Source organism: Schistocerca serialis, chromosome 3 (assembly GCF_023864345.2).
Source record: "Schistocerca serialis cubense isolate TAMUIC-IGC-003099 chromosome 3, iqSchSeri2.2, whole genome shotgun sequence".
Lineage (NCBI taxonomy): Eukaryota > Metazoa > Arthropoda > Insecta > Orthoptera > Acrididae > Schistocerca > Schistocerca serialis.
This window is the reverse complement of record NC_064640.1, coordinates 674,377,670-674,449,758: the sequence shown is the minus strand read 5'-3', so window position 1 is coordinate 674,449,758 and position 72,089 is coordinate 674,377,670. Positions and strand designations below refer to the sequence as shown.

At 37.7% G+C, this 72,089-nt stretch overlaps 1 pseudogene; it reads right to left on the bottom strand.

The window, feature by feature from the left end:
- Positions 1-39,159: 39,159 nt before the first annotated feature.
- On the bottom strand, positions 39,160-39,277 carry LOC126471994 (5S ribosomal RNA; annotated as a pseudogene).
- Positions 39,278-72,089: the final 32,812 nt, after the last annotated feature.

Genomic DNA, 72,089 nt, shown 5'->3' with positions numbered 1-72,089 from the left:
TATTATGGATAGATGACAATACGGTCAAGCGAAGTTGGCCTAACGATTTGGCTTTCAACTGTGAAGTGGCTCTGAAGTACACAATCATTTTTTTCTCTCTTTCAGAAATCATGTCTATTATAAATTGGCTGCATGGTACTTTCCCGAACCTGAATGAACCTCTCTTGTATTTTAGAACAATAACTACCTAATGCAGCGCAGACTAAATTTTGTATAGTGATGTAATTGTGAAGTTGTGTGGCATGATTCTTGTTTATGTAGCAGTAGTAGTTATAAAAAACAGTTCTCATTCTTTCTTTGTACTTAAGTGATGGAAAGATGATGGTGGGTTATGTGTTCTATATGTCACTCAGATCGCTTGAAAAGTTGTTCTAAGGATCTCAGTAAATTGTTGTTAAAATGTTATTCGGCAACGCTTTATCTCGCAGTCGAACTAGGTTATGTGGCAGATTCTATCTGTAAACTTATGGCTGACAAATATATTCGGACTAACAATGTCAGGGTGTACATGAAGTCCGGGAACACTTTCAATTATTTATTGCTTAAGAACCAAACATTATACATATATCATGCATATGTAATTTTGAAGAGAAACCCTGAAAGTTTTTTTTTCAAGTATATCGCCACAGCGTAGTTTGGTAATTTGCCGATAGTTTTCGTTAGTCGCAATCATGGCGAGTTCAGGTGCGGAACGAGCTTTCTGTATGTTGGAGTTCGACAAAAACAAGTGTGCTACAGCTGTTCAACGGATGTTTAGAACCAAGTACGGTAAGAAGACAACAACAAGGAAGGCCATTTACCACTGGCACAACAAATTCGTTACGACGGGATGACGATGCCCAGCAAGGGGAAGCGGACGTCCCAGTGTGAGTGAAGTGAATGTGGAGCGCGTACGAGAGACATTCATAAGGAGTCCAAAGTAATCGGTGCGTCGTGCATCTCATGAACTTGAAATGGCTCCAATGACAGTGTGGAAAGTCCTGAGACAGAAGCTGTCTATGAAACCATTCAAATTGGAGCTAGTGCAAAAGCTCAATGACGAAGACGAAGACAAGCGTTTTGAGTTTTGTTCACAGTTGCAACAACTGAATGAGGATGGGGATGGCATTGTTGATCGCTTAATTTGTAGCGACGAAGTCACTTTTCACACTAATTGGAAAGTGAACAGGCACAATTGATGAATCTGGGGTACAAAGCATCCACACGAATGCATTGAATTTGAGCGTCATTCCCCAAAGGTAAATCTTTTTCGTGATTTATCACGTCGAAAACTCTACAGGCCATTCTTCTTTGCCGAGAGCACAGTCACTGAATATTCCTACTTGGACATGATGCAGCAATGGCTGATGCCTCAAATGCAATCTTTCAGCAGAATGGGGCTCCACCCCATTTCCATCGTGAAGTTCGTGGGTACCTGAACACGGAGCTACCGCATCGATGGAACTGCCGTGTTTCATGAAATGGCCTCCCCTGTCACCAGCTCTCACTCCGTGTGCCTTTTTTCTGTGGTGACACATTAAAGATCCGGTGTATGTATCGCCTCTACCACGTGATGTAGCAGAGCTCCGGAAGTGAATACGAGAAGCGACTGCCACATTCGATGATGCCATGCTGGGACGGGTATGGCAAGAATTCGATTACCGTATTGACGTCTGCTGGGTCACTCATGGTTCGCATATCGAATGTTTGTAAAAGAACTTTAAGAGTTTCTCTTCAAAATGCAATATGTATGACATCTGTACAATGTTTAGGTCTTGTGAAATAAATAATTGAATGTGTCCCCGGACTTTATGTACACCCTGTATATCTGTCAGAATGTGCGCTTTACGATTTGACGTGTTGACCAATACGTCGTTTGCAGAAGTTGTAATAACGAATTATATGGTGTGAACTGGAGTACCGAAAGGCTGACTTGTACTCTGAGTGAACGTGATTTCTGAAATGAAGAGTTCTAATGAAGCTGCAACCACACAGTTGCAGCCTATACCAAAGCGTTTTCAGGATATTCTCGATCAGAAAGGTGGCATTCCCTGGCCTATTTTATAGTAAACGTTGCGTATCTATGGTGAAAATATGATACCAATAGCAGCTGATGGGTGGATGAACTGAATGACTATGATTTCATTGTGAACAGAATAAGACGGAAGCATTGTGAGTTACAAAATTAACGTTACAGGAAAGGTTGAAAAGGATGGTTTTCTAAATATGATTATACATGCTGAGTCTGCGAGTTCTCAAGTTCTCTGGTGACAGAATAATATTTAAGACACATTTCGTAGGTCCTCCTATCCCTTTGTTATCCTTTACTGTGAATCATTAACGAATTTTCAGGAAGCAATTGAGCAGAAATTATCTCTTGCATTCTTTTGATTATATTTAATTATACACATAGTTGTAAGTGTAGGGTGAGTCTGGTAAGGAGCTTTTCTACGAGCGAACTGGAATCATCGGCAGTTTCTTCCTTAAGAGTGAAATTAATATTCTTTTCCCTTCTGTTTAATACATTTTTGTTAATTAATATTTCATTATCAGAAGAGTCCTTAACGCGAAGACAAGGTTTCTTTTGAAATGCTAATACTCCTGTGTTCAAATGCCAATTGCAATTAAATAATTTTTTGTACCAATGTTGGTGTTCTTTAGGTAGTTGGTGCCGAGTTGCTGCAGACATTCTAATTCCTCTTAATGTTATGAAAGGTCAACTTCAGGAACTAACAGAAATATTTGTTTTATTTCCTTGTGCATGCACTGACGATACGTAGGGCTGAGAGTAAACAATAAATGAAAATATTTTCGGTAACTCATTAACCGAAATGTTATTCAAATGAATTTAAAGTTGTATAATGCTGTACTGTAATTATTTCTCTTATGTAGTTAACAAAGGAACTTAAATATTTTAATCAGTCAGCTACGTGTTATAAATGTTAGTATTTATTTTTTGTGAAACTCAATCTGTTATCTTCCGAGTAGCTTATGGTTGATGTGTTTTTCTTTTTCTTTTTTTTTTGTGATATTATGTGCTAGCACTGCGGTGGAGCTCAGAAGAAATATGAACACACAGTCATATAAATGGAATGTTGGTCTGTGATAATGATCGGTGGAAACTTGCAAGATATCTAGTAATGATAAAGATAATGAGTTGCTAACAGGCAAGTATTCACACCACCAGCCCATTGCGATTGGCGACTTGGCTCTAGTAATTTCGCTACAGCACAGATTTCAACGTTAGTGTGGACGTGAAAAGATTCTTATACCATCATTAATAGGTAAATTATTGCCTCGTTGCAGGGTGACTACTGCTCCAAGGAAAGAGGAGGCACGGATACAAGGATTCTCAGTAAAGCTAACGTTATTGCACGGTAATAGGAGGTTTTAAAAAAGTAAGAGCTAGTATAGGATTTCAGAATTATGCCTTTTATTTACATGTGAAAAATCGTACTCTATTATTCTATGTGCTTGGTAAAAGAAGGGAATCAATAACATTAATTATAAAAGTTGTTTCACAAATCTCGCAGTAAAACTAAAATGACACAATAAAGTCGATCGCAGCAGCAAGAGAAGACCCGAAAGAAGCAGGGGCAACACAGCGTGAAACAGTAGATAGTGTGGCGTCACCTCCTGTGTCAGCAATGAGATGATAATATAATGCGTTTCTCACACGAGAGACTTTAGTTTAATGATCTGTAAATGATGCAATAAAATATAGTGTAACAGTCACTACGTGTGGGCAGCCCATATTGAGGATGGCCATCGCTTGCGAAAATTGCACACTGTAGTACAGCATATTGCAGTTTCTAACTCAGAGTGCGTTGTGGTGCCCATTCTCGTATTTATTCAACTATTTTCCGTTATATCAGGCTAGTGAGTAGGTTCACGGGCGTCATTGTTCGGAAGCAGAAACCGATCGGGCTATAGAGTATTTCGTACAACAGAAAAACTGGTCCGTTTAAATATCCCAGAGGCTGTTGTACCTGACAGGAAAGCATTTACCGAAAGAACACCAACAGTGTTCGATCGTTCCTGTCCGAACAGTCCGCCACCAACCTCGTCTGTTTCTTTTCTGTAACAATAATAAATCACAACATAAATGGAATAAATGATAAGGAGACAAGGCAATGGCTTGAGTCAGTGATGGTGCCAATACAATAGATTTACGTAATCTTTATTGATCAAAAATATTACAAACACTAAATTTAGATATACTCAGCTTGAGCTTCTAAGAGCAAGAAGTGATATAACATGAAAAAGGCAAGCGAAGTACACACTTCATATTTTTCAGTGATTTTACTTTCACCACGTACATTTTTCTCGAGGTATAGACGTATTAAATAGAATTTCTGTTAAATGAGTTAATGTTATCTTTCATTCTAGAGCCTCATTTTCTTACAAACATTTCTTACTAAACATTATCACCTTATTAGTTAACAAAGATGAAATGAGCGGAAAGAGAAAAATAATACGCAATGCTTCACGGCCACCTTGAATGTTCAGAGTTATCGTGTAAACAGTACAAACTGCCAGCATTCAGCTGCGTTATGGGGTAGTTATCTTTCAATTTAACGTACTGATATTAATATTTAGTAAATCGTTATTAAGTGTAACACAAAAGATAAATAAAATATTTGACAAACGTCTCGTTGCAAACTCTTTCCAGGCACGTTAAGCCTTTGGAAGATGCTGTGGATAAGCGCTCAGGTCACAAGTAAGTTAGCAGTAACAAAGTCAATTTTACTTTACAGCGCTTGATGAGGACTTAAACAAGTAATCTGTTTTCATGGCTCATTTAGTACGTTAAGACCTCTGACTCCCCATTTGGGTGCAGGTAGCTAGGAGAAAGAGCCATGGAGAAGAAAACTGCCGGAGCGAGGGATATTACCATGCATCCTGTACAGAAAGTGCATTGTTTCAGAAACAGATATTTGATAACACGTTCAAAAAATACAATTGTGACTGAAGTTTCCATCTATTTTATAGATTTCTTTGGTATGTTCAGGAGTGTTGGATTCTGGAGAAATGCAGGAACACGCGAGGCAATATTGACCGTTCGACTTCTCACAGAAGATAGGTTAAGGAAAGGCAAAACTACGTTTATAGCATCTGTATACTTAGAGAAAGCTTTTGACAATAATGACTGGAATATTCTCTTTCAAATTCTAAATGCGGCAGAAATAAAATACAGGAAGCGAAAGGATATTTACAATTTGTACAGAAACTAGATAGCAGTTATAAGAGTCGAAGGATACGAAAAGGAAGCAGTGGTTGAGAATGGAGTGAGACAGGGTTGTAGCCTATTCCTGATGTTATTCAATCTGTATACTGAGCGAGCGGTAAAGGAAACAAAAGGAAAATTCGAAGTAGGATTTAAAGTCCAGAGAGAAGAAATAAAATCGCTGAGGTTTGCGATGACGTTGTAATTCTCTCAAAAACATCAAAGGACTTGGGAGAGCTGTTGACCAGTGTCTTGAAAGGAGGAGGATATAAGATTAACATCAACAAAAACAAAAGGAGGGCAGTGGAGTGTTCAAAAACATGTTCAAATGCGTGTGAAATCTTATGGGACTTAACAGCGAAGGCCATCAGTCCCTAAGCTTACACAGCTTAACCTAAATTATCCTAATGACAAACACACACACCCATGCCCGAGGGAGGACTCTAACCTCCGCCGGGACCAGCCGCACAGTCCATGTCTACAGCGCCTAAGACCGCTCGGCTAATCCCGCGCGGTGGCAGTGGAATGTATTCGAAGTAAATCATATGATGCTGAGGGAATTATTTTAGGAAATGAGAAACTTAAAGTAGCAGATGAGCTGTGCTATTGGGTAGTAAAATAGTTGATGCTGGTCGAAATAGAGAGGATATAAAATGTAGACTGGCAGTGGCAAGAAAAGCGTTTCTGGAGAAGAGAAATTTGTTAACATCGAGTATACATTTAAGTGTCAGGAAGTCTCTGCTGAAAGCATTTGTGTGGAGTGTACCCATGTATGGTAGTGAAACATGGACAATAAACAGTTTGGACAAGAAGAGAATAGAAAATTTTGAAATGCGGTGCTACAGAAGAATGCTGCAGATTAGATGGGTGGGTCATGTAACTAATGAGGAGATACTGAATGGAATTGGGGAGGAATGAAATTTGTGGCACAACCCAGTAGAAGAAGGGATCAGTTGCTAGGGCATATTCTGAGGCATCAAGGGATCATTAGTTTAGTACTGGAGGGAAGCGTGTGGGGTAAAATTCGTAGAGAAAAACCAAGAGATGAATACAGTAAGCAGATTCAGACGGATATAGGTTGCAGTGGTTACTCGAAGGTGAAGAGGCTTGCACAGGATAGAGTAGCATGCATCAAACCAGTCTTTGGACTGAAGACGACAACAACAACCAACAACAACAACAACAACATGTTCTGTCATTTGCAAAAACGATTTGTTTATACATAGTGCCCAAAATTAGGTTTTCCCTGGTAGCTTAATTGGATTGGTAAAGTAACTATACTTTGTTTTAGTTTGAATAGTGCGCAATTTTCGTTTGAAAGTGTAGTTGTTGAAAAAACTTCTTACAGAATAATCAACTGACATCATCGAGGATAGGACGGAGTCGGCATCGTTGTAAAACGGCGTCGAGGGTTACCAGGCAACGGCAAACCGTCGGCTCCGTTGATAGTTGAGGTGTGGATGCGAAGTCAGAAACCGCCTTCCCCCCTCCCCCACCTGTCCCTCGGGAAGGACAAATGCAGTGCGATTCTCAGATAAGATGGAATGATGTTCTTCAGGCAGCTACTAAAGAAGACTTACAGTAAAGCTTGACACTCTATGCTGCTTTGTCATAAAGTTGTTTAAGTACATTTATTTCACTAAGAAATTCCAATTTACACATACACTGAAGGAAAAAATCGCAGTGCCAAAGAATAATTAATTTAGAATAATGAAATACAGGGAATGCATTTATCTAGACAACATATGGGGTGCAGGGCTTAGATCCGGATAGAATTCAATTTGAATTTCCCGCCACATCGTAGTTCCGCTGGATGTCGCAATTAGCATTTTTGAAAGCCATAGACATCTAGTAAACAGTCAGAATCTCAAAATGGCTGAGATGTTACGGAAAAGTGCAGATTACAACCGAAGATCCGCAATTATCGAAAGTCTTCGCGCTGGGTGTTCGCCCACTGAAATAGTTGGATTCTTCGGGCACCCGACGTCAACTGTTAACGATTTTGTGGCCAAGTATAATGCTTCGGAGACGTCTGGGGTTCACGCCCTAGGTGTTGTGTCCAGTAAGGGTGATATCATACCACCATATTTCTTTGAAAAGTGACAAACGGCAAAAAAAGAAATTTATCAACACGTTTTGACAAATGTTGTGAAATCGTGGATGGTAACTGCGGCCTCGGGGAGACAATATGTCTCTCAACAGGACGGTGTACCGGCTCATACGAGCCATTTACTCCAAAACTGGCTCTCGGACAACGCTGACATATGCTGGTCAAAGGAGTTCGGGCCCCGAATAGCCCAGATTTTAACCCCCTCGACTACTATGTTGGGAGCGTGATCGAAAGAGTTACCAATAAGGTGAGGCACCCTAATGTTGTATATCTACGGTCCGCTATCGAAGCAACATTCGGGAATATGGACAATGCTGTTGTAAAGTGTGCGTGCGATTGCTTCAGGAGAAGATTGGAGACGGTTATTGCAGCTGATGGAGATTACATCGAGTAAAGTTACTCTTGAAAGATACCATTACTTATATGTAAAAGGATCTTCATTTCCACCACGTGGGGTAGCCGTACGGTCTTGGGCGCCTTGCCGCGGTTCGCGCGGCTCCCCCCTTTGGCATGGGTGTGTGTGTGTTGTCCGTAGCGTAAGTTAGTTTAAGTTAGATTAAGAAGTGTGTAAGCTTAGGGACCGATGACCTCAGCAGTTTGGCCCCATAGAAACTTACTATTAATTTCCAAAATCTTCATCTTCATTTTCGTTTTTATTTTGCTTTCATAAATTTGCTTTAAAAAAAAAGTTTCATTTGTCTGGCTGTAAGCCCTGCACCCTGTTCTTAAGAGATTTGTGGTACAAGTTCTCATGTTAACGTAAGCACGAGATAGGCAATTGAGAATGTGAAATGCTGGTGTATTAGTAACTGGTGTAACCACCACAATGCTGAATGCAAGCATGCAAACGTGTATGCACTGTGGCACACATCTGCTGTTGTCAGTTTGAAGGATGGAGTTCCATGCCCGTTGCACTTGTTCGGCCATTAGTGTTAATGCTGTTTATCGATGAAGCTGGAGTTGTCGTCCGATGAAGTCCCATATGTGATCGATTGGAGACACATCTGGTAATTGATCAGACCAAGGCAACATATCAAGACTCTGTATCGCATGTTGGGTTGCAACAGCGGTATGTGGACGAGCATTACCCTGTTGGAAAACACCCTCAGGATTGCTTCTCATGAATGCCAATACTGTTGATCGAATCACCAGATTGACGTTTAGATTTGCAGTCAGGGTGCGTGAGATAATTTAAAATTTAAAAGTTTTTGGTAAGTTCCTATGGGACTAAACTGCTAAGGTCATTGGTCTCTAGGCTTACACACTACTTAATCTAACTTACGCTAAGGACAAAAAGCACACACATGCCCGATGAAGGACTCGAACCTCCGACGGGGAAGCCGCGCGAAATGTGGCAAAGTGCTTTAGACTGCGCGGGTATTCCGTGCGGCTGTGTGAGATAACCACGGCAGTTCTCCTGCTGTCATATGAAATCGCACCATACACTGTTTTGATACCTACGGGCAAAATTAAAGCAAAAGGAATAAAAATTAATGCCAGTAAAGGTCAACTACGTAGTACTGATCAATTTTTAACTACTTCTCAAAAAGAGAGAAAAGAAAACTGATGCAAATTCACTTTTAACATTATGTATGCCTGTTATGAAAAAAATAGAGCATCTTCTGAAAAAGAAAGGAAGGTGGATTTTTACCATTACTATTGGCAGGTTTACCATATTTAACTGCTACTGGTTCAATAGCTGGTGGATCTGCAGTAATTACAAACCCAGTTATAAATAAGAAAAAAACGTGATAAAGATATAGGAGAACAAGGAAGACATAATGTAGCAATGGAAATTTAAGGAAGTGGACAGGGAAAAGAATTTCAAACAAATAATCAAAAAAATTATTATCCTTTACCTAATTTTGACATAGAAGAATCAGTTAAGCAATTAAAAATTAAATATTTTGGTGGCGCTGCTATGACTGATGAATTACCTAATGAACCAAAAAATTTAAAAATTTGAAAAAAATTTAGATGCATCTGAACATATTAGTACTCATTGGATTTGCCAATATAAAAATAAAGATATACAATTTGTTTATTATTAATATGGAGGAAATATACCCATACAATGAGCTAACTATTTGGGAAAAAATTATCTATACTACAACATCGAGAGAATATAAAACTTCAATGAAGTAATTTGTGGACATTTGTGTCTGTTTTAAAATCATTGTGTATGAATAATGAGTTTAAAAATATTTTAAATTTAATACATTATATTTTTGGAAATCAGTTATATACTAAACACAATAACGATTTAGAAAAAGTAAAAAACATCTTAGTCATTAGAATCTAAAGAATGAGAGCAGTTTTTCACCACTCTTCCAAAATTTGAAGATTTTCAATCAAAAATAAAAATATTCGATTATCAGTAGACTCAAAAACAATTAATGTAATTAAAGTATCCCAGAAAAAATTAAATGGCATTTTTAAATCAACTATTGGTTTTAATGGTAGGAGAATTGCGAATATAAATGATCCAATAGATGTAAAAGATGTAGTGAACAAAACACAAATATACAAGTATTATAACACAGATCAATAATTAAATTACTAAACAACATCTAAGTAAATTCTATTCAAAACAACACATACAAAAAATATTATCAGATTATTTAACATAAGAAGAGTTATTTAAACTACTTAAAGTGTGTAAATGTAGATAAATCAGTGATAAGCAAATTACTAAATTCTCATTTATGAATGGTAGAGAACAAAAATGCACAATTTCAATTATGATCTTATTCTTAATAAGGTTGTTGTTATTGGTGAAAATATAAATAAAAAATTATCTGTTAACGATTTTGATATTGTACTAAGTGTTTTTGATACAGTTTAACAAATAACTACTACTAGTGTATCATTAAAAATTGCACATGAATGAAATTTTATAACTGTAAGATTAAAAGATTCTGTTAAAACTGTGCCAGTAGAAGTAAAAGTAATTTAATTGGGAGAATTTATGTTAAAATCAAATGAAGACGAAAAAGTAAATTAAATAATAACTTTTTATTCTATATAAACGAAGAATCGAAATCACATCTACTGTTTGAAATGTAAAAAGTTTACCGGAATACTCGTTGATTAACAACTAAAACTGGAAGACAGGGGATTGAAAGTTTTTGCACAGTATGAAAAACTGAAAAAGTAAAAAGAGTAAATTCGTTAAAAGGCGAGCAACCTCTCACCACTAATATTTGCGAAGAAATCATTAATTAATTACATAAGCATTATTTTTTCTTCAATTATTACTAAAACTTGTTTGTTGTTACATATAAGTCTTTTTTAATTTTTTAGGTCCACAAGTGACACCAGTTACACATAATAAAATTTAATATATTTTTAATTTTTTAATTTCAATAAATTTTTTCTTTATAAACGGAAAGCGAAAATAAAATGATTTGTCCATTGTGCAATCAAGAAAAAGAAAGTCATAAAGAAGTAAAAATAACAAAATAGAATATGCCTTCAAAACAGGCTTCTATTGATTGTATAAAAAGGAGCAAAAACTATATAGGAGAATAAATAGGAACATATGAAATAACTTGTTAATAACTCACATAATAAAACATTTACTTACAAAAAATGTAAAAGGAAATTAAAAATTCTTCTACATAGTATAATAACTCTGATCAATCAAAAAAAGAAAAAATGCTTTAACTCATAAAAAAATATAAAAAACAGATTATCAAGGAGTTCAATATTTTTTCACAAAATATATTTCCAAAATATATTTGGAAAATCATCAAAAATTACCACATCTTAAAATATAGAAAAACTGATTAATTTTTTATTATTATTTAATCTTTTGTGCAACTGTTCAATCCTCATAGGAAGTCACTGTTATTATGTTCAGTGCAAGTCTTTAATTCTTGTAAGAAATGATTACCATCACGTATTATTTTATTTTTGTTAATTTATAATCACCATATCGTACTGTATAAATTTCATCTTGTGATATATGTAATATGTCATGTTTATCCTCATTAGAACTTAAATCAATTGTAATAGATTCAACTGAATACAATATTTGTATTTAAATGATCTATTAAATTCAATTTCAATATTGTTTTATTTTGTTTTATAGTCAGCAAAAATAATTTCTCATTTTAAAATATATTTCTAAATTACTTCCTATTTTTCTCTTCTTAATCACCAACTTTTTAAGCATTCATTTTCGATATTAAACTAATGCATCCTAACATTATTTTGCCACAATATTCATATTTCATTTTTCGTAAAAAATTTTAATTTACATCTAGAATTACATAAATATTATCCTTTGAATAATCACTTGTGTCAAATTCGTTTATCATTGATTTCATATCTTTATATAAGTCTTTAGTTCTTATATCAAAAATGAAAGAATCAGTATGCATATAATACAGATAAATATTTTCACCACACTTTGGTTTCATAACATTATAACGAAAATAGTAAAGTTTTATTTCCGAAATATGTAGAATACTCATTCCAATATAAGATGGTTTATTGAAAATTATTTTAATTTTTTTCATATGAACTGCTACTACATTTTCTGAAAATACTGTAGTATGTCCATAATTTGGTTTCAAAATATAATTCACATATTTTCTTCGATCTGATACTATTTCAATATTTTATCTATCTAGTGTTATTTCAATTGTTTTTCGAAATACTGAATTATCGATTGAGTTGTAGAAATCTCTCTCAAATTCGTTAGCTGCCTATTTCCTCGATTCTGTATTAAAATCTATGTATTTCTTCAACAAATCTGATCGTTCAGATGAGAAGTTTCTATGAATTTTCTTTAATTTTAATTCAACATTTAAACATTGTATAAAATTTCTATAATGTAAAACATATTTTTATTATTTAATATCGTTAGTAATTTAGTTCCTCCTTCTGGTGAAAATAGTAAATCTTTATGTAAATCATGTAATTTTTTTGGCTAATCTAAATCCGCTTCTGAAATATAACCATATTTATTATTATCTGGCATTGTAAGTATTTTCCAGAAAAAATCATTTTGCCTCTAACTTACCGAAAATTGTAAACACTGAGTCATTTCCCAACTATATAAATTATTTGTATCTAATTATGTCAAATAAATTGATTTCTTTGCTGGCTTAACATTTTTTATATATTTGTTATTTAATTTATAATATCTATTAATATATCAAGAAATTCCACCTCAAATCACTTTCTCAAGAAATAATATCATATCATAATAGTTTTATAAATCTTTTCCAACTTTTGTCATTTTTAACATAGAATCACAAGAGAATCCTGATAGTCTAAAAAACTAAGATGGATTGAATGTATAAGATTTAATACATGTATCTCTAAAACTTTGAAAAATACCAGCTAAAATTAAAACATCACATTTATTATATTATCTTGTAAAGTCATCTAAATTTCTGATATTGGATTTTTTGTTAACTGTTTATAATTTCATCGGAAATATTATATTTATTAAGTCTAGGATAAAAAATTCTTATTTAATTAATTTAGTTATTTGTAATTTTTCTTCAGAATTCATGTATTGGTAAGGATAGACTACTTTTTTTAATTATTAAATCTGATTGTTCACCTTAAAAATATTTTGTTTCCTAAATTGTTCTTTTATAAGATGAGAAGATAATTTACAAATACCTGAGGCCATAGATTTAAATATATCCAAAACTCTTAATGTTAATCCATGTTCAACATACTTACCAAAAGAAATATATTTTTGTCTGTTTTTTGGAATAGGATCAATATCTTTATTATTAGTACCTGAGGCCACTGGAACATTAAATGGTTATAGACACCTACTTGAGCTCTTAGCAACAAATAATCCTGGGCAAATAGGGAGTATTATGATGGTTAAAGGGATTAGAAACCACAAGGCAGTTGCTGCTAGGCTGAATACCATGACATCCTCAACCACAAAAAAGAAATGCAAAGTACACCTACTTAAGGAAGCTTATAAAAATGCTCTTAACAGCTTTCTAAGAGACAGCTTCCACTCCTTCCATTTTTACCATGTAAGTGTTTTAAAGATGTGGTATGACTTCAAGGAGATAGTATTGATGCAATTGACAGATATATACCACAAAAATTAATAAGTGATGGTACTGATCCCCCATGGTACACATAATGTGTGAGAATACCATTGCAGAAGCAAAGAAATAAGCATGCCACATTTAAAAGAATGCAAAATCCCCAAGATTGGCAAAGTTTTACTGATGTTCGAAAGATAGCACATACTTCAATATGAGATAATGGTAATAATTTCCACAAGTAATCTCTATCTCGGTATCTGGCAGAGAACCTAAAGAGATTCAGGCCTTACATAAAGCACACTAGTGGCAAGAAGCAATCAATTTTTCCTTAAGTTACACCATGCTCAAAAAGGGAAATAGAAATAGGGTTTTGGAACATATACTATGTTCGAATATTATGAATTACCTCGAAGAAAACGATTTATTGACACATAGTCAGCATGAATTCAGAAAATATTGTTCTTGTGAAATACAACTAGCTCCTTTTACTCATGAAGTAATGAGTGCTATCGACAGGGGATGTCAAACTGATTCCATATTTTTAGATTTCTAGAATGCTTTCGACACCGATACTCACAAGCGTCTTCTAATCAAACTGCAAGCCAATGGAATATCGCCTCAGTTGTGCGACTGGATTCGTGATTTCGTGTCAGAAAGGGCATAGTTCATAGTAATAAATAGGTCGTCAAGTAAAACAGAAGTAATATCCGGCGTTCCCCAAAGAAATATTATAGGTCCTCTATTGTTTCTGATCTATATTAACGACATAGGAGAAAATGTGAGTAGCCATTTTAGATTGTTTGCAGGTGATGCTGTCAATTACCGTCTTGTAAAGTCATCAGATGACCAAAGCAAATTGAAAAATGATTTACATATGATATCTGTATGGTGCAAAAAGGGGCAATTGACCCTGAATAAAGAAAAGTGTGAAGTTATTCACATGAGTGCTAAAAGATATCCGCTAAATTTCGATTATACAGTATGTCACTCAAACCTGAAGGCTGTAAATTCAACTAAATGATTAGGGAATACAATTACAAATAACCTAATTTGAAATGATCATAGTGTTGTGGGTAGAGCAAACCAAAGACTGCGATTCATTGGCAGAACACTTAGAAGGTGCAACAGGTCAACTAAAGAGCTCTGATACACCACACTTGTCCACCCTATTGTGGAGCACTGGTGTGTGATGTGGGATCCGCATCAGATGGGACTGACGGATGACATCGAAAAAGTACAATGAATCGCAGCTCGTTTTGTATTACCGTGAAATAGGGGAGATAGTGTCACAGACATAATACATGAATTGGAGAGGCAATCATTAAAACAAAGGCGTTTTTCGTTGCAACGGGATCTTCCCATGACATTTCAATCACCAGTTTTCTCCTGTGATTGCGAAAACATTCTGTTGGCGCCCACGTACATAGGGAGAAATGATCATCACAGTAAAATAAGAAAATCAGTGGTCACACAGAAAAATGTAAGTGCTCGTTTCTCCTGCGCGCCATTCGAGGATGGAATGGTAGAGAGAGACAGCTTGAAAGTGGTTCACTGAACCCTCTGCCAAGCACTGTGTTGTGAATAGAAAAGTAATCACATAGATTTAGATGAAGATCTATTGCCAATTCTTTGATAAACAAGTGAATATCATAATTTGTTAAATTATGTATATAAACTGGAATAGCTTTAGGATTTTGATAGTTAAGATTACAATCTTCATATGCAGCTGCTTGGCATTTTCCTGTTACATGACAATGCTCTCTTACCTTCTTTTCTCCTTTAGTAAATTTCCTTTCAGAAATATAACAAGTTATTGAATTTAGAAAATTTATTTTATCTTCATTTGTCATTATCATTGGAATATTTCATCCATGTATTTCAGAAATTTCTCTAGTTTCTGCTTTTAACACTTCAACAAATTTTTTTGCTGCATCTTGACCAGTATATGTAACAGGATTTTTTTAATCTCCATTAGAATATTTAACATAATAGCTGAATGATACTGGTATACATTTTTGATATTTATTAATATAGGAATTTTCAGGGATTGGATGACAAGTCTTAATATCTTTCAATAACCATTTGAAATCTGCATAAATTGCAAAACATGCCCTTAACAAACGATTGTAATTTTGAAATTCAATTTTTTTACCTTTAAAAGGCATATCTATTTTTACTACATTATGCTCTTTACAATCGTTTTCCTGATTTTTAATTTTTCTTCTCCATGAGTACATCTTAAATATCTATCACAAAGATAAATTTTCACATAGTGTTCACTTGTTCATGAACTAATTACTCTAGATTGATTTTATGTGAATTATCTTCTTGTTCAATTAAAAGATGATTGACATTTTTTGTTTATTTTTGTGTGATTAAAGGGATGTACAACAATTTTTTCTTCTTCTACATTACTTTCATATGCATAAACATTAACTGAAATATGTGATTCCTTTTCAAGTTCTGGAATATAATTATCTGGAAAATTATTATCTCTTTTTCAAAAATTACATCTACTTCTAACAGAGTGTTTTTATATTTCCTATCTCTTTCTGCTTCACAAACTGATCGCTATGAAGCTGATTTTATTAAATAAAGAAAATCTTTTTCAACTGCATTTTTTCTATATTATCATTATCATTATTACTGTTTTCCAGATTTTTTATTCAATTCATTATTGTTGTCTTCTTTATAAATATTGTACAATAAGATCGATTAACTTTTGTTCATTAAGCTTGGAATAATTCTTTAAATTTTCTGTTTCACAATTTGCACGAAATTCTTCTATATTTTTATATCTTAGTTCTCTCTTCTTCATTTCTTTCTTTTAAAATAATCAGTAAATTGCATAAGTTCTTGTCGAGTTACATTTGAATAGTCACTTTCTTTACAAAAAATTTTTAAATCATTGTGACTTAATCCATATTTTCCTTTCATATAATATTCTAAATTTTGAAATAGTTCAGCTGTGATGTTCATTTTGATTTGGTTTTATGTATAAAGAAAAAAATTTGAGTTCTCTAAATTGAAACGTTCACAGTTGAAATGTAGCTTTGGATTTTTAATTTAAAATTCAGTCAATGATATAGATAAGCAAGCTTTGACATATCCTATTTATAAAGGGAAAATTTTATTAGGTTGTTATTTTTTAAACAAATCGGAATTTCGTTTTGTGGGTATAGAAAGATAAGATTTGATGGCTGTTATTTATAAAGAATAAAATTTATTTGAGTTATAGATTTAAAATAAGAATTTTTTTTGGTATCAAGAGATGAGGATTTGTGCCTGTTATTTATGAAGAATAAAACTTTTAGAATTTTTAAATTTTAAATGAGAATTTCGTTTGGTAACGATAGATAAATTTTTTTGTGGGGGGATACAGCAAAACTAGAATCTTACTTTATAACTTGGAATTTTAAATTAATACACTCTTTATGTGAGAACTCTCATATATATACTACTGTTGACAAAACTGCATGGCAAGAAGTAAGTTTATTTTTCCGTTGAAGGCGAGCAATTAACTTTAGTGATTACAGGTCATGGCAGTACACCATTTTACTTGGAACTTCCCACAGCGGTCGCCTCTGAACTGCTAATAGCGTTGTTTCTGATAGGGATATTTTTATTATTATTAGGGATATTATTATATTTTGTGTGTGTTCAAATGGTTCAAATGGCTCTGAGCACTATGGGACTTAACATCTATGGTCATCAGGCCCCCAGAACTTAGAACTTCTTAAACCTAACTAACCTAAGGACAGCACACAACACCCGGCCATCACGAGGCAGAGAAAATCCCTGACCCCGCCGGGAATCGAACCCGGAAACTATGGGACTTAACATCTATGGTCATCAGGCCCCCAGAACTTAGAACTACTTAAACCTAACTAACCTAAGGACAGCACACAACACCCAGCCATCACGAGGCAGAGAAAATCCCTGACCCCGCCGGGAATCGAACCCGGAAACCCGGGCGTGTTTGTGTGTGTGTTAGAACTCAAAGCTTTTATTTGTAGTCATTTTTCCTGATCCCACTGAGTAAACAGCAAGTAGGAAGATATTCTTTCAGTGAGCACAATGAACAATGTGGACTTGCAGACTGGAAATTATAGTCAGGATGTCCTCCATTGTTTCTGGCTAACCGCAAAAATTGTTTTCCAGCTCTTGTAAACAGTGAAGGTAGATTTAAAGCACGCACAGACAGTGTGAGAGTCTTTTCACATTAACGACATAACAAGACCAGTCAGATTATTTACCCATCGCCCCACATACAAGATGTTTCTATAAGATGGTGCAAAAATGTAACAGGACATAGAGAATGCTCCAATGAACTTGTGGTCGAAGAAGCCAGTTTAATGAGATATGGAAGTCCGCCGCTTTGTCTAGCGTTACTGTTTTCCAGCTTATTTACAACTAACATGCGTACAAGTTTACACATACTGTGGTGTTTATTTACATGTACATCCTTTATTTTCTTCAATGAAACAAGGAGGACAAGCCTCATTATCAGGAAGTCATGATGCAAGTTTTGTTTGCTTAGTTGTCCATAAGGTGGCTCTGTTGTGTCGTATTTACATCGTCCCATGACATAACGTGCTATGAATCAACGACAGGCTCAATTATTACTCAGTGCTGTTCAATACGATATGGTGGAGCAGTACCAGTACAATATTTCCTGGTTGCTGGATTTGAAGGGGAGGTTCTATTCCATGACCTGCGAGATCACCTGACCTGAATCCCCTTAATTACTTCCAATGTGGATATCTAAAGTCACTTGTGTATGACACCCCAGAGGATACGGTGATGGAATTAGTTTCCAGGATATTAGCTGCCTGTGACATGCTTCGAAACACACCATGGATATTTGTCAGGGTGCTTGCACTGAGATTGATGACCGTCAGATTCAGCACATATTGTAAGATACAGTACAAATGGTAAATTCATTGTGTCAGTGGTGGTATTTGCTGTTAACGAATGTAAATAAAAAAGCACGCAGTATTGTGATTTTATTCCTATTATCTTCTTAAGCTGGCCTCTCTGACCTCAGGTTCCCCACCTCAGATTGTTCAGTGAAGCATCCTCTATCTTCTGTTAAATTTCTACACGCTCTTACAGAAACACCCTGCATGTTGCATCGGCCTGGAAACTGAACTGTTTAAGTGATCGGTACAAAACAGGGATCTTGGTATGCACTAACACTATTCCGTGATATATGCCAAAACAAGTGCGAGAACAGTGCTAAGATTTGTTCACGTGTGTGGAGATTAAATGCAGAATGCTAGCCACAATAACCCTGGACATTACAGAAGTAGGTAAGAAGACGACACTACATCGTGGTTACCACCAGAGTTGAGGTAAGAAGACGGTGCATTGTCACAGAGCTGCATGCATCTACAAGTTAACTGTAAAGCAATTGCACGTACTCACCAGTGCCCAGCTCCCAGCTTCCCCCTCCCCCCCCTTTTGGAGTTACTGCATTAGGCTTTCCCCACCGTCATCCCCACAGCCACACAGCCATAGCTGCTGCCCGCATTACGCAGCAACGCGCCGCATCACGTTTGCTGGTACACCGCACTGGCATCGCTTGTCGAGGTCAAGCAATTAAGTTATATCAAGAATATTTCGGGTATTTATTTATTACTTCTAACAGACTATTAAAAACTGAACCAGTCTCTGGCGATCAATCCTCAAAATTCGATACTGAAATTAACAAGGAAGTTTCTATCAAAGTAATAAATCAGATTTGCCAAAAGTTGAATTGGAAGCGAATTTCAATGTTACTGCGAAGCTGAATCAAAAAGAAAAAGTAGAATTAATAGAGTTATGTGATAATGAAACTGAGTTCAACATTTCTGAAAATCAGCCGGTCAGGGAATGCTACAAGCTTCTTTAAAACCAGTTGAAATGCCAAGTGACAAGGTAGAGGCACCGAACTGGATGCAGTTATTGTTTTCTAAGCTTGAATCGCATCAAGAGAAACTGAAGGAGAGTAGTAAAGAATTAAAGGATGAAATTTCCTCAAAACTGAATAACTTAAATTACAAAATTTCTTCTAAAAACCATGATGTGCAAGTGGAAGTAGGGCAACAGCTAATTAATTTGCACAGTATTTTCAAAACCGAAATTGGTGGAGTTTGTAAAGATTTCAAAGATGCAGATGATGTTGCGGATGGGAGGTTGTCAGAAAGAAGAGGCAGTGAATCCAAACTTTGCTCTAATCGATTTGAAGCAGTAACTAATAAAGTAAATGCCTGTCAGAAAGATATTAGAAAAGTAGAATCTGACTGCTTGAAATTATTTGAGGATGTTGATAAAAAAAATTCTGAGAGAGTGGGCCAGTAGAACTACAAGTGGAAGAACTAAATACTAGTATTATCAACATAGAAAATAGAGTAACCTCTGGTAGCTCTTGTAATATCACAGTACCGCAAGTTGCTTCAGTTGACGAAGCTTTTTCGGATGTCGTCAATTTGTACATTTTGATACAGACAAACAAATTCATCCATTAGCTATTTTTAACGAGTATGAGAATGTTAAACGAAATGCATGGTTAGAACATGAGAAAATATCATTCATAAGAAATCATGTGTCAGGAGAAGTTTTGTGATGGTCCACTGACGTAATAGTTAGATACACAGCTCTTTCTAAACTTAGGACTGCATTTCTTAATGAGTACTGGTCTCACAACAAACAAAACGATGCTCTGAGAGAATTTTGTAATGGTAAAAAGTTTACTTCAGGTCGTGATCAATTAAAGTGTTTTCGCGAAAGTGGGTTTCATGGTTGTCACATCTGACAGAAAAGATGAAAACGGAAATGATGAACATGGAACTAGGAGGTAAGCTGCCTTGGTATTGACGGAAAATAATCATTTCCGCACCTAGAGAAAATGTGAATAAATTTATTGAATATATGGAGCAAGTGAAAAGAGTAGCTACTGTTGAGGAGCAGGTGTAAAATAATAACAGGTTTTATAAGACATAAACAACAGAAATAATGACAGTGGGAAGGAGAATGTTATAAGTATGAAGGTTCAGAATACCTAATTATGTGGTCAAGACTGGTAGAGCAAGAGGAGATAGCCACCGCGCTTTCACAATTATTATTATTACGAAGACTGAAATATAAATAGTGTATCGTTGGGACAAAACGGTGAACAGAATGCTATCCTGTCTGATTCGGAATCGAATGCACGCTGCAGGCCGCGTGTGGAAAACAAAATCCCGCCCATGAGGAAACTGGAGCTCATCAGGCGGAAACATTATAACAGCCAGTAACAAAAAGACAGATCACAGTAAATCAGCACACGCAAAACAATAACAGGGATGATGAAACAGGAAGAGACAGTAACAGTAATGTGCTAAACCACTCTCATTACCTAGCTGACAGCATTTTGGACACATTAGAAAATTGGGTGAAGAAAGAAAAAGAAATCAATATAGATAATAGGAAAGAACAAATTAAATGTTTTAAATCAGATGAGGACCAAGATAAAGTAAAGGTTTACATCTTCCACAACAGTGGTAATCCGAAGGCTAAACTTTCTGTAGAGGAAGTAGAGTCAGTTTTGTAAGGTTTTGAAGAATAGTTGTTAGATGAAGGGTGTAGCAATAATAATGAGGTCAGGGACCTTATTAGCTATATTGACTTGCCATAAACCGTAAAAGCAGACGATAAAATTATAGATAGCGATGTTGCTCAGGGACGCAGTTGCTCAGAGGTAGAGAGTAGTTAAGCTGATGTACTACAAACGAGAGTAGAGGAAGTCGTCAAGTGCTTTGGACAGGTTGGAAAACGCAGCTGCGGATGTAGAGGTTGATGACTGTGTGAATATAAGTGCTAATGTACTTGCAACTGAAGAAAATTACTTTACCTCGAAACAGATTGAAAAGGATTTATTAGAAGACTTTATGAGGAACCTGTTCATACTAGAATAGCTCACCCTATTATAAAAACTGACATCTCAGGAGAAACAGTGCATTGTCTTCTTGACAGTGGCAGTGCAGCAAGTGCTTCGTCCCAAGCATTCTCTGATTCCATTCCAAATAAGAATGTGTTAACGGTCACGAAAGTAAGTGGTTTAAGAATAATAAGTTTCTAGACCAGTCCAACAAGAAACTTTCGTACTAACTGGTATAGGTAACATATGAATAGATCATCCTTGTTTAATCGTGTTCGGTTTTAAAGTGTCGAAATGTTGATGATTGGTAGATGTCTTTCAACGAAATATCGGGGAAAGATTGATTGTGGTCAGAGCCACTTAGTACTCACTTTATGAGATTCTCAAGTGATTACAGAGCCTAACATTGGAATTTATGTGGGCAGTAATAACGAAGCATATGAACTGGCTATTACAGTAATAAGGAATAAGGGATATTTTCTGAATGGTACTGAATTCGGCAATAATGTGCAAGATGCTGATGCGGAAGAGAACTATGTCCTCGAAGAAACAGAGGTTAAGGGACAATCAATAGATCAAATTTTTGATAAAAGAGCTTTGGACAGAAGAAGAGGCCATGACGCGAAATCTGCCCCAACTAGTTTTAACTAGTGTTTCTCAGAACTTAAGAAAAATCAGAGGAAATTTCAGCGGAAACAAAGAAGTTTGTGCATGTTTATCCAGGGCCATTGAGGATAATAGGTAAGCCTCATACAAACGCACACGGTTTGGAGCACTCGAAAAGTATGAGAGAATTATGTTTATGTAATATTGTAGATCTGAAGCATTTCAAAACTGACAGTAATTAGATTCTGTATGGAGTCTGCCACTCTTTGGTGGATACGCCGTTTGGCGCACTATGCAGTCCCAGCTGGATGAAACTTTATTTCCCTTTCAAGTTTCATTCTCTTGTTGTTTTCTGTCTATAGTAAGTAAGGAATATATATACACCTTCATGCTGTACACATGCTATTAGTTTGTAATGTCTTCGTAGAATGTAAGAATGATTCCCAAAAATCACTATAACTGAATGATGACTTATAACACAATATGAGTGATAGTTTGCAATGGTACATTGTAAATGTTAAAATAACAGTGGGTAACTATGAGCACTAATAAGAGAAACATAATGGCTAAAGTTAACAAATAATAAATAAGAAAAGGATTAGTAACAAGAAAGTACAGATTCTTTGCATTAAGAGAAGTAAAATTTCAAAGAGTAAACTGTGCATAATAATGATTTTGACATTGGAAGTAGGATTGACTGTGGGTAAGACAGAGTGATAAGATGGTGGCAATAGAGGCAAGCCAAAGCGTTTTGATATTAATTAAAGGAGATGTGTGAAAGTGGTGTGAAGATCACACCAAAAATATGTGTAAATTATGAGGTCAGTAGACTGACAGAGATAAAAGAGAAAGAAGGGTCGAAATATAAAGAAAAGTGAAATATACGGATAAATGAAAATACGAGAAATGAAGTTAGCAAGCTGACGTATGTGGTCATATGGGGGAAAACTGGTGTGTAATTCCCTCTCGTCTCGTAAAAAGGATTGAGAAATGCGTAATCTTGCTTAAGGCAGATGGTCAATTAACAGATAAGTTTTGACACATACAGACAACAATACAGATAAAAAAAGGTATTAAGAAATGTATATTGTAGAGTATTGTTATGTTACAATAATCACAGCTTTTTAATGGTATGTGTAACAAAGCAAAGGAACTGCTGTCGAACAAATGACTCCTATAGCATATTAATCAGTACGATAATTGAGCCCTACGAAGACAGGTCTTACAAAGGTTACTCGATTTTCTAGGTACAGCGACATCTAAGGTAATGAAATAGATTGCAAACTTGCCCTAAATGTGACTATTGAAAAAGCTATGTTGACTTTCAGAGCGTAATATCTATGGTTTATAGATAAATATTTTCCAGAGTTCGTGATTCGAGCTCAATAATGATGTAACTAGTAAAAGTGAGGTAGATTATAATAGTTCGTTATGTCACTGAGGTACCAACTGCTGCTCAAATAGCTGCTGCAGATGTGTCAGAGCCATACGCAGAGCATGATGCTTTTCTCTCTCGGTAGTTCCAAGTGGTCGTCCAGAGTCCGGTCTTCTTGCGACTGTATATTTCCTTCATCACCACTGCCAGCAGTCATGGACAGTTGGTACGTTCCTGCCAACTCTTTCTGCAATATTGCAGAAGGAACATCCAGCTTCTCGTAGCAATATTACACGACCTAGTTCAAACTAAGTGAGGTGTTAATAAGGGCGCCTTGGTTGTCTTAAAGGCATTCTTCATTAACATCAACTCACCACGTCCAATCTCAAAGGTAACTAACCTTCACGACTTTTACAACACGTATTTTAAGCAAACCTGGTTTGTATCCGCATAGTGGGTTTAATAGCGCCACTCTAAAGCGACTGGCGCTAAATTTAAATGGACATCTTCCGATGTAGATACACGCTTACCAATTTTCGGTAATACCACGTAACTACTTCTTTTTTTTTCCATGAGTGTGTATACATTTATTCGACCGTGATGCGTTGGACTCGTGTTTTCACTAGTTTTAAGTTGGTAAGCCTGTTCAATAGCGTAAACAAGTAACATTGTAATATTTCTGGCTTTGCGACCATTATATTCAGCTACTAGAAGCCCTTCTTAGAGCAGTTGAGATGACAGTAATGGGAAGATGACGTAATGTAGTGTGAAGTACCGATGGTAGATGGTTGTTAGGTACAGGTATCGTGACAAAGACCGACTAAATTGTGAGCCTCCTCTGCGAATGGTTGCTACGTTCGGAAGTTGCTCGCCAAAATGAAAACTTCTGTTATTAATATTAGAAAAACTATACAGTGAATTTACTTGCATTTCATAAAAAAGCGTCTCTTAATAACAGGCTATCATTTCGTCATCTCAAAAGCGTTAATTATCAGCAAAATAGCAAACAGTTGCGAACAGGCACACGAAGCGCTTCAGAGATCTTCGCATGGCCTCTATCTTGGGTGGCGGGCGAAGTGGTTCGGCTGTAAGATCAGAGCTGGTTCAGGCGTCTTGGACGACAGAGATCTTGTCTGCCTCGGTCGTTATCAGTTAAGACTTAATTAACAAAGTCTAGTTTGTAAGATCAGATCTGGATCGGCAGTCTCAGAAGATAAACATGTGGTCTGCCTTGGTCGCTATTTCATTGTATTGTTTAATTTTTATGAACGAGTGAAGAATTGAAATGATTTGTGACTTATAAAGTGTAATATAATTGTGCAGTTTCTCGTATTCAGCTAATAAAAAGCGAGTGGCATCCCGTATAATCAAACTGATTGAAAATTTAATTATTCATACAACATCAGCTCCTTGCTAAGAATTTATTACAGCCTGAAGATAACGGATTCACGACCTACGTGCTGTTTTCTGTACAAGGGACAACAACTATAGAAGAATGCAGGTTGTTGAACAGTAATCGGAACTAATGCATTCCATTCAGGGCGGTGGAAGCATGTGCTACAAAAATGGCTCTGAGAACTATGGAACTTAACTTCTGAGGTCATCAGTCCCCCAGAACTTAGAACTACTTAAACCTAACTAACCTAAGGACATCACACACATCCATGCCCGAGGCAGGATTCGAACCTGCGATCCTAGCGGTCGCGCGGTTCCAGACTGTAGCGCCTAGAACCGAGCGGTCACTCCGGTCGGCGCATGTACTACACTCTTAGAACAAATGACATCAGTGACATGTCACCTGTGGTAACACAGAGGAGGTATGAAGGAGAGAAATTTTCGAGGGAATGGGTTTATCATAAGCACATATATATCACCCTCTCTCTCTCTCTTTTTCAACTTTCCGTACGTGGCACCCCTGGCTGGAATAATCTTTGAAGTCGAAGTGCTTTTGAATTATTTGGCTAGATTTTATTCGCGAGAACTGTGAACTGTAACCGACAAGCGAACTGTGTAACGACTGCGATTCGAGTGAACTGTGAATGACCAGAGAACTGTATAAGAACTGTGATAATTAGGCTTCGAATTGTGTTTGAATTGGTCTTTAACTTCTGTTGAACTATAATAACTGACGCCGTAAAATCAAATTTTCCATTACAATGAGAGTGGTATCGGTATAAAGCAGGAATGGGAAGTGCGGAAGTGCAACGAGAAGAAAAGTATCGTTGTGTGCGTAGTCCACGGGATTACGTTAAAATTCTTCACTTCAAGATTCTTCGTGCTACGATAAGGTGCAGCGTGGGGAGCCGTAAGGCAGCCACAGACAGAAGGTGCCGCGGCAACCATCACCTACCTACGCAGTTGGCAGTATAGGGCGCGTTTGAAGCGTCACCTTCCGCACACCACAACGGTTGAGTTGCAGCCAGCACACGTAACCCACAGCTAAGAGAATCAGCGGCAGTACGCCAAGGAAGAAAAGTAGTATAGGTGCTGCGCTTGCGTATAGGAGTCTAAGATTTGTAATTGGAACATTAGTATTACTAAAATGTCTCGTGGAAAGGATGTAAGATAAGCTCGCGGAAACATAGAAGGAGTTCAGTGTCACAGTAGTGGGTCTGATACAAATAAATTTTAGTAAAGTTAGATACGGGTTTAGTGATACGTTAATTGTAGTCACAAATAACTCAAGTGAAAATCTAAATTCAAACTTTGCTGAAGAATCTGATACAGCGACATCAATAAACATTAATCGCATTGAGAATTCTGAAGTAGCCATGAATGATCACTGTGAAAATGTAGAGTTAACTATTAATTAGCACTGTGAAAATGGAGATTTAGTGACAAACAATGATAATGGAAAGCCAGGATGTGTAGCATCTAGGCAAATTGAAATGATTGATATCAATCACGATGTCGGAGAGACTGACTCTGACGTTGACATTACTAATGAGCCAATAGATGGGTTATATATATTAAGTCATGGTACAGCACCAACTGACACTTTTTCAACTGAGGATGATGATCAGGATCTGAGGACTATGATAAATATGATAAAATTAATTTTACAAAATCAAAAAGTAGCACAAAAGAAAACAGACAAGGACTTAAAAGTAGTTAATGTAGGAATAGCTCTAGTTAGCGCTAAGTCCTTGCCTTTTAACAAAAGATTAACACTCTTGAAGCTAAAACTAAGGAATATAGCAGGAAACTAGATCATAAAACAAAAGAATGGAGTAAAAAATTAGCAGTTTGTAAGACAGAAATTAATCAAAAGGTTGATCATGAAATCAAAAAATTAAATAGGGATTTTAAGGATCAAAATGGGGTAATACAAACAACAATTAACTGCTTAAGCAATGTAAGACAAGAACATCGAAGCTACCAAAGCATGTAATGATAATAATAAAATACGATGGAGTAATTTACAGTATATCAGAACTGACCATGAAGTACTTAGTTGTAACATTTCACATGTTGAATCCTCTTGTACAGGGAATACAAGTGCGATCCAGGGCAAATTGAGAGAAATAGAGCAAAAAGTACTTCCTGAGAGTAAGACAAAATAGAAAATGAAGTGGTCGAGTGGTCGAGTAGGAGGTCACCTCAGTGTGTGACAGGCGGCAAAAGACTTGCAGGGGACCGCACGTAAGGCCTTCCCAGTTAGTCTGACAAACAGGTTCCAAGTGCTGTCAGTACTGTTTCAGAGAAAACCTCTCAGACTGCAAGATCCGGGCAGTCACAGAGGGTGAGATTATTGGTAGTTGGGAGCTCCTATGTTAGGCACGTTATGGGCTCCTTAGGGACATGGCTGCCAGGATGGGGAAGAAAGCCAATGTGGACTCCGTGTGAATACCGGGTGGAGTCGTTCCAGACTTGGGACGGGTCCTTCTGGAGGCCATGAAGAGCCCAGGGTGCAGCCAATTGCAGGTGGTGGCTCACGTCGGTACTAATGATGTGTGTCGCTTTAGATCGGAAGAGATTCTCTACGGTTTCGACAGGCTCACAGACGTGGTAACGGCTGTCAGTCTTGCTTGCGAGATGAATGCAGAGTTCATCATTTGCAGCATAGTCGACAGGACCGATTGCGGACTCTGTACAGATCCGAGTGAAGGGTCTGAATCAGAGGCTCAGACGGTTCTGCGACCGTGTTGGTTGCAGATTCCTCGATTTGCGCCATAGGGTGGTTGGGTTCCGCTGAGTAGGTCTGGTGTCCACTATACGCAGGAGGCGGCTACACAGGTAGCAGGGGCTGTGTGGCGTGAATTCGGCGCTTTTTTCGGTTAGAGGGTGTCGGGAAAACACAAAAAGGGCTTCAGACTAAAAGGGTGCAGGTCGAACACAGAAAGAACGTAGATGGAGGAACTACCGGTATAACAGTTGTAAATTGTCGTAGATGTGTTGGGAAAGTAATAGAGCTCCAAGCGCTAATAGAAATCGCTAATGCTCAAATCGTTATAGGCACTGAAAGCTGGCTAAAGTGGGAGACAAGTTCAGCAGAAATTTTTGCGAAGAACCTGACGGTACTCCGAAAGGACAGGCTAAACACAGTTGACGGTGGCTGTTTGCTCCTGTTAGAAGTAGTTCAGCTTGTCGTGAAATTGAAGAAGGTAGCTCCTGTGAGTTAGTATGGGCAGAGGTCATCGTTGGCAACCGAAATAAAATAATAATTGGATCCTTTTACCAGCCTCCCAATTCAGATGATACACTTACTGAAAGGTTAAAAGAAAACTTGAGTTTAATTTCAAAACGTACCTTACTCATACAATTATATTTGGTGGTGACTTTACATTTCCCTCGATATTTTGGCGAAAATACATGTTTAAATCGAGAGGTACGCATAAAACGTCATTCTAAATTGTTCCAAACGCATTCTCTGAAAATTATTTCGAGCAGTTAGTTGATGAGCCCGCGTGAATAGTAAACGGTTGTGAGAACACACTTGACCTCTTAGCAACAAAAAATCCTGAGCTAATGACGAGCATAAACACAAATACAGGGATTAGTGAACACAGGGTTGTCGTAGCGGGAATGAATATTGCAACCCCCAAATCCTCCAAAAATAAACGAAGATAATATCAATTCAAAAAACAAGATGGAAATTTGCTTGTCGCGTTCCTGAGAGACAGTCTCCACTCCTTCCAAACTGACAATGTAAGTACAGACCAGATGTGGCTTGAATTCAAAGAAATAGTATATACAGCGTTGAGAGATTTATACCAAATAAATTAACAAACGACGGAACTAATCCTCCATGGTACACAAAACAGATCAGAACACGGTTGCAGAAACAATTAAAAGAGCATGCCAAATTTAAAAAAATCAAAACCACCAAGACTGGCGATCTTTTACAGTAGCTCGAAATTTAGCAATGACTTCAAAGCAAGGTGCTTATAACAGTTTCCACAACGAACTTTGCCTCGAAACCTGGCAGAAAATCCTAAGAGATTCTGGTCGTATGTAAATTATGCTATCATCAAGACACAATCAATGCCTTCTTTCCGCGATAGCAATGGAAGTAGTATCGACGACATTGCGGTCAAAGCAGAGTTACTAAACACAACCTTCCGAAGTTCTTTCACCAAAGAACACGAAGTAGATATTCCAGAATTCGAATAAAGAATAGTTGGCAACATGAGTAACATAGAAGTGGATATCCTCGGAGTAGTGAAGCAAATTTAAATCACTTAAAAAAAGTAATACTTCCGGTCCGGACTGTATACAAGTTAGGTTCCTTTCAGAGTATGCTGATGCAAGAGCTCCATACTTAACAATAATATACAACCGTTCGCCCGTCGATAGATCCATACCCAAAAACTGGAAAGTTACACAGGTTACACTAATATTCAAGAAATGTAGTAGGAGTAATCCACTAAATTACAGATCCGTATCATTAACGTCGATATACAGCAGGATTTTGGAACATATGTTGTGTTTGAACATTATGAATTATATCGAATAAAACGGTTTATTGACACACAGTCAACACGGATTTAGAAAACATCGTTCTTGTGAAACACAACTAACTCTCTACTCACACCAAGTTTTGAGTGCTATTGACAAGGGAGTTCAAATTGTTACCGTATTTCTAGAGTTCCAGAAGGCTTTTGACACTGTACCACACAAGCGGTTTGTAGTGAAATTGCGTGCTTATGGAACTACGTCTCAGTTACGTGACTCGATTCGTGACTTCCTGTCAGAGAGGTGACAGTTCTTAGTAACTGACGGAAATTCGTCGAGTAAAACAGAAGTAAATTCTGGAGTTCCCCAAGGTAGTGTTATAGGCCCTTTGCTGTTCTTCATCGAGTTAGAAGACAATCCGAGCAGCTGTCTTAGGTTGTCTGCAGACGACGCTGTCGTTTACGGTCTAGTAAATTCGTCAGAAGGTCAAAACAAATTTCAAAATGATTTGTGAAAGATATGTGTATGGTGTGAAAATTGGCAATTGACCCTAAATAACTAAAAGTGTGAGGTCATCCACATGAGTGCTAAAAGGAATCCGTTAAACGTCGGTTAAAAGGTAAACCAGGCAAATATAAAGGCCGTAAATATATGAGATGAACATCAAAAAAAGCAAAACGAGGATAATGGAATTTATTGATTTAACTCGGGTGATGCTGAGGGAATTAGATAAGGAAATGAGACTCTTAAAGTAATAGATGAGTTTTGCTATTTGGGGAGCAAAATAACTGATGATGGTCGAAGTAGAGAGGATATAAAATGTAGACTGGCAATAGCAACCAAAGCGTTTCTGAAGAAGAGAAATTTGTTAACATCTAGTATAGATTTAAGTCTCAGGAAGTCGTTTCTGAAAGTATTTGTATGGAGTGTAGCCATTTATGGAAGTGAAATATAGACGATAAATAGTTTGGACAAGAAGAGAATAGCAGCTTTCGAAATGTGGTTCTGTAGAAGAATGCTGAATATTAGATGGGTAGACCACATAACTAATGAAGAGGTATTGAATAGAATTGGGGAGAAGAGAAATTTGTGGAACAACTAGAGTAGAAGAAGGGATCGGTTGGTAGGACATGTTCTGAGACATCAAGGGATCACCAGTTTAGTATTGGAGGGCAGCGTGGAGAGTAAAAATTGTAGAGGGAGACCAAGAGATGAATACGCTAAGCAGATTCAGAAGGATGTAGGTTTCAGTAGGTACTGGGAGATGAAGAAGCTTGCACAGGATAGAGTACAATGGAGAGCTGCATCAATCCAGTCTCTGGACTCAAGACCACAACACCGACAAATTCAACAAAATACCTAGGAATTATAATTACGAATAAGTTAAATTGGAAGGACACATAGTAGATGTTGTGGGGGAGGCTAACCAGAGGCTGTGTTTTATTGGTAGGACACTTACAAAATGTAACAGATCTACTGAAGAGACTGCATACACTACGCTCTTTTAGAATACGGCTGCGTGGTGTGGGATCCATATCCGATAGGAGTGACGGAGTACATCGAGAAACTTCAAAGAAGAGCAGCACGTTTTGTATGATCGCGAAACGGGGGAGAGAGTGTCACTGAAGTGACACAGGATTTGGAATGGACATCACTGAAACAAAGGCGTTTTCGTTGCGGCAGAATCTTCTCATTAAATTTCAATCACTAACTTTCTCCACCGATTGCGAAAATATTTTATTGACGTTAACCTACATAGGGAGAAGCGACCATCATAATAAAATAAGGGAAATCAGAGCTCACACCGAAAGATATAGGTGTTCGTTTTTTCCGCGTGCTGTACGAGATTGGAACAATAGAAAATTATTGTGAAGGTGGTTCGATGAACCCTCTGCCAGGCACTTAAATGTGATTTGCAGAGTATCCGTGTAGACGTAGATGTAGATGTTAAACAAAGAGCAGAAATTTGGTATGAACAAGAAACAAAGAAACGTGTTGTCCATGTAAGTGACGTCTGAAATTACGCTAATGGTTATGAATTCCATCAGTTCCCTAGTAAGGAAACTATATACCCAGTAGCCTTCATTAGGCAGTTTGATAGCACCATTCCTGAAAAACATGACAGAACAAAAAAAATCAAATTCCTGGCCAGAAGGTTAGAAGGAGAAGCAATATCATGGGGAAAAAGGATCAGTAACACATGTAAAACAGATAAGGAATTTCTTCAAGCATTCTTGAATCAATACTGGTCTTGCAGAACACAAAACAGAGCGAGAGGTGAAGTAGTTGTCAACAGAAGGTTTGATGGTGAAAGTGCCATTATACCCCAAATGTATAGGAGTAAGGTACTATAAGGTCCCATACTGATGTTCAGGAGTGCCAAGATCTCAATAAACACAGACTTGACAGCCAACTCCTGTCTGAGGCCGCTAGCAAAAATTGTCAAATGTATACTGCATTCGTCTATAGGAGACAAAGTTATCGATTCAGTTCTAAGAAGCATCACATGGGGATGGATTACGTGGCTGTAGTTGAGAAAGTTGTGAATGAAGTATCTCGTTCTACCTCGGAAATACTGCCACAACAATTATCAGATAAACTGTCAATCGATGACATGAAAAAATATTATGAATACTAACCTCAGGGTCCAATAACGCTCTTTGTATTGCTAGGTAATTGACGATTACCGCGCACCGAATTAACCAACAGCGTACTTCATTTTCTTTTCCTGCTGTTACTTCCTCCCCTTCTTTCCTCCAGAACTAATATCTGTCTTCTTTACCATTCTTTACTATCAAGGTTAATATAGGAAAATTTACTTACCTTTAATGGGACAACAAAGAAACAACCTATGACAAAAACAAAGCAACCCAGCAGAATAAACATCTGCATCGCACGGGTGAAAACCAGACATTTGACGGAACAAATGTAGACAGGCCAAAATATAACAAGTATATGATTACAGATACATCAAAAAGAGAACGTAATATATAGTTATAACAAGGCACTAGTAATATACTAATGCACATAAAAGAACATATTATGAAGTATGTAGTGGAACAGATTTTAAATATTAGTCACAACAATAAACAAACTTTTACGTTTCAAAATATTCAAAGAATAGAAAAGCAAGATGAGGGCTATTACACATAAATAAGCTGATGGCTGCGGAATAAGAGGAGGACGATGCTAAACTAGGTTAGTGAATATGTCGACGTACAATTGTAGAAATTATATTGGCGAAAATACAGGAAATAACTAATTGTTGTCTTGAGATGATGTGCTGATTGTGTCATAAGAGACATATGGTTACTCCTTAGTATGAACTGAAACGGAGAAGTGGTTTCCGCTGTAATGAATTACGACACACTGATAGGCTAGGTATACTCCCGTGAAAGAGGTTTATGGTAAGTGGAGAGTTATGGTTGACAGGCGACAGAAAAGTCCGCCACTTATTTACGAAGAGAGAAAAGAGGTAAGTGGAGAATCGTGGATTAGGCGACAGAAAAGTCAACCAGGTATTTACATAGGGAAAGAAAGGAGAAATATGGTTACTAGGCGACGGAGATGTTGGTCAATCACTTATTGAGAGTGAGGGAGGAAAGACAGAAGGCGATGTGTAACTTGGCCATTAAGTAATATTTATGGCGAAGTGGTTTCCGCCAACTATTTTATGAACTACAAGAGAGGAGACATATTGTCGACATAAGACACAATACAGACATGGGAATTTCATAAAAGACACATACTTAGTAAATAAGATTTAAATAGAAAGCCGCGTAATATGAAGTATAGAGAATAATGACACTCACTGGTTTTTAATTTGAAAGGAATGTGCAATAAAGCCCAGCTAAGAGTAATTAGCCCCTATAAATTAAAAAGTCACATAATGCTCTTATATGATGTCAGTAGAAAACATGCAGTCATGAGACGAATATGGTTCCATTAGTACTTTTTGTAGCAAAAATTACACTCAAATGTAAAAGGAATGATACCTCAAACTGTGGAATGAAGCAACGATTTGATAAATGAGAGTTTGTGCATTGGGTTCGAAGCCATATTCTGAAAGGTTCTCTAGACGTATCTGTGAATCGCAAATGTACGGCTCCGTACGTAAGAGTGAAAGAGCATAGGAGGTGACGCCGGCTAGCGGCGTATGTCATTACCGAAGCAGGTCAGTAGCACGTACAGAACTATAAGAGTGCGTTGGGAAATGCCCCAGCTATATGTAACTATAGCTGTGACCGAATTAAAAACATTGATCAACGACTGTCGTAGTTCGATGTAAACAGTGACACTTCTTATAAACACCGAAAATCAAAACAAAAAATTACCTATTATGTATTTATGTTGTAATAGTATATAAAAATGTTTATTTAAAATTTGTTTAAAACTATTAGGAAATTAATTTAGGGCATATTGTATTGTTTCATTCAATTGTACTGGATCTGCATGCTGAGCCTGAAGATGGGTGAATGGACTGTCAGTTGTTGAACTCATCACCAGTTGGGAAAGTCTGGGGTTTCACAATGCAAGACCACATCATGGACAACAGAATCATCAATATGCATTGCTGTTGTCGGCTAATTATGTATGTTCTTCTAAAACGTGTGAGTATAACGTTCTTCCCTCTCCATGTATTTGTGAAACGTATGGGTGTTGTATCTGTTTTGTTTGTAACCATGTGAAGTGGGCGTATGATGCATTCAAATATAATGAAGAGCTGAATGGCATGGTGAGTAAAAGTGTAAGACGTGAAGAACGTTTCATCGAAATGAAATGACAGCAATAGGCCGATAGTAATTGTATATCAGTGTAACTTTTATGACAAATAATTAGTCAGTTTTAAAGAATGGCAACGTGACAAAAGTGAATAACAATGTAAATTCTTCACGAGAGATCTTTTGTTGAATTTAATGGGGGCAATGCGCCGATAGTAGTTTAACAGCAGTATAAAATTTGTGAGTGATTAAAACTTGCCTAGGAGATAGCGGACTGCTATAGAGTATTCTAGTAGAAATGATAGGTTGTAAGTTAAAAAACAATGACTATCAACAACATAAAGCTGCAGAATAATGTTACTTTTAAAATCTTTACTATTTATAGAATAATGTAATTAGTATACAAAGTGTGACTAAATATTAGTGATTTTGGAATGTAAGGTTATACACGAATTTATCGAGGGTAACAGTTTTTTCTACTTGCAAAATAATTAAGTCTATCACTGTGTAAGTTAATCAATAATCTGAGAATGAAAAAATATAAAGTAGATTCAGTTTTTGAAAATCAGTAACATATTACAAGTATACTGATATGGTATAGCTCTTGAGAGATGATAGCTGAAAAATTTATAAAATAATTTGATTACAAAATTGCTTATATCCAAAATTGATTGTTGAATACGAGAACATCCAATTTTTGGAAATCTCGGAAGGAGGGGGATGTGTAATATTTCTGGCTTTGCAGCCATCTAGTTCAGCTACTATAAGCTCTTCTTAGAGTAGTTGATGGGAAGATGACACAATTTGGTATGAAGTACCAATGGCAGATAGACTGTTAGTTATGGCTATCGTGGGAAAGACCGACAAAATTTCATTATTTTCTTCGTTTGGCTGCTGCATTCGGAAGTTGTGCACCAAAATAATAAACTTCTATTATTAATATTAGAAAAACCAAACAGTGAATTTACTTGCATTTCATAAAACAGCATCTCTCAATAGCAGGCTATCATTCCATTATTTCAGAAGTGTTCAATATCAGGATAGTAAACAGTTGCTAAACGAAAAGGAAAACGAAGTGCTATGGAGATCTTTGGATAGTGCCTAACTTGGATGGCAGGCGAAGTAGTTCGACTGTAAGATTACAGCTGGTTCGACAGTCTCAGAGGGCAGACATGTTATCTGCTGTGGTTATTATTAGTTGAGACTTAATTATCAATGTCTGTTTTGTAGTAACTGAGCTGTTTCGGCAGTCTCGGGAGATAGACATGTGGTCTGCAATAGTCAGTATTTCACTGTTTTGTTTAATTTTTATGGACATGTGAAAAGTTGAAATGATTTGTCATTCATAAAAAGGAATATAACTGTGCAGTTTCTCATATTCTGCTAATAAAAAGCGAGTGGCATACCGACAAACAAACTAATTGAAAATTTAATTATTCGTATAATATCAGTTCCTCGCCATGAGTTTATTGCAGCTCAAGATAACGGATTCACGACTGACATCCTGTTTTCTGTGCAAGGGACAACAATTATAGAAGACTGCAGGTTGATGAACAGTAATTAGAACTAATTCAATCAACTCAGGGTGGTGGAAGCAAACATATATTAGCAATTTTTTGGTAACATATAGTTACACCTGAAATCGTACACTAATTTCTGCTAGCGATAACGTTTCCTTTACAGGGATTGTAGTGGAACCGACATTGAAACCATTGTCTGATTACATCACTGTTCGTACTGCTGCACGCTTCTGAACTCTGCATGTGTGAGATAGTATCTTCCTACTCTGCAGGCCGTAGGTTCAACACTTATTCTCCAAAACACTCACAGAGCGTCCTTGCACAACTGTGGTAGGAAGACAGATGAGAACGAATCTCACATAGTACTTGGGTCAAAGAATATTTATATGTTATTTGTAGTATATATAATACAGTGTCTCACATTTTATTTCTTTACAAAACTTGTTTCATTTTTATGTCTGTAATTCTCACAAGACACTAATTGGTCTGATACATACAAGTTAAACAATAGAAGTATGAAACCCAACACTTAAAGTACCATCGTTTTATCCATGCACTCAATTGACAGTCACATGACTAAGCACGAATCGGATATGACAGTCAGACCAAAGTACAAAATTCACTATGATTACGAAAAATAACAATAATTCAAGATTAGAATGAATTCATAGTTCGCCTTACATGGAGTACTATCACATTTTGCCAGCGCATACTATGAAATTAAAAACTGTACTGTACAAGTGCTAAGAAGAATCAATAAATATTTTACATTACTCAAAAGACTACAAAGCACACTTCTTGTGCAATAACATGTTAAAATCTTTCTTTCAAGTTTTGCTAAGCTTAAAACTAATGTGACTGCTTTCTTATTCTTTCTTTATTACATATCGTATGGACAATTCTCAACTCTGCATCCTAGTTACACAGTTAAATCAACGTAGGGGCCTAGATAAGGCATATAACCTATGCTATATACGTCTATACAACCTCATGGTGACATTTCCGGTTCTCACTAGTATCGCCCATAAAGGAAAATTATTTTCCACGGAAGCTCGAAAAAACAACGTCTCTTTCCGTTTAGGATTTAAACAAACATTTACAAATGATCTGTTCATGTTAAATAGACTTTCCATCCTTTGGCCAAATGTCTGTAATTTTAAATGTGCCAAGTAAATCAGGAATGTCCCTAAAAATTAAGAATTATTTACATTCTGCTTGGCTTTGTTCTTAATCTTCTAGTAACACTCGCTACGATGTACAATAGAGAGGAACATTATGGACATTGAGTGCTTGTTAGCTTGCAGTGAGCGTTATTGAATACATTCGAGCAAACAATACTTATTGTATTAAATACAAACACATAATAATGAAACATAGAAATAAAATAACATGATAATAGTAATGTATTTACAAATAAGAAATATGTACGACTTAATGAACCTCTATTGCATGTATTTCGTTAGATTTCTCTGATGGTATAGTCCTTTGATTTAATTAGAATCCGAATAGGCAATGAGATACTCTCCCCCATGTGGTACTCAAGTAACCTTATACAGCCCAGTGTATAGCATCTGCTCCTTCTTCTTCTTACTCTTCTTCTTCTACAGAAGCAAGGACGTGGGTTACTTTCGTCCTGGGTTACTTTCATCCGGAAGTTCTGAACTCGTCAGTGTTTTCTGTCATAGATTGATTTCCTTAGTCGTCCCGTCGATGTTAGGGAAATGAGCGTCTGGCCTATGCTTCCCTTGATATGTCATCACCTCGGATGTGTGGGAGAGGGTTTACCCACTCGCTCTGCTCTTTGGCTTCGAACATAACCTTTGCAGGTGTATGGCGTGTGGCTGCGGGGGCAAATTGTTGATGATTTATTCAAATGGGGTTACAAACTCGACCCATTGAAAGAGTTTGTTTGCGTGACCATCCTCCGCAGGAAGACAGAAATATTTGTTTTGTAAACAAAAAAACGCCTTCTCTTATTGCGCTGTATTTTATTCCCCCAGACACGTTTCGCGTTGTTTTACTTTAAGGCATCATCAGTGGGATCTATAATGATACAGTTATGATACACTTTTGTTTTGATATGTATTATTTTTAGATTATGAAACAGACCACTTTTCGCTTTTTACGTAAATAAGTGATTACTTACTGTCCTTCATGTTTTTAGTTGTCATCGGTATTTCCTCTCATCTGGTCACATGGAGGTCGCACTGTCGCTCTATTTACGAGACATAAGGGAAAAACATGCTTATGTTCCGTAAGTAGAGCGGTAGTGCGACCTCCATGTGACCAGATGAAACACCGATGCCAACTAAAAGCATGAGGAACCGTAATTAATCAGTTATTTACATAAGAAGCGATAAGTGAACTGTTTCATAAAATACGAATAAAACATATCTAAACAAAAGAGTCTTATAACTATATCATTATAGATCCCTCTGATGATGCCTTAAAGTGAAAAAAAGGCGAAAGGCATCTGGGAGAATAAAATACCGTGGAGCAAGAGAAGGCATTTCTTATTTACAAAACTGAAAAATCGACCCACGTAGTTTGTTAGTGAGGAATGTACCTTCTTATGAAGCGGTTGAAGTCGCTGAAAACCATTTAGGTCGAATTGGATTCGGGATCAAATTTAGGGATCAAAATTGTCTGATCTGCTGCTCTTCCATGCCTTGCAGGTAAAGTTCGGGGCATTACGAGATGGTATAGCCTGGGGTATCCCGAACCTGAGAATGTAATCTTCTCTAATCCTTTTGATTATAGGCGTTGCTGTATTAGTTTAACTAATGTAAGATTTAAGGTATTTAGAGAACCAATTGTATACAGCCACAAGGTATTTGACAACTCCACGAGCCTATTGAAAAGATCCTGTAACGTCAGGAGACACGATTGCCCCTGATCTTGAAGTCAAAATTGGATATAAAAATATTTTGTTGGATATGTTCATGGGTTTGGCCTTCTGATAGACAACACAGGTCCATAACAGCTGGTGTATCCGACGATGTAGATTAAGGACGTGACAGTGCAATGCTATCTTCCTCTTACATTTTTCAACTCCAAAGTTCCACCATGCCAGGTGAATGTACCATATACGATGGTTATGGCACACAGTAGGAGTACATTCATTTTACCGTGGAGGAGAATATTGTCATGGATCTTGTAATACTGCATTATTTTGTGTCGTGGGTTTTCTGTTGTTAATTGTTTGTTTCACTTTGCGCCATCACGAATCTGCGTCCTCTAAAACTCTCATATCCCGACTCGTCTCCTGGTAATACAGTCGGTGTAGCATATCTTTCATTAACAGTATTTTAAAATCGGTCATCTGTTAAATCAGATCTGAATACTCAGTTAATCCTTGCGGGAGTTTAGACAGAGCGTCTGCAGATACATTATCTTTACCGTGGAGATGAACAATCTCATAATCGTACTCATGTAAAAGAGAGACGACCTAGCAAGCCTCGGGTGGAGCATTTTACATGCGACAAAAAAGCTTTCTTTCTTCAGGTTTCTCATCTTTGTCTGTTACCTGGAATAGATAGGCTCCCAGCAAGATGCGTCAGAGGCAAAGCATAAAACGTTCTGCATGTTGCATTCACTCCGTCATCAGGCCACATCTGGCCCACCGGGACCATCCGACCGCCGTGTCATCCTCAGATGAGGATGTGGGTAGGAGGGGCGTGTGGTCAGTACACCGCTCTCCCGGTCGTTATGATGGTTTTCTTTGACCGGAGCCGCTACTATTCGGTCGAGTAGCTCCTCAATTGGGATCACGAGGCTGAGTGCACCCCGAAAAATGGCAACAGCGCATGGCGGCCTGGATCGTCACCCATCCAAGTGCCAGCCACGCCCTACAGCTCTTAACTTCGGTGATCTGACGGGAACCGGTGTATCAACTGCGGCAAGGCCGTTGCCTTCTGCATGTTGGGGTGGTGCAAAATTTCCAAAGTGATCAAAGCCTGTTTTATTTTGTCAAAGCCTTCTTGACACTTTTGAGATGAGAACCAAGTAGTATTCTTACGTAAGACATTTAACAATTCATACTGTTCAATATTCGAATAGGAACGAACTTCCTGAAGAAGGAAGCGAGTCCTGGGAACGCCTTCAACTGTTTTTTCGTGGAAGCAGGTGGAAAAAATTTCCTATTGTTTTGATCTTTTCAGATGATGTGTTCCAGAATCTTAACCTCCTCGTTTTCAAAGTTGGCAGTCACTTCACAACTCGAGAATTTACTGAACACTCGTTCTAGCAATTTAATATGTCCCTGTGAAGTCTCAGTTTCAATCATCATGCCGTCTACATATACTGTAACCTTATGTAACAGTTCAGGTCCAAAGACAGTGGCCAGGACCGTTTTGAAGACTCCAAAGCTCAAATTCAGCCCAAAGGACAATACTTTAAATTGGTATGACTTGCCACCAAGAATAAATGCTGTATATTTGCGTGAGTCCTCTGTTAAACCCAAATGGCAGTAGGAGAAGCAGAGATCTGTTGTGGGTAGGTATTGTATTCCACAGAATTTTTGAATTTGCTCCACAAGTTCATCGCGTCAGGTTCTTATGGGATCATAATTTTGTTACTGGATCTTGCAAGCAACACCAGGCACAACCTCCCGTCCATGCTTCGGTACAGCTAACAATGCGCTATGATAGGTGTGAAAGAAGTATCTATGATATCAACTCGCAACATCCTTTGAGTTTTGCGGTTTACGGCCTCCCTTTTGGCACATGGGATGTAATGTGATGCATGAGAACATGTCTCATGGGGAACCACCTCTATATGATACTGACACCTCTTAATCACCCTAGGTTTCTTGGAGAAAACTTTAGCATAACACATCAGTAATTCTGCTAGCTCGAGACTCTGTTCCTCTGAGAAACATTCATATTCATCAGCGTTTTTGTATATATGGGAAGGATCACACGTTGCATCGTAATCATTTGACAAAACAGGTGTGGTGCTAGTATATTCAGGGTGATAATGCAGGCACATCATCGTAAATCTTACGTTTTTTGCTTTAGCCTCATAACAGAATCTGTCACAATATGCCACAGTTTTAATTAAATATTTAAAAACCTCTTTAGCATCCAAGAATGAAATGGCACTGGCCGCTCGGAAGGTCGATGTTGCGTTCCTTCCTCGCAGGAACTCCACGCCCAATAAGCAACTGATAGAAGGCCATTTCGTTACGAGAAAAGTGAAATAATGGCTCTGTTCTCAAATTTTACGTTAATTTATACTTGCTTATCCACGCTCTGGCGTCTGGCAGCAATAGCATTAAATATCAAAAAAAATTGCGCTGTTATAATGGGCACTTTCATAGTGTTGGCAATCCTTTTAAGGTAATTAACGGCAATTATGTTCATACATCCACCTGCATTGCTTATAATAGTGATCGAGATTCCTCTTACAACGGCGTTAACTAGGGCCCGAACAAGTTCTTGTGCAGGTTTCCTACACAACTCAGAATCATCACAGAGCTCTTGTCTAATACCTATATTATCATTGTATCTTAACGTACACTGAGGTGAAAAAAGTCATGAGATACCTCCTAATATCGTGTCGGACCTCCTTTTTCCCGGTGAAGTGCAGCAACTCGACTTGACATGGACTCAACAAGTCGTTGGATGTCCCACGCAGGAACATTGAGCCATGATGTGTCTATAGCCGTCCCTGATTGCGAAAGCGTTGTCGGTGCAGGATGTTGTGTACAAACTGACTTCTCGATAATATCCCATAAATGTTCCATGGGATTCATGTCGGGTGATCTCGGTGGACAAATCATTCGCTCGAACGGTCCAGGATGCTCTTCAAACCAGTCACAAATAGCTGTGGCCCAGTGCCATTTCATCGTTGTTTCAGAACTTGAAATCCAAAAATAGTTGCAAATGGTCTCCAGGTAGCCGAACATAACCACTTCCAGTCAATGATCGGTTCATCTTGACCAGAGGATAAAAGCCAATTTAGCCGCTCTCTCATTCATCGTACGTCCAACATTGGTTTCTGTGGTTATTTCAAACAGTGTTGCTTGTCTGTTAGCATTAGCAACTCTACGCAAACTCCGCTGCTCTCTGTCTTTAAATGAAGACCTTCGGATACTACGTTGTCCGTAGTGAGAGGACAGTGGTTAGCACACTGGACTCGCATTCGGGTGACGGACGGTTCAAACCCGTGTCCAGCCATCCTGATTTAGGTTTTCCGTGATTTCCCTAAATCACTTCAGCAAATGCCGGGATGGTTCCTTCAACAGAATACGGTTGACTTCCTTCCCCATCCTTCCCTAATCCGATGGGACCGACGGCCTAGCTGTTTGGTCCCCTCCTCCAAATCAACCAACCGTAGTGATAGCTAATGTCTGAAATTTTCTATTCTCGGCACACTCTTGACGCTTTGGATGTCAGAATATTGAATTCCCTAACGATTTCTGAAATGAAATGACTCGTGGGTGAAGATTTAATTACCATTCCGAGTTCCAAGTCTGTTAATTCCCGTCGTGTGGCTATATCGCGTCCGAAACTCTCTCATATAAATCGCCTGAGTACAAATGACAGCACCGCCAATGCACTATCCTTTTATACCTTGTGTACGCGGTACCACAGTTATCTGTATACGTGCATATCGCTATCCTATGACTTTTTTCATCTCAGGGTGCAAGATGAAGTCGTATCTAGTTTGACACTTCATTCGTTGGGCAGAAATGCTCACCTGTCACCTCAACAATGCGAACGGCGTGATTGATTCTCAGGTGGTGGCCAAAACGGTAGAGATCCTGTATCGGTCCTGTATTGGTCACGTGTTGGTTGGTGGCCAGTTAGGTTGAGGTCCTGCATTGGTCACCTGCCAGTTACTAACGATTATAATTTCGAGGCGGTAGCGAATTCCCGTTATGAGGTCGGCACTGCTTGCCGAAATTCGAGTACAACTCGTTTTGGTGTGGTTCATTGTGATTTGTATGACAGTTATTGTTCCTCGGCCGCTTGTAAAAAGGCGCCTAGTCCTGTATGTTTTCGTGATCGTTTTGATTCTGCGACACGGGCTGCGGCGCCGCACCGTTGCCACCATGTCTGTTGACGCTCCCGAGACTGTTGGCCGTGCACTGGCAGCTACAGGCTGCACGCTACCGTTGCCGTCAGCATATTTAAAATTTTCCTGGATTAAGTGAACCGAATCCAGGACAGAGAGCAAGTACTCAAGGTAGTCATCTGGTGTTGCGATCAGTTTCTCGCAGATATTGATTGACAAAATAGCGTTTAAAATACGCAACACAGCTTTAGGTGCAACAGGATCGTCCCAGTAGCGAGTTTTACTAATGTATCGCTCGAAGTATTTCCTCAAGCTACATTATTTTCGGTGGTAAACTTCTAGATTAAGGGCTTCTCTCACAAGACGTTGCTGCACCAATACTTCGCCAGGAAGGTCTTTTGACCACAGGATTCCCTCGCCCTAAATGTATATGTTGTGACGAACTGAATTTTCTGCCTCAGTCTTCGAAGGGCAGTCTTAAGTGCCTTTTTAAAGACAACCGGATGGTGGTACTTCTTTTTAGATGAATACATCTCAAACTGGCAATGTTTCTGCAAGCTTTCCTCTAATAGCATCACTATCAAGGTACGTGCTGCCCCCCCCCCCCCCCTCACCCCCCTCCAACACGCTCTGATTCAGTAAGCAGTCTGTGTATAGATTAACTCGTCCTGTCTCATCATGATAAATTCGGTTTCAAGAATCAGTCGTCTCGCACGTTTTTACAAATACGGTCTGCACCGTGTCTGCCGCCACACTGTGGCGCCTCTATTGCCGTGACTCGGGGTGCAGATTACTGACGTGTGCGGATACGTGGTTGCGCTACTCAGGATTGTCGTGCTCCAACACGCTCTTTATGTCTTCCAGTTCATTTCGTATTGTTTCACCTGTAATACTAGCTTCATTTGATGTTTCATTACTAGGCCACTGTATAGCATCTTTCCGCTCTGTGTTCAAGTTTTCGTTAACTAGCTTATCTTTTTCTTCTTACCATTTCAAAATATTATTACAAATTCTTTGACCTTGAGTATCTAGGCGCTCTCGTAGTACTTATTCGTATTCAAAAACTAAATTCTCTACCTTTCGAGGTAACTTCTTCATGATGCTTCCTGCCGCAGCTTCAGCTGCCTGCAGACTCTCAACATCACTGTCCAAATTCTTCTCCACCTCAGGTATACACTTTCAAGTTTTCTTTAACCCAGAAATTTCAGATGACGTGCTAGATAACCCAGAATCTACCCGTTTTCCTAACTCTTTAACTAGCTCGTCCATTAGCTCAGCACAGACATTGTGTCGCTCGCTTAGTATTTATTTGCGCGGTTCTGCCGGGTATCATTTATTTGTATAGCAAACTCTTTTTTACGATCGGCAGAGGTAGTGTTTACCTGAACAGAAATTCATGTGGCTAATACCTAGTCACACTTTGTGGGTGTATTATATATTTGTACAGAAAATCTTTTCTCATCAACAAGTGTAGTATTTACAACCGTGGCTATTTTTCTAAAAATGTTTGCAAACCGATCTACAATCTCACTAACTGCGGGAGTTTCCTCACTAAATACTGATTGTACGTTTAATTATCATTCAAGAACAGCGAGATTTGTTTCCTCTGTTGCTGGATCGGCATCGGCGCCATTGACATTATATTCAGTATTCATGTCATGCATAGGTTCTATTAGTGCTGCTTTAACCAATTTGATCATAACACGCAATGGTCAAAGTTGTTTAAATTCATTTTGCCTTATATTACAGATAAGAAGTGCTGCAACTATTCGCAGCACATATCCTTTGTACATGCAGACAGGCAAGATCGACTCTATATTTTAAAACAGAATAAAAGTATACCGTCCATCTTGCTTGTGTGCTTGCTGAAAGCTACCATCTTAGTAACAATCTGTTACAACAATGAAATTTACAGAGTTTAACCTTTTGTAAGGCATTCTTGTAATGATTTAATTCCAACTGTGGATTCCTCAGTTAGGTAACTGAAAAAGGAAAAAATTGCGACGATCAAAATTCAGGCAAACAAACAAAGGTATCCCTTACCTTTATTGCTTCCGTGATGTGCTGCTGTTTCCTTTTTTCCATGAAACAAAATGCCTTCCATGAATATTACACTTTATTTTCCCAATATAGGTACATCCTCTTAACGTTTTTTCTTGCACTAAGAGGGTTTATTATTCCAGTATTGCACATCGTACATGAAACAAAGAGACGCAACATGTAATTACTTACTTTTACGTATAATCGAGCCCCACGTTGGGCGCCAGATGTTGCGTTACCTCCTGTCTCAGCAATGAGATGGTAATAGACTTCATTTCTCAAACGAGCAGCTTTAATTTGATAATCTGTAAACAATGCAATCCAATATATCATGACTATCGCGGCATTGAAACAACCCACATTGAGGATAGCTACTGTGTTCGTAAGTCGCAAGCTACAGTACAGCATTTTGAAGTTCCTACAGTATTTACTACTCAGATTACCTTGTGGAGCCCATCCTCCTATTTATTCAGTCAGTTTCTGATATATCAGGCCTGCGAGTAGATTGATCGGCGTCATTACTCAGAAAGAGGAACCGATCAGACTCGGGTAATTTTTGCTATACAGTATTTCGTAAAGCAGAAAAAATGATCGGTCTAAATGTCTCAGTCGGTTTTGGCGCTTAATGGAAGAGGATTTAACGAAATAACACCAGTAGTATCCAATCGTTTGTGCCCGAACAAACCGCCTTCAACCACGCCTGTTTTTTTCTGATACATACATAAATCACAAGATAAATGGGATTAATGATTAGGAGACAAGGTGGTGGCTTGAATCAAAGATGGAGCCGATATAGTAAACCGATTTAAATAATCTTTATGGATGAAAATTATTGCAGCTAGCGAATTCAGATCTGCTCAGTTTGAGATCCTAAGAACAAGAAGAGATATAATCAGAAAAAGACAAAATATGCTCTTTCATATTTTTCAATGGCTTTACATTCATCAGGTATATTTTAAATAGAATCTTTGTTAAATAAGTACTGAAATATAAAACTTGGTGGAAAAATGTAAAAATAAAATTTTATTGCAAAATGAAAAATTTTAATTTATGCATTCCAGATCATGAAAGTCGATATTTCAGTACATTTTTATTCTTTTATATTTAAATTTAATAGTTCCTTACTGAAAATAAATAAAACCAAGTCTGTTAATTAATTTAGTACATTGTTGTTGTTGTTGTGGTCTTCAGTCCTGAGACTGGTTTGATGCAGCTCTCCATGCTACTCTATCCTGTGCAAGCTTTTTCATCTCCCAGTACCTACTGCAACCTACATCCTTCTGAATCTGCTTAGTGTATTCATCTCGTGGTCTCCCTCTACGATTTTTACCCTCCACGCTGCCCTCCAATACTAAATTGGTGATCCCTTGATGCCTCAGAACATGTCCTACCAACCGATCCCTTCTTCTGGTCAAGTTGTGCCACAAACTTCTCTTCTCCCCAATCCTATATATGTTAGGCAAAATAATTTAAGTTCATTATTGAGCTCCAAACAGATTTTTTTGATGCATCTAGTGTTTAAATAGAAACAATTAGGATTTTTGTAAAAAATATAATTCTAGTTTAGTAATTTTCCAACAAATTAAAATTGTTAGCAAAGCTGAGTTTCATGTGAAACGAATCAATTAATTTAAAATGAAATTTCGCAAAATAAAGTTATTTTCAATGTCACTGGCACAGTTTCAACTTCATCTTTTAACCTAATATACAGAAAACTGGACTTACGTAGAACTTTTATTGATTGGGTAGCAGTACATATTTTGTACAGATTATCAACAATACTTAGCAAAATATGAAAATGATGAAAGTTAAATCATTAAAAGAAAAATCTTCATATATATTTTTAGCAACTGTTTTAAGAATAAAATTATAATAGACGAATTTACTAATTTTTTGTACATTTCCAGTAGAGAATGTAAATTTAGTTGTTTGCTTATCAAATACTTTATTTTTTGAGCCATTAAATTGATGTCAACTAAAATGAAGTGTTGAATAGCAAATACTTTACATTTTGACCTATTAAATTGATGTAAACTAAAATTAAATGTTGAATTCGTGTAATTTATCTTCTTTTGACAAACTTCTACAGCACTATCATGAATTATATATTTTATCAAATTTATTAACATATTTTTAATTTTTCTTCTAAATATTTTTTAGTAATAGGATTATAAGAACTAATAAAATTACCCACTTCAACGAACCTTGTATTTTTAAAATTATCATTAATCTTAGTAAGAGGAAAAATTTTACTTACATCATTCTGAAATTGTTTTGTTAAATTTTATATTTCTTGGTGTACTTTACTTGCTCTAATTTATCTTTATTCGTTTTTCTATTAATTGTTGTTCTATTCCTTCAGATTCTAGTTAATTAATATTCTTGTTTAGGGAAGTTTCCTATTTTTAAAGCTATTCCATTTTTAATTTTTCTACTTCATGTTTATTAATTTACGTTTCTATTTCTCTTAAATTTTTCTAATACTTAATTCGTTATATTAATTTATTTCTATATATGGCACTGTATTACATAGGTAATGTAATTAAATTACATAGTTAAAACAATAGTTCTAATATAAGTAGGAATAAATAACTGCAAATAAATGTATCTGAATTTTGCATTCTAACAGCAATTTAATACAAATCACTTTTCCTAATCGTTAGTTAATTCCATTGGTACATTTCCAACAAGTCTATCAATAACAAATTTCACATTTTTCTGTTTATAATAACAATTAAAATGAATATCTTCGTTATCAAGACTTTCTAAACTGCACCACAGTCAAGTAATTCTGATTTAGTAGATAATCCATCAATCATAAAAATGCCTTTAAATGTTAAATGCTTTATTCTTTAGCAAGATTTAGAAAATAAAAATTAGATGATGGTTTATTGTTTTACATTAATTTTATTACTGCCCCTTCCATTTGACTGCTTAAATATTCCATGTTTTGTTCTTCAAATTCCTTATTTATTTTTATATATTATTGTTTTTGTTACTCTACCAGCAATTGAACCAGCAGCATCTACATATGGTAATTGCAGCAGACATTAATCAACTATCCAGTTTTGTTTATCAAGAATCTGTATGTTTCCTTTTGTTATGAAATGTTCAGATTTTTTTCCAATTGAAGTACCTATGATATAAGTTTATTTCTTTCTCTTTGAATATCAGTTAAAAAACTATCAACACCATTTATTAGTTGATTAATTTCTCTAATTTTAATTGCTTTAGGTTGTTTTCCCACTTGACAGCTCAGTAATCATTGTATCACTGTTCATTTGCATGCACAAAAAATTTTAAGAAGAGGAATATTTTAAAAAATCCGAAATCTATTGTATTTAAAAATTACATAAAAATATTTTACTTAAAAATATTATAAATTTTTCTTTGAAAATTTATAAATGATTTTCAGGACATAAATGAATAACATAAATGGTTATTCCATTAGTTAAATTTGGTGTCTAAAATGTAAAAAATTTACAGTTTCACATCATTCATACAGAACAACAACAAAAATGGAAAACAATGACGTGAAGGTATTTGTTTCGTATGTGCTACTAAAAATATTAAATTTATCGAAAAATTTTATAGATGATGTTCTGAATATTCGAGAACAACTAATTAATGAATTACATAAAACAATGAGGCAAAATTACAAAATAAAACATATTGTCCTTCTTGGTATAGTTGATGTATGAAAAGCTTATCTAGTGAAATATATTCTGGTGAACTGAAAGGAACTCCAAAAGAAAATATACGATGTAAATATTTACTAGTGATTGATATCTTTCAAAATTTGTATGTCCTATTCCAATTTCAGAAAAAACTTGTTAACATATTTCACAAATTTTTGAAAAAATTTTAAAAGCAAAGTCATGGAAGAAATTTACAAAGATATAATGGAAAAGAATTTTATAATAAAGATTTTCTAGAAAATATGAAAAATTAGAAAATTATGGTTTATAATCCCTATTTAGAATTGAAAGTATCTGTTGTTTTAAGAAAGTGTGTAAATGTTTAAAAAATTATGAATTAAGTTGTTTTATAAGTTTCTAAAAACTACAGAAAGCTATTCAGACAAATGTAAAAAATGGTTTCTAGAATGAACAAAAAATAAATTATAATTCTTAGCAACTGTGTCATTGTAAAGCCTTAGACGAGTTGGAAAACTTTAACATGAAATATATTTTAAAAGAAACCTCAAGAGTGTTATCTGATAAATCTACAGAAATTGTAATTATCACATACACATTTTACAATGAAAATTATGATAGATTTTTTTTTTAGTTTTATTGATTTTATGGACTTATAATAACATTATGATGTTTGGGAATACAGCTTTGGAATCAAAAGATTTACTTGATTTTGTTATGGTAAACATAAATTCATTACTTTTGAATCTTTGAAATCTAAATGTAATTAATAGATCTTCAAAAATAAAAATCGAAAAAATTATTACATTTAAAATAAACATAAGAGTTGAACATGAACCTTAGACATAAAACATTAAATAACAAAATCATTAAAAATATTAATTTTTTTATCCTTAACAAATGTTAGCAAAATATGATCGTCCAGAACGTCTTATCACACTTTTGGTGTACGATTTGGAGGTTGTTAAAAAAAGCTAAACCAAACAGAAATATAAAAGAACAATTAAAAGAAGCATTTAAAAATGGAAAAAATACAACCTTGGACTGAATACCAAAAACATAAGCACAAAAACAAACTGTTATTGCTACAATCAAAAAAATAGGAGCTTAAGTCTTAAAAGCATTTGAAGAAAATGTATAATTTGAAAAACAAATTTTTCCTTATTATCCACAGCAATATTGTTTAGACAAATTACATAGAAGACCTACAATCAAACAGTATCATAGAGATTACACTGTAAGGAAATTAGATATATGGGATTTATTGAAGAAATATCTAAAAGGGACTCAGACAGAAAAAAAGTTAAAAGAGAAAGAACAAACATCAAATACTAAAAAATTAAATGTAAGTGAAAGAATGGTACAACATATCAACAGCAGTTTTTGAATTGAGACCTGACATTATATTCAGATTTCTTGGCAAATTATGGGTAAACTTTATTGGTGAGATATTTACAGTTGGTGATAAAACATATGAAGGAACAGATGGATTAATGAATAATTATTATGGATGGTATGAATAAACATTTGATGCTATTTTCTTATCAAATTATGGAGATATATTATATATACTGATAATAATACAATTAAAATAAATTATTTATAGGTAATCAGTATAGATATTTAATAAAAGAAATTGTCAATAACTATTTTCAAAAACAGTTACGAGATTTATATTCACATGAAGATCAAAATGTTTGTAAAAGCTTAATTGAATAATGTACAGAAAAACAAATTGAATATTTTTGTATGAATGGTGTGAGAGATTTAATTGATAGATTAGCAATCATTCACGAAGACGAATTGGCTAGAAAGAAAAACTGATATATACAAAAAGTTGGAATAAAAATGTTAACAAATTAATTTAGTGATTTTCTTATTTATAACCAAAAACAAATAACTTACTTAATTAGATTTTTGTATATTTTACATGTCACATTTTGGAAATCAGAAAGATATGGAAAGCATTAGGTAATACTTTAATAAAAACATATTAGCCCTTGAAATGTATATTGCATATAATAATTTATTGTGGTCCAGGAACAAAATTAGATGTAAGAACAGTTAGAGGCGATAAAAGAATGAATCCATTAGATGAAGCTAGTGAAAAAAGGATTTTGCTTATAGAAAAAAAAGGCATGAAGCAGATAAAGAACTTCAATTGATGGCAGAGGTAAGGATGTATGCTGAAGATGCATCTTTTGGTAGAAACTGGCAGCAATGGCAGTCAAAGGAATAATGCATGGACAAAGGAAGTTAGTAATGGGCCTCATTGGTAATGCTTAGGGATGATAAATTTGTTAATTATAATCTGTTAGATGTTTGCATTAAATTTTCAGTTGTATTCCTTTCCTGTTAGTGAAAAAAGTAAAGATAATTTAAATATACAACTTATATAAATATTGGATATGGTTGGGTTCATCTGAATCATGCTCATCTGTACATGAGTAATAAAATTATTCAAGTTGATGGTTCAAATTCTTCTCCATATGATTGAAAGTCAAAAAAAAAAAATTTTTGATTTTGTAACTGTGAGACAAAATTTATAAACAATAGAGCATCCTTTTAATTCATTGACAATTTTACTAAATTTAACTTCTTCTCTTTCTAATAAAATTTATATGGAAGGACATATACTTTGTAATGGTAAAACAGAAAGTAATAAAAAGGAACTACTTTATCCATTAGAAATTTTTGGTGGATTTTCTTACAATTATAAAGAAATTTTGTGGGAAGGAGAATTAGATGTTATTTTTACTTTACTTCTAGTGTTGGAAATGCTGTTCTTAGATGGCCTGATAGAAACTGCTCTGCAGTGGAAATAAAAGGTTCATTACCAAATAAAGGGAGAACTATTATTGATTATATCAAACCAGAGTACCAATTGTTAAATATGCTACTGGTTATGAACTAGTATTAGAATAAGAAATAAAATTTATGGTCAATACTTATATTCACATGATAATTCAAATATTTTTAAAAGTTATAAAAAAAGAGTTTAATTTTTCTGTTTCTTCTATTTGCAAATATGACATTTAATTGGTTTCTCTCTTGGCTTATTATTTCTTCCAGTAAAAGTATCTTTGTTGAACTTAAATTTGTTTTGTATATTTGTCATATTTTTATTTGTGATAATTTATTGTATTTGTAAAAATTGGAAGAAGCTCGTTTATAAGACTTTTTTGTTACAATTTATAAGTGAAAAGATTTAAAAGTTTTTTAAAAAGAGAAATAATAATTTACTAGAATTTTGAAAAATGAAAAATGAAAGAGTTTAATTTTTTCATATGCGAGATTTTTTGATTTTTCAATCATTTTACAATCGGATAAAATTTACAAGTTTTCTGATTTTATATTTCATGATATTTGGGTAAACTTCAATTAGCAAATTGAGTTAAGTGATCCCATTTTTAATCAAAAAATTTTCGGTAGCACTGGTTGGAAACTACTGACTGGCCCCAAAATTTGGGGGTTTGTCAGCAATTTCCATCTACTTTTACATGACAGGATATGTTCAACAGCCACAATCAACAGATGTAGGTATGGGGAAATCGATACACTGCCTTTGTTAATGATCAGCAAGATCGCTCTGCTGCCAACATTTGGACCACTTTGATACATACATGTTCCCCTGGCGACTGAATGCATACAGATACTTAATCTTTTTATGAGATATTACGCCAGGGTTGTTGGAACATGTTCCACACAATGTGTGATAGTGATAGTGGTACCAACACGATGGTGTACTGGTCCACTGCACACATGCAGTGCAAATGCATTTGGATGAAACCTTTGGTAAGTACTGCATAGGGCACACTGGGCCTGTGGCATGTCCTGCACGTTCTACCTACTTGATGCATATTTATCTTGTTCTTCTGGGGCCAAATGAAATCTGTTGTCTGTGAAACATTCATTCAGGTTGATGAACAGCTGATACTGCATATTATGCCGGACTTTGATGTAATTTCCACTTTGCTAGGAGTGTTTTGAAGAGTGCGATTCTCACTCTAGTGTCGTTGCAAGGTGTGCATTCAAGCAGGAGGGCATCATTTTGAGCACTTTATGTAACTGTTGGCAAATACAGGTTAAAAAACTTCACCCCAACTTCTCATCTACCTTGATGCCACAAATGTTGCCCTGCAGACCTGCTACCAAGACGGCTTCATCGGCATGTTCTGTGCCCACCCTCATGGTGGCATGGGACACTGTTCAATGACGTCTAACACCATATGCTAAGGGATGAGGACATGGCTGCTGTGTAAAATATACTTGTCATGACTCACTCTACCAGCCCTCTCATTTTGTACATTCATTTCATATACACGTGTATGTGGAATTTTTGGTGTTATTTTCCAGTCAGTAGGACATTCTTCATTACATTCTAAGGCAACAGTTTCCTGTTATCACTGATAAGTGTGAAAGTTGTTTATAGAAACAGATATTGAAACAGTGTCTGACATGTTTTATTTTGTATTTCTTCTCTAAAAAAAATTACCTTTTCCAAGGAAATTGCTTTTCCTAGCGCTGTGGGACAAAGCTGGACAGTTTTTCTTCTTTTTAATACAACATCCACCTGTTTCATACCTCAGATCAAAAATTTTCGAACAAAGCTGGAATTAAATATTGAATGCTCAAAAAAATGGCTCTGAGCACTATGGGACTTAACTTCTGAGGTCATGAGTCCCCTAGAACTTAGAACTACTTAAACCTAACTAACCTAAGGACATCACAAACATCCATGCCCGAGGCAGGATTCGAATCTGTGAATGTAGCGGTCGCGCGGTTCCAGACTGTAGCGCCTAGAACCGCTCGGCCACCCCAGCTGGGTTGAATGTTCAATTTAGCTACAAATATTGTTTGTATTTAAGTAACAAATAGGATTATAAGTATGTAAAAAAGTAATGTTCCATAGGCAATGCAGCTCTTTATATGTCCTCACTCAGTTTCTAGATGGATCACCATTAACAGTGTCTAGCGCAATCTTGTAAGACACTGATTGTGTACTCAAACAGCGATCAGAAATAATGACTGATAGGTATGCAGTACAGCTAACATATATGTAACGCTGTTACTTTCTTAACTAACCAAAGGTAGTAGAAAAATTGTCATAGTCTACACTTACCTTCGACAATCTACAATAGCCTGTGGTAGTTTTACAATTTTAATTTCAATGCAGTCTCCTGAAGTTAATTCATTGTGTGTCATGCTAACTGTAGGGAGCAAGATCGTGCAGCCATAAAGTGTTGGATAGAAAGCACTACGTCATCAGGCCACACGTGGCCCACCGGGACCATCCGACCGCCGTGTCATCCTCAGGAGAGGATGCAGATAGGAGTGGCGTGTGGTCAGCACACCGCTCTCCCAGTCGTTATGATGATTTTCTTTGACCGGATCCGCTACTGTTTGGTCGAGTAGCTCCTCAAATGGGATCACGAAGCTCAGTGCACTCCAAGAAATGGCAACTGCGCATGGTGGCCCAGGTGGTCACCCATCCAAGTGCCGGCCAGGCTCGACAGCACATAACTTCGGCGATCTGACGGGAACCGGTGTATCCACTGCGGCAAGGCCGTTTCAGAGTGTTAGATAAGCAGTTACGCATTTTAAGGTACAAAGTGCCGAAGGTCCAATCATTGCAGTCATAGGATTGTTCTCTGTGGTGTATATTTGCATGTTCCATGCCTGCCTCCCGTGACACTGAAATGACTACCTGAAAAACTACGTATATTCAGTCAAAGGAACGTTTCACGTTTCTAGAAAAGTGAATATCCACAACTTTAGGATCTGGGGTTCTGAAATCCTACACAACAGATATGAAGAATGCATGGCAGCCCGAAGCTTAATGTTTGGTGTGGTCTAACGCACAACAGGGTGATAAGTCGGTTTTTCTTCACATAGAAAACCATGACAGGAATTGGTTACCTGGGCATACTCGAATAGTTGCTGCTAAAAGCTGCAGCAGTCCATCATTGTCCAGCATAGTGGTGTACCCCACTTTGGAGTCTGAACATCAGGGATTTGCTGAGTAAGACATTTCCAGAACGGTAGATAGCTCTTCCTGTGTCACAACATTAGACTTTCATTTTGGGGTAGCGTCAAGGATAGCATGTACATAACACTAGTGAGTGACACTGCAACACTTCGTGCACGAATCAATGAAGCAATCAGAACTTTTGATGCTGAAATTGTGACCAGCGCTTAGGGACCACTCGAAAATCGTCTGAACGTTCTATGATCGACAAGTGCAGCACAAAATGTATATTTCGCATAACAGATGAAAACTTTGGCAGCTTCCAAACGTTTACAACAAATCGCAATGATTTATTTCAAATAGTTTCTTAGTTATAATTTTTTGAAATGATAGTGGTACATTAGGGGCACCATGTATATAAAGACAGCTACCGGAATCTCAATAAAGACCTGTGAGCTCTATCACAATGGATGGAATACTAAGGATTAGAGCACAACCAATCCATTACCCAAGTGGTACTTTGGTTCATTCTAGGCTCATTTGCCCAAAAAATCTATAATTCCTCCCATTTTAAAACAAAATCTGACAAATATCAACTTCTCTCCTGCAGCATGTAGTCTAGGAGTAATAGTAGATGAAAGTCTAATTTGGGATGATTATACAACAATAATATGCGGTAAGGTTACAGCATCTCTCCATTCCCTACAGAAATATAGAACGCTCTTCCCCTTTCACCAGAAAAAGAAACTTGTACAATTACTTATACACTACTGGCCATTAAAATTGCTACACCAAGAAGAAATGCAGATGATAAATGGGTATTCATTGTAAAAATACATTATACTAGAACTGACATGTGACTACATTTTCACGAAATTTGGGTGCATAGATACTGAGAAATCAGTACCCAGAACAACCACCTCTGGCCGTAATAACGGTCTTGCTACGCCTGGACATTGAGTCAAACAGAGCTTGGATTGCGTGTACAGGTACAGCTGCCCATGTAGCTTCAACACGATACCACAGTTCATCAATAGTAGTGACTGGCGTATTGTGACGAGCCAGTTGCTCGACCACCATTGACCAGACGTTTTCACTTGGTGAGAGGTCTGGAGAATGTGCTGGCCAGGGCAGCAGTCGAACATTTTCTGTATCCAGAAAGGCCAGTACAGGACCTGCAATGCGGTCATGCATTATCGTGCTGAAATGTAGGGTTTCGCAGGCATCGAATGAAGGGTAGAGCCACGGGTCGTAACACATCTGAAATGTAATGTTCACTGTTCAAAGTGCCGTCAGTGCGAAGAAGAGGTGACTGAGACGTGTAACAAATGGCACCCCATACCATCACGCCGTGTGATACGCCAGCATGGCGATGACGAATACACGCTTCCAATATGCCTTCACCGCGATGTCGCCAAACACGGATGCGATCATCATAATGCTGTAAACAGAACCTGGATTCATCCGAAAAAATGACGTTTTGCCATTCGTGTACCCAGGTTCGTCGTTGAGTACACCATCGCAGGTGCTCCTGTCTGTGATGCAGCGTCAAGGGTAACCGTAGCCATGGTCTCCGAGCTGATAGTCCATGCTGCTGCAAACGTCGTCGAACTGTTCTTGCAGATGGTTGTCTTGCAAACGTCACCATGTGTTGACTCAGAGATCGAGACGTGGCTGCACGATCCGTTACAGCCATGCAGATAAGATACCTGTCATTTCGACTGCTAGTGATACGGGGTCGTTGGGATTCAGCACGGCGTTCCGTATTACCCTCCTGAACCCACAGATTGCATATTCTGCTAACAGTCACTGGATCTCGACCAACGCGAGTAGCAATGTCACGATACGATAAACCGCAATCGCGATAGGCTACAATCCGACCTTTATCAAAGTCGGAAACGTGGTGGTACGCATTTCTCCTCCTTACACGAGGCCTCACAACAACGTTTCACCAGGCAACGCCGGTCAAATGCTGTTTGTGTATGAGAAATCAGTTGGAAGCTTTCCTCATGTCAGCACGTTGTAGGTGTCACCATCTTCGCGGTGTAGCAGTTTTAATGGCCAGTAGTGTACTTTCAACTACTAATTACAACGATATTATTCCGCAAGGGCTTTCTTAGTGAATCACACGGCACATGGAACTGGTTGTAAATACCTGTATTCCTTATGTCTGTGACATTCAATTCTGAGATAATATTTCACCATCATACGCAGAGCCATCCAGGCTACCTGCAGACAAGTGCAAAGATTTGCATGCCCTCTGTCTTCTCTGCTGTTTTATCAACGAAAGCTTTTCCCCTTATATCTCTCCTCAAACTTAACACTCTTATCTGAACAATATGGTACAGTCCCAGTCCATTGTTCAGCCACTTTGTCGAAGCTCTTCCCACTTGCAGGAACCTGTTTCTGGAATAACTTCCCACATTCTATTGAAGAAATGAATAACATCTCTAGTTTCAGAAGACAGTTAATGACAGTCTACGAAAGCGATAATAAGGATAGCCATTGTCCCTGTACGCTCACATTTACCTGTAAATTCTACTTTCCAACATGATCTTCTTCATTTCGCAGTGTTCTTAGCGAATGGAGTCTCCTGAAATTTGCTTTAACCGGAATTCACTATATCAGAAAACATCTATTGTGTACACCTATAAATTCTTCTTATATCTGCCATTACCATATTTGTTACAGGTCACATTATTATTGTCATTATTACTGCTATCAGTATTAGCAGCAGCTGCTGCAGTAATATAGTTACTGCCAGCATTAACTTCAGTAGACAATAGTTATCATAACTTACTAATACTGCCACTTCAGAACTGTTAGTTCCGTTAATAGTATTTGTCATGTGAATATTGTTATTTCTTAGGTAACTCTGGTGTAGAGCAGGTACCTGTAAGTGTGAATCACTGATCCGATGTAGAGATGACCTCATGGCCCTAATCAGATTAGGCTAAATAAATTAATAAAACAAATATATTCTCATACAAAATGTCAACCTCAACGTAACTGTTGCAAAAAGCTGTTTGAAGTGTGGGGAACAGTCACCTGGACACCACTCTACTCACCCAGGTTTGCGTCAGTCTAATATCTGTGTGAGCATCATACGTTAATAGCCATTTGTTACAGCTTATTAGGTCTGTTTCGTAGTAGAACGGCTTCCTTCTCAAAGCTCTTTTCTTGTGTTTCTCTTGCATTGAACAGGCAAAGAGTTTCACTGTAGACTGTGCTATGGCAACAGTCAAGTTAGAGTATTAGACTACTGAGCTTTGAGAACATCATTTGTACTATTAGCATCACATTCAGACAATAACCTCTACTGGCCCCATTTAATAAGTAATTCCACCCTGCCTTGATACTAAAATGGTCGCATTGTGTCATTTTCTCTACACCTTAGTACATTATAAATGTTCATAATTAATTTTTCTCCTATCCATTATGGGATAAGATATCTTATCACTGAAAAACGAAATTCTTATTTTTGTATCCGCTGCTGTTTGGTGTCTCTTTAAGAATATCTCGCAACAAGGAAACACATATTACGGCGTCTGCATGAGGAAACAACCCACAGGAAAGAATAAAAACAGTTGGTGAGGTGAATAGGTTATCAGTATGGGTTCTGGATATATTGGGCATTGCTGTCAGATTACGTACTCGGCCGACTTATATTCAAGGTAACCCCAACTTCCTTTCCTTCAGAGGACCGCCAGGAATTGATCAAGGTAGCCCAGTGGACGCCAACAAGGAGAGATGGGCAGTTCTGCAATGTCATGACATAAATCGATAGTGGTCATGTGACATGAAATTGGTGGGAAACTGCTCTTATCCCCCTGAACCATAGATGATCAAACATCCTTTCCTCCTCTCCCTATGTAATCTTTCATAAATGGGACACATGTGTAGGATGGATTTATTGTGGAACTGGACAGAATAAGGATAGGTTGTAGGGTGAGTCTATTTGTTAACAACAAATTATATCATGTCATGTCACTCAAGACTCATTGGTAATATCAGTTTAATATTGCATCATTTGACACACCAGTAGAGACCGCATCCAGAAAGATGTGGAAGAACAATTTTATCCCTAATTTTACGTTTTTCCGCCGATTTTCGTATTATTCTGTAGTTTCCACTTTTTTATCCAATTCTGCAATACCCAACCCACTGTTCCTGATTGCGCATCAACGCCATACTGCTCTTAACCAATCAGAACGATGCATACAATGTGTCTGAACTTCTCGTCATTGCTATTGAGTCACCTCCTCGCTGTCTTCATGTCTTATAGCCAGGGCGTCTTAGTGGACACAACAGGGAGAAGTTGTAGGGTGTCTTTAGTGTTAATAACAACATACATTAAATTACATCATCTGAAGTCTATTTGTTAATACCATGAAGATATATAAGTACTCATATCCTTCCTACACTTTTCACCTATCTTCATATTTTACACAATTTTCGGATTTTATCCAATTACGGATGATCCACCTCAGTATTCCCAACGTCGTAAAGCTCTCAGCCAACCACAATTCAGTATGGGCCCAAAATTTATAATTATATCAATGCTAAGCCACCACTCTTATCGTAGTTTGTGTAACAACATAGTATATGTGTCAGAAACGAACACATTGGTAGAAATAATGATGTCACATAATATTCATGGCGTCATATCAAACTCCATAAGCGCTATCAATTTCTCATCAATTATACTGTATGTGTATGAAATAATATATACCCTAGACATAAACCCCAGCCAAACAACCACTACATTACTAGATTGTGCAACGTCATAGTAAGTTTCTGATACTTTCAAGAAAAGGTACTGTACGTGACTGTACGACAGCGTAACAGAAGACACGCCTAGATATGGAACAGACCAGTATCTGCAACAAACCCAGCGAAAAGCAGTGGTTGATCAGATGCATGGTATTACAGATGTGATCGTCTCCGGCATGGTGGGTGACACAAAAGCCATTGGTACAAACATCAAGCATTCAGTGAGGGAGCGTACCACCTAGGCAAACCTGCCGTAAATTTCTGGCGCCTTTCCAGATAGACGTTGCCAAAAGTTTAAGCGCTAAGTATTCCCTTCACCTTTCGATTTCCCACTGGACCAGATAGAAAGAAGCTCAGCAACTACATTCCAATAATGTGCTTTTGAAACTTAAGCTTGTATGTGGGAGAGCCTGTAGTGGGACGAAATTAAGCGTCACCCATCCACCAAAGTCAGCCCAGTTTGCAGGTGACTATAAGTTTAATTTAGTTTTGTTTATGTGTTTTCTTATTATTTGTAATAGATGTGAATTATCTAAAAGTTTTGTATTTTTTTATGTGTTTCATGTACGGAGAGGGCGGCGCAACGAACGGGGACAGCATCTTCGTTGCCGCGACCAGAGAGGAAATTGCTGGCCGCTATACGTCGCGGGTCGACAGCCAAGGAGCAACAGAAGATCCTGGAACCGAGTTGTTGCGTCGTGCTTCTAAAAATTAAAAATGAAGTTTTATACTCTTTTTGTACAACAATGACGTCATATAGAGCTTAATCTTATTGAAATGTCAGTCACTAACTCTCAACGCTCAAGTTCACATCTGTATGTGTAGGAAGCTAATAAAATAGTGTATGCTACTAAAGTTGAAACACGTGTCTTGAAGATTTATTTATGAAGAATTATGCGAACGGATTAATAATATATTTGACAAGATTCGTGATTCTTACGGCGTTCACCGAAACTTTGAATCTAAAAAGTTTATTTAATGTGTGATTCTGATATCGATTAGATCAAGATAACGTGTGTCAATATAATTTCTGAGGAGAAACAAACGAAATTTAAATTCGAAAAAGTTACAAAAACCAATTGGCCCAAGTGATGTAATTCTTTGCACGCGACTCAACTGATGTTTTACAGTTTCGTTCAAGAACCATTCTATGACAATTTAAAAGAATATGAATCATTTTTGAAGTGGGTTGTAACTGACGTAGGTGACGAAGTCTGCACATGGTCATACATATATCAAACGAAAAACTAATACGTCGTTACACTACACCGTGGCGACCGTGACAGGACTTGTGTGCAACTAAGGCACACAGGTACGAAACAAAGCATCAACAGTCCTTCGGAAGTCAACGCGAGTTTTCGTGGAGCCTTCACCAGCCAGCGGCGACTTCGCGGGTGTGGGCATCTGACGGAGCGCAGCCAAGCAGTACGGTCACGCAGTTGTTCCACGAGAAGGCGCGTCTGTTGGGCAGCAGCTGAACGCTGCAAAACCCGACAACCTTTTTTCTCACTAAACTAGTAGGCCCAGTACGTCAGCTGCGGGGTGTTCCTCCGGCTGGTATTAGAGGTGTTGCTGAGGGCTTCGCCTGTCTACGGCGGTGCCGGGCGTGGTGGCAGCCGGTGACGTTCCGGTGTTCGACTCAGCGTCCTGGCCGGTTGCGGAAGCGGCTGCATCGACAGCTGTTTCTTCTGCAGCCCCATAGCAGCACTCTGGTCATCGAGAACTACAAATTACAATATTAAGTGTCCGGTGAGTTTGTTTCAAGTTGGAAGTGGAGTGTTGTATATAGGGAGTGTGCTTTTATAGGATTGTTGATTCCAAGTCTGCGTGTGTAAATAGTTAATATCTTGCAATAATGTCGGGAAGTGAAATGTCAGACGAAGAGCAATCTATGTCCGATAGGAGCATGAGATCCCTTTTTAGGGCGATCGCTAAATTAAAACAATCTAACGGGGATTTTCTAGCTGAATTAAAACAGTCTAACGAAGAATCTGCTGCTAGATTAAAAGAGGAACTAAAACAGGAATTAAAACAGTCTAACGAAGAATCTACTGCTAGATTAAAACAGTCTAACGAAGAATCTATGGCTAGATTAAAACAGTCTAACGAAGAATCTATGGCTAGATTAAAACAGTCTAACGAAGAATCTATGGCTAGATTAAAACAGTCTAACGAGGAATCTACTGCTAGATTGAAAGAGGAACTAAGACAGGAGTTAAAACAGTCTAACGAGGAATCTACTACTAGACTTAAAGGGGAGCTAACAAAATCTACAGACAGGTTGCAGGAATATCTTAATGAAACCAGTCGAGAATTAAGTGATAAAATAGAGTCTTCTAAAGTTGAAATGCAGGAAAAATTAGTAGGACTTAGTAATAAGATTGCTGATAATTGTAAAAGGTTAGAAGAACATATCCAGGAATCGCGCGAGGAAAAAGCTCGCATGCGAAACGATATTACTGACTTAACCGAGAGACTAGATAGTGTCAATATCTTAGTTGTAAATGAAATACAGAAAAATGACAATATGTTACGAGATGAATTTTCTATGCAAACGGAAACTGTTCGTAGATAATTATTGGAATCTATTAAAGAGGTCTCTACCAAACCTGTAGAGATTTCTTCAATAGATAATGTAGAATTAGAGACATTAACCCATCAAGTAGAAAAGGACCATACAGAAATCGAAAACATGAAATTTTTAATTACTGAAATATGCAGTAACCTTGAGACTGCCAAAGATAATAATATTGACGAAGGTACAGAGCGTTCACATCGTGAACACAGTGAAGAATCGATATTAGCTAATCGCGTATCCAATACAGAAATGCGGATACAGGAAATTACTAAACGGTTATCGGAATTAGATAATAGCGAGAACATTTCAGGTAGCAGAGGTAATAACATAATCAGAGACAACAGTCGCATCGAATTTGCTAGCTCGGACGACAACAATATGAATAAAGCAATCACGGCAAGCCAATCCGATGCAACTCCGTCTCTGCAATCTAAACAGAATCCGACTATTTCTCTCGCAGAATGTCTGGATGACATAACGACAAATTCAAATGTAGCAAGTCGATTTCCTGTATTCAAACCAGGAGGCGAACTTCACCCTATAGTCTTTATAAAAGCTTTTGAAACATCATTATCTCCTAAATGGAGTAATGAAAAACGCATTCAATTTGTAATAGGACATTTAGAAGCAGAAGCTGCGGAACGGGCAGTACTGCATAGAACTGAATTTAGGGACTGGGATGATTTCGTTAAGCAGTTTAAACAAAATTATTGGTCAAGAGGAAAACAACAACACTTAACTTTAGAGTTGTTAGACCCTCCTCCTTATTCTAAACGGTGGAGAGGTTATAGGAATTATTTCGAATGGCATCTAAACCGTGCTAAATTAATTGAAGAACCAATTATTGAAAGTAATCTAATACGAGTCCTAATTAGTAGGTTACCGTATTATATAAAGAAAAGAAAAATGTTATTCTACGAATTGTCTATCCAAACGAAAAAAATCGCGAAGAGATTGTCAAAAATGCTGAACGGAGAATTAAAAGTTACAATCAACATGCTACAGAACGCTCATTTTAGGTAGGAGATCTTGTATTAGTACCATCTCATCCTAAAAGTTCGAAGATCAATAAGGAATGTAGAAAATTCTTCTTTATCTTTGAAGGTCCATATGTTGTACATAAGATTGTACATCCCAAAGCATTACTTCTTATGGAACCTTCATCAGGTGTAATTAAAGGATTATATAGTGTTGATCAGATGAAACCCTTCATTCCTAAATAAGTTAATATTTAGTAGATGTTACACACGGAAGAGCGTTCATAGTTTATTCATGTGAAGTTTTTCGTGATAGTTACGTATTATTTTAAAGAATGGAACAGAAAGCTTAAACAAGTGTTCTACAATAATCTACTGGTACTTCAAAAAGAGAAAGATAACCAAAAGGGGATTTATATGGAAGAAATTTTGCTCTTAGGTCAAAAGGAATGTTGCGTATTTTAAATTTACTCGGACAGTAGGAACCAAAGGGGATGGTTAATAGTTTTAGGGAGCATGGGCGTCCAGAGCTATATGGCTCACGAGAACATAGCAGAGTGCCTTTAATAGAGGTTTGTAATAGTGTTAATGTAGAACACACCAAACTGGGCTCTCTCGCTTGTTTCTCCTAAATAAATTGCCATTACCCAACAAGGTGTCCGAAGGTAAAGAAAGCCGTGCCGAGATTCTAAAGAAAGTTTTGCTTGATTTCTTCTTGACCTCAGGCATAAATAAGGCATTAGGGAAAAGAATGACGTAAAGTAAATAGTACTATTAGTTATTGTGAGAAACTTATTAGTAATATACATTCTTGGAAAGAATAACTCTAGTAAATAAATGAAACTGAAACTAATCTATCACAATTTGAATGCTCTGTCCTAATGTAACAACGTTAAAGAACGTACTAAATTAGTATTTATTAGCAACTATTAACTGAAGAGGAGCAATCTCCCTATATTCGGTTACGAATTACCATAATAGCACAATTAAGAGTAAATGAGAAATAGTCACAACAATATCGTATTAAAAGGATTAAATCTATCTAAGAGCAAGGACTCTAGGTTACGTAAAATGTGAGGAAAATGTATTAACAGTTAAATATTGTATATTGAAAAGTTTTAATTTCGGTTAAAACCTGACAAACTAAGCTTGTGGGTGGGGTATGTAGTGGAACGAAATTAAGCGTCACCCATCCACCAAAGTCAGCCCAGTTTGCAGGTGACTATAAGTTTAATTTAGTTTTGTTTATGTGTTTTCTTATTATTTGTAATAGATGTGAATTATCTAAAAGTTTTGTATTTTTTTATGTGTTTCATGTACGGAGAGGGCGGCGCAACGAACGGGGACAGCATCTTCGTTGCCGCGACCAGAGAGGAAATTGCTGGCCGCTATACGTCGCGGGTCGACAGCCAAGGAGCAACAGAAGATCCTGGAACCGAGCTGTTGCGTCGTGCTTCTAAAAATTAAAAATGAAGTTTTATACTCTTTTTGTACAACAATGACGTCATATAGAGCTTAATCTTATTGAAATGTCAGTCACTAACTCTCAACGCTCAAGTTCACATCTGTATGTGTAGGAAGCTAATAAAATAGTGTATGCTACTAAAGTTGAAACACGTGTCTTGAAGATTTATTTATGAAGAATTATGCGAACGGATTAATAATATATTTGACAAGATTCGTGATTCTTACGGCGTTCACCGAAACTTTGAATCTAAAAAGTTTATTTAATGTGTGATTCTGATATCGATTAGATCAAGATAACGTGTGTCAATATAATTTCTGAGGAGAAACAAACGAAATTTAAATTCGGAAAAGTTACAAAAACCAATTGGCCCAAGTGATGTAATTCTTTGCACGCGACTCAACTGATGTTTTACAGTTTCGTTCAAGAACCATTCTATGACAATTTAAAAGAATATGAATCATTTTTGAAGTGGGTTGTAACTGACGTAGGTGACGAAGTCTGCACATGGTCATACATATATCAAACGAAAAACTAATACGTCGTTACACTACAAGCCCATATTCAACCAGGCGGCACTCTCATTTGGAATAAAGAAATATAGTTATAATTACGATAACTAAACAAAATAAATCCTGCAGTTTTTGGAGTACATGCGAAATAACTTTAAGTATCGTACTTTAACGACTGGAAAATCCGAGTATGGCCAGCGCTTCTAACGTATTTTTGAATGACACACAATTCCAAAGACACATGCTACACAGCTAGCATACTGCGGTATAAGGAGGTGCTATAGGACTTGGAAATTTAATTCTGCAACAACACTAATTGTGTACGAAATACGGCAAGCTCCCAGGCAGAATAAAAGGACATAACTCTCGAAGTATTAGTGTTTGACGTCACTATCAGACTAGTAAATAGATGCAGGAATGATCCGAAGCTTATATGTCCCCTCACAAAGCTTCAGACAGCTGAGAAGTCTAGTCGGAACATTACTCTCAGTGTTAATGAGAAGCCTAGTCCACAGCCTCTAAGTGCACACATTGGCTAACAGCAACTGCGGGATAATGGACTACGGAAACTGAATACAACTAAAATTAAAAATTTAAAAAATTCCAACACAGAAAAACTTCTAAAGAGTAGAAAAAAATATTTATTGTCCCTTTCGGTATAATATGTGTATTAACGCTTCGATCCAAGTGTCGTCCCGTCGGGAGACCCATAATACATAAATAAATAAATAGTTAACGGCAGCTCTCCTTTCTAGAACAACAAACTTTCATTATTGCATGGTATAAGCCTCTTCTGTTTGTTGTCCAGCATCTAAACCTCAAAATAGCTAGTGAAGGTGTAATACCTTATTATATAAAATATAAAAAACAATCTGTCTTTAATTATTGTAACATTGTTGAAGAATAGCGTTACCTATTTATTGTATATCATATTTTTTACATAATTATGTACGTTGCTCAAATTCTAAGTATACCAGAGCTTCTAGGCAGGTCAGTCTCGCAAGCTGTATATTGGCTGCTCTGCAGACACGAGATTTTCAAAGTCAGTGCGGCGACCTGTAACCAGGAGATGTAAAAAAGGACCTCGGGCTGGTCGATTTCAAACGCAATTGCGCGGCCCTTCTGGGACGCCGCACAGGCAACTTACAGGCCAGCAGCCCGGACAGATCGACGGCGTCACTTAAATCGTACAGCACACGAATTGGTTTTATATTTCACATTTTTTTTATATTTCACATTTATGAAGGCCACAGGTAAAAAAAATTCTGTGTTATTTATGGCATGATGAAAACATAATATAATTTTAGCTGGTGAAAACTGTCGACGTATAGAGACACGCAGATAATTTTATTGATTCTTGCACTCGAGTTCCTAACTAATCGTGACATATTTAATTTCAGAATACAAAAAAATCTCTATCACATACATAAGTTGATCAAAGTATTGTAACACATTCGCAGCCTCATTATGCAGACGTGGAAAGTCTACTTGACGAAAGCAATGTAGACTCTCTGGACAGTTTTAACGTCAGAGGAATTTGTCTTCAAAATGGAAATTACGTTGCAGATTAGTCAGTTACATCTGAATATGCAGAGAGGCGCTTTCAGCTGAAACGGCAAACCGTATGGAAAACAGCTCGAAAACAGCTTCAAAACGTTTTCGAAACTACCCTCGTAATTCTTTCAAAGCCACAATGAACTACGCAAACCTCATGTTTTGTCTAAAGCCAGTAAGATTAGGGAACGTAACTGTGTTTTATAAGAACGTAGGCTTCCGTGGCCGGTGTCATAGTAATTAAAATTCTTCTGGGTATTATGCCACGTCATTGCTAACAACAATAATAAACTAAAACCGACGTTTCGACCGAATTGCAATGGCCTTCCTCAGGGCACGACTGGTTTTTCATGGTGATAGGTGCTTCTATTGATTACAGACTATCGATGTCTGACGTCATTGTTGTAAGACTTTTAATTGGCCCTCTAATATGATTGGCTAGTCATGGCGTAAGGGAAGATTTATGCCTGTCATCTACGTACTTCATCTGGCGGGGAAAATATTACGAACAGTTAGATGGAGTGGCAATGGGTTCCCCACTCTCCCCTGTAGCTGCGGACATCTTCATGGAAGCCTTTGAGCAAACGGCCCTAGCTTCTGCTCCGTTACGTCCCAGTTGTTGGCTACGATATGTGGACGACACATTCGTTATCTGGCCTCACCGTGAAGCGGAATTGGGAAACTTCCTCCAGCGCTTAAATAGCCTGCACAAAAATATGAAGTTCACACATGAGACTGAAAACAATGGTACGTTACCATTTCTGGATGTGGAAGTATACAGAGCTGCCGAAGGTAAACTGGGACACGAAGTGTACAGGAAACCATCGCACACTAATCGGTACCTGCTCGTGGAGAGCCACCATCACCCAGCTCAAATGTATTCTGTTTTGCATACATTAAATGCCCGAGCCTACCGGATAAGCGATGAAAATAACATCAAAGAAGAATTAAAGGTGCTACAACACACGTTTCGTGCCAACGGCTATGATGACAACATCATAAGAAAGGTAGCTAAAACCAAAGGGAGCAGAACACGAGATGAAGGCAAAGAAGAGAAGATTCCACTGGTACACTTACCATATGTAAAAGGCGTCAGTGAACGGCTAGTCAACGTCCTCCGCCGACGAGGTTCCAGACCGATTTTTCAAAGCAGTCACGGGATCCACGAAATGATAGGTTCCACCAAGGATGTAGTCAACAATATTAACAGTACATGTGTTTACGAACTAAGTTGTGAGTGCGGAGCTGCCTACATAGGAGAAACAGGGAGACCTGTCAGCTTACGAGTAGCAGAACACGAACGCTATGTACGATCACAACATAATAAATCGGCGATAGCGAAGCACCACCGTGACTGTGGACAATCTATCAGGTTCCAGGAAGCCCGAGTACTGGCAAAAGAATCGTTGATGCGAGAATGCAAAATACGAGAGGCGATTGCAGCCTGACAACATCAACAGAGAAGATGGCTACAAACTCCCTGCTTCCTGGCTGCCGACCATCCCAGTTCAACGGGCCGCGGGCGGTCGCGAGGCAGAAGCTACACGGGACACGGACGTATCTGCACAAACAGCTGTATTGCAACTGTCAGTCCACTTCCGCGCACGCCAGGAGGAAAACTTGCCGACCAGAAGCCGAACGCTGATTGGCGGACAGCTATCAATCGTTGACGACATGGACATCCACGATTAGCCTCTTTCCTTCCATCTTCCCTTACGCCATGACTAGCCAATCATATTAGAGGGTCAATTAAAAGTTTTACAACAGTGACGTCAGACATCTATAGTCTGTAATAAATAAAAGCACATATCCCCATGCAAAACCAGTCGTGCCCTGAGGAAGGCAGTTGCAATTCGGCCGAAACGTCGGTTTTATTTTATTGTTGTTGTTAGTTTTTGGCAATGACGCGGCATAACACCCAGAAGAATATTTATCACTTTGACTGCGTTTGTCAGAATGTGTCCCTTTTTTTAAAATACATCCCCATTAAATCAGAAGGAAGTTGTTTCTCGCCTTGCAATGTCTTAGTGTGGGCAGTGTACACACATATTCGCTTAAAATATGAGATTCCAACCCAAGCATTTTGTAGTAATATGTAAAGTCTCCATTCTCGCCATTCAGTTCCACCGAAAAACATTGCAAGGGAATATTGCGTGCAACTTCACAGATTTTACTCTTCGTAACACCTCATATGCTCTACGTCTGAAAAATCTGACACAACGTGCATCTTGATGTACAGAATAATACACTTATAGCCAAAGAAATAGGTACACCTACCGCATATCGTGTAGGGCCCCCGCGAGCACGCAGAAGTGTGAAACCTGCAGCGCTGTCCATAATTCCGTAAGAGTACGAGGGGGTGGAGATCCCTTCTGAATAGCACGTTGCAAGACATCCCAGGTATGCACAATAATGTTTATGCCTGGAGAAATGGCTCTGAGCACTATGGGACTCAACTTCTGAAGTCATTAGTCCCCTAGAACTTAGAACTACTTAAACCTAACCAACCTAAGGACATCACACACAACCATGCCCGAGGCAGGATTCGAACCTGCGACCGTAGCGGTCTCGCAGTTCCAGACTGCAGCGCCAGAACCGCACGGCCACTTCGGCCGGCTTTATGTCTGGAGAGTTTCGTGGCCAACAGAGGGGTTTAAACTCAAAAGAGTGTTCCTGGAGCCACTCTGTAGCAATTTTGGACGTTTGGGAGTTCCATTGTCATGCTGGAATTGCCCAAGTCCGTAGGAATACACAATGGACACGAATGGATGCATGTTATCAGTCAGGATGTTTACGTATGTGTCACGTGTCAGAGTCGTATCTAGAAGTATCAGCGGACCCATATCACTCCAACTGCACACCCCCCACACAATTACAAGCCTCCACCAGCTTGAACAGTCTCCTGCTGACATGCAGGGTCCACGGACTCATGAGATTTTCGCCATACCCGTACTTGTCCATCCCCTCGACACGGTTTGAAACGAGACTCGCCCGACCAGGCAACATGTTTCCAGTCATCAACAGTACAATGTCAGAGTTGACGAGCCCAGGCGAGGCGTAAAGCTTTGTGACGTGCAGTCATCACGGGTACACAAGTGGGCCTTCGGCTCCGAAAGCCCATAACGTTGACTCCTTCGTACGCTGACACTTGTTGATGGCCCAGCATTAAAATCTGCAACAATTTGCGAAAGGATTGCACTTCTACATCTACATTTATACTCCGCAAGCCACCCAACGGTGTGTGGCGGTGGACAATTTACGTGCCACTGTCATTGCCTCCCTTTCCTGTTCCAGTCGCGTATGGTTCGCGAGAAGAACGACTGCCGGAAAGCCTTCGTGCGCACTCGAATCTCTCTAATTTTACATTCGTGATCTCCACGGGAGGTATAAGTAGGGGGAAGCAATATATTCGATACCTCATCCAGAAACGCACCCTCTCGAAACCTGGACAGCAAGCTACACCGCGATGCAGAGCGCCTCTCTTACAGAGTCTGCCACTTGAGTTTGCTGAACGTCTCCGTAACGCTATCACGCTTACCAAATAACACTGTGACGAAACGCGCCGCTCTTCTTTGGATCTTCTCTATCCCCTCCGTCAACCCGATCTGGCACGGATCCCACACTGATGAGCAATACACAAGTATTGTTGGATTACATTTTCTAAGGACTCTCCCAATGAATCTCAACCTGGTACCCGCCTTACCAACAATTAATTTTATATGATCATTCCACTTCAAATCGTTCCGCACGCATACTCCCAAATACTGTACAGAAGTAACTGCTACCAGTGTTTGTTCCGCTATCATATAATCATACAATAAAGGATCCTTCTTTCTATGTATTCGCAATACTTTGCATTTGTCTATGTTAAGAGTGAGTTGCCACTCCCTGCACCAAGTGCCTATCCGCTGCAGATCTTCCTGCATTTCGCTACAATTTTCTAATGCTGCAACTTCTCTGTATACTACAGCATCATCCGCGAAAAGCCGCATGGAACTTCCGACACTATCTACTAGGTCATTTATATATATTGTGAAAAGCAATGGTCCCATAACACTCCCCTGTGGCACGCCAGAGGTTACTTTAACGTCTGTAGACGTCTCTCCATTGAGAACAACATGCTGTGTTCTGTTTGCTAAAAACTCTTCAATCCAGACACACAGCTGGTCTGATATTCCGTAGGCTCTTACTTTGTTTATCAGGCGACAGTGCGGAACTGTATCGAACGCCTTCCGGAAGTCAAGGAAAATAGCATCTACCTGGGAGCCTGTATCTAATATTTTCTGGGTCTCATAAACAAATAAAGCGAGTTGGGTCTCACACTATCGCTGTTTCCGGAATCCATGTTGATTCCTACAGAGTAAATTCTGGGTTTCCAGAAACGACATGATACGCGAGCAAAAAACACATTCTAAAATTCTACAACAGATCGACGTCGATAGTTTTGCGCATCTGCTCGACGACCCTTCTTGAAGACTATGACTACCTGTGCTCTTTTCCAATCATTTGGAACCTTCCGCTCCTCTAGAGACTTGCGGTACACGGCTGTTAGAAGGGGGGCAAGTTCTTTCGCGTACTCTGTGTAGAATCGAATTGGTATCCCGTCAGGTCCAGTGGACTTTCCTCTGTTGAGTGATTCCAGTTGCTTTTCTATTCCTTGGACTCTTATTTCGATGTCATCCATTTTTTCGTTTAAAAAAAAACGGTGTCACAGTGAACGATTCTCTTCAGTCGTCGTTGGTCCCGTTCTTGCTGAATCTTTTTTTCCCGCCGCCGCGATGTCGGAGATTTGGTTTTTTACCGGATTCCTGGTATTCACTGTATACTCGTGAAATGGTCGTACGGGAAAATCCCCACCTCGTCACTACCTCGGAGATACTGTGTCCCATCGCTCGTGCGCCTACTATAACACCCCGTTCAATCTCACTTACGTCTTGATAACCTGCCATTATGGCAACAATAGCCGACCTAGCAACTGCGCCAGATCCTTGTTTTATACAGGCGTTGCCGACCGCAGCACCGTATTCTGCCTGTTTACATATCTCTGCATTTACATACGCACTTCTATATCAGTTTCTTTGGCGCTTCAGTGTAAATCCTGTCTCTCGATCGTTGTAATTTCGTAGTCTTTCATTATCAAGAAAATCTTTAAATTCTTTCTGCATGGGATTTTAATGTCATTTCATAACAGATTCGCAGTATCCGTCAGTTATGCGACTGCATAATATATACTGATAATTCTCATCCTTCTCTTCTGTCATTCTTTCATTTTTATAGACTTGTTACGATAGATCACAATGCTAATATGGCTCTTTTTGTGCAAATAGCCACTGGACCTGTGCAAGTTCTCCGTATCACAAACAAATAGCGTACTGAAGAGAGCTCTGCCAACGGAAAAATTCCACACCGCAATACCCAGAGCAATTTCGCGCTGTTTCGAGTACCTCCGATAACGACCTAGCTAACCCAATTCAGGCAGAGCCTTGGCGCCAACGACATCCGTAAACACTGCACGCGTGAAATTTGGCACGCCTTGACCTGCCGTGATGTAGATAGCGTAAAATTTGGCTGATTCTTGGCGAGTGCACATCAAGCGGAGCAGCGCGGCCGCTTTAGGGTTGTTTACATCGGCGGGCAGTCCTTGTGTATGCGAACTGAGCGGCCTGTTAGAGAGGTCTAAGTGCTGAGTTCCAATACACTGCGAGTAAAAGTTTCGACATTCACTAGACTCAACGCTACTCAGTGCGTTTTTGACGGTAATGCTTTTCTCCCGACGGCATTTGATACTCATGAAGGGTTATTCGAATATTTGAAATTACGGAAGAAATATTAGACACATTCCAGTTGAACTTCATACAGTTCTTGCTATTTCTCATATTCGTAACGAATGACATTTGTGAATATTTTGTCGAAAAGTATGGCGGCGTACGTAAATTCAACTACGTTGATGGTGGTGCGAGCAATATTCACATTCTGCCTTCTGCTAATGGTGTCAGTGTACTTAATGCCCGAATGGATTGGCTGCTCTTCCCCTTACTCAATACGGCGTGGTCCTATCAGTGACAAATGAGAAATGGTCCGGTGTCTTCCGTAATAAAATTAATAGTGGCATGAGAAGTGTTGGCGTAAACCTTAAAAAACTCGGGCTCGGGTCACAGATATTGGTTAACTCCAACGTGTT